Source organism: Varanus komodoensis, unplaced genomic scaffold, assembly GCF_004798865.1.
Source record: "Varanus komodoensis strain SLA01 unplaced genomic scaffold, ASM479886v1 scaffold11, whole genome shotgun sequence".
Classification (NCBI taxonomy): Eukaryota; Metazoa; Chordata; class Lepidosauria; order Squamata; family Varanidae; genus Varanus; species Varanus komodoensis.
Window position 1 is genome coordinate 9,100,401 of NW_025335317.1, and position 69,116 is coordinate 9,169,516.

Genomic DNA, 69,116 nt, shown 5'->3' on the forward strand with positions numbered 1-69,116 from the left:
CTGGAATTCAACAGCTTTGGCTTTTAGTAATGCTACATGCCTACTGCTCCTCTGCAGCCGTCCTGAAAGCAGACGGGCATCAGATAATTCTAGAAGAAATTCCAGATTGGAATGATGTGCAGCTCATAGTGAATGGAGAACTTGTCTTTCAGTGCAACATCACTGACTTGGATTTTGGTAAGCAGAAACAGGGTGAAATGGAACCTCTTTGTGCACAGGGATTCCTTTGTTTCTAAAAATAGAGTAAGTTACTTGGTGTTTTCCGTCTCTCTGTGTCTCTTGCACAGGAGGTGATGGCCAGTTGGACCCACTTTGCCAGCAAGCCAGAGAAGCAGTACTAAAAGCCTACTGAAGAAGGAGCCTTATCCTTTTTTTACCCCCCATCAACATGCCACACAATCATGGGCCTCGATTTTCTGGTCAATCTTAGCGTGATATGACAGCATATCTTAACACCTAACAAATAAAGAGGATCTTTAAAGACTATGTTGCTGTATAGATGTCACTGCTTTATAGATTTCTTTTTAAGCCTCCTAACTAATTTTATAATACTGACTGAAAAGTGTTTTTCACAGTGTCTGTGCCCAGCGGGTGATTCTGTGGCAGCATTTTGGGCAAGAGAGGAGAAACATTGACGATCAAATCTCATGGGTGACAGTCTGATCCATTCTTTGTTATCCCACCCACCTTCCAAAAAGCTCAGAGCAAGTGAGTGGCCCTTTTCCTGCCATGAAGTGGGTTAGACTGAGAGGAAATCTAATCTACCACACCCAGGGAGCCCAAGTGTGGATTTGACCCAATGTGTAATCTAATATCAGTCCTAGTGACTGCAGCCAAGAAATTAAGAGGCTTGCTCCTGGGGAGGAAAGCTATGGCAGATCTAAACAGCATACTAAAAAGCAGAGACATCACCCTGTCAACAAAAGTGTGTATAGTCAAGGCTATGGTTTTCCCAGTTGCAATGTATGGCTGTGAGAGTTGGACCATAAGGAAAATTGAGTGCTGAAGAATTGAGGCCTTTGAATTGTGGTGCTGGAGGAGACTCCTGTGAGTCCCTTGGACTGCAAGGAGATCAAACCAGTCAGTCTTAGAGGAGATCAACCCTGACTGCTCTTTAGAAGGCCAGATACTGAAGATGAAACTCAAATCCTTTGGTCACCTAATGAGAAGGAAGGACTCACTGGAAAAGACCCTGATGCTGGGAATGATTGAAGACAAAAGAAGAAGGGGAAGGCAGAGGTTGAGGTGGCTGGATGGGGCCACCGGGGCAGTGGATGTGGCCTGCGTGGACTCCAGGGGATGGTGGAGGACAGGAGAACCTGGAGGAATGTTGTCCATGGGGTCATGAGGAGTCGGGCATGACTTTGCGACTGAACAACAACAACAAAGAGCAGACCCACTGAAATGAATGGGACTTGAGTTAAACATTGGACACAGTCTAGGTCTTTTCTGGTGAAGCTCAATATTCTAGCCACTGTGGGGGCTGACCCAGTAGGTCCAATGTTTCCGATGACTGATGTTGTTTTTAGTTGTGTGTGTGTGTGTGTGTGTGTGTGTGTGTGTTAGGATTACTTAGAAGAAAACTTATTTTAAAAAAAATATTCTAGCCACTGTAACTGGCTCTGTTTGCAGTACATCCTGTCATGCTTCAAAGAAATCTTCCTTAACCAAGCCTAGACAATGGCAGAGCAATATTGTTCACTCAGAGCTCCAAGAGATGCCCTAAAGTGTACCAGGAGTGGTATTAATTAAATTGCTTTACAGCTTTTATGTCTTGACTAATTGCCTCATTAAGGCACATTTCTCATCACCGAAATGGATCTGAAGAATGCTTCATCACTGAAGAAAGCGTATTGCTAAGTGCCTTTCCTCCACTTCCCACAGTCCTCGGTTCGCAGGGAGTGGAGGTGGGAAGGGCTCACTTAGAGGTTCACCAGCTGTGCTGCAGAGGTGCCACAATCAATGATCGAGAGATCCTTGTGGAAGAATAACACGATAATGCCAACTATTTTCTTTGTACAAGTCAGAAACTTGCAAAATATTCCTGATTTCACCAACTACAAATTGCTCCAAGTGGCAGGAGTGGGGTGGATGGGACAGAAGCCCACATGTTTCACAGAGACAGAGTTTGCATTCGAGAGAAGGAAAGGTTTACAAAATAGCATGCTGACAGAGCAACTGCTCACTTATTTCTTAGTAGAATATTTACTCCTGTTTGAGAAGTTCTGTGTTGAAGGCACCTTTAGACATTTATTTATTTATTTAGGATATTTATATGCCATCCTTTGCAAAAGCCTCAGGATGGCTCACAAAGATAAAATACACATATCACCAAACATAAAGAAATTATCGACCCACTCTGGCTGCGTTTAAAATATAATGGTAAACATACAATATTAAAACTTATTAAAATGCTGATCAAATAAAAAGGTCTTAACCTGGTGCCAAAATGATGACGGCGCCAGGCAGACCTCTCTGGGGAGCGCATTCCATAGACGGGGTGCCACCGCAGAGAAGGTCCTCCTCCAGGTACTCTGTCTCCTAATATCTTTCACAGAGGGTTCCCAAATAGGAAGGGCAAATAGGGAAGAAGGTATCCAGGTCCCAAGCTGTTTAGGGCTTTATATGTAATAACCAGCACCTTGAATTGAGCCTGGACTTTGATGGGAAGCCAGTGGAGCTGATAGAGGACTGGGGTTATGTGAGAATAATGCCCAGTCCCCGTCAGCATCCTGACAGCTCTGTTTTGCACCATCTGAAGTATCCGGACTGTCTTCAAGGGCAGCCCCACGTAAAGCATGTTGCAGAAATCCAACTGGGAAGTAACCAATGCATGTGTCACTGTTGCTAGGCAATCTTCCTCCAGGTAGAGACGCAGCTGATGGATTAGCCAAAGCTGAAGGAAATCGCTCCTTGCCACCACTGTCACTTGGGCTTCCAAGAACAGCTCCAGGTCAAGGAGCACTCCCAAGCTGCAGACCCTGTCCTTTATAGGGAGTGCAACCCCATCCAGGGCAAGGCCCAAGTCACCTACCCAGGAGCTCATATCACCCACCAACAGAATCTCCGTCTGGATTGAGCTTCAGTTTATTGGCCCTCATCCAGCCCATTACCTTGGTCAGGCACTGGTTCAGCACACCCACTGCCTCACCTGGGTTAGCTGAAAAAGAAAGGTAGAGCTGGGTGTCATCAGCATACTGATGACTCCGCAGCCCAAACCTCCTGATGACCTCTCCCAACGGTTTCATGTAGATATTAAACAGCAAGGGGGACAAAATGGAGCCCTGTGGAACTCCATGGCAAAGTTGCCATGGCACAGAGCCAAAGTCCCTCAGCACCGTAAGCATTGGAGTGCCATCAAATGTCACTGCTTTTTGTTTCTTCATTTTTGTTTTTCCTTTTTACAGATTAATCATAATCTTTGTGGCACTTACCACTCATAGTTTGCAAGTACAAAATTTCACATCACGAGAAGGTAAGATTTACTGGAGGAAACTATCATACTAAGAAAAGTTGAAGATGGAAGAGGAAGACCAATTGTGAGATGAATGGAGGTCACAAGAGCTGACCATATCCATTCATATGGTCACCACAGGTCAGAGATGACTAGTGTCACATAACAAATACTGTGTGTGTGTGCTCCTAGTTACTTCGTATTTTCCAGGTTCAATTCTCTGAACCCACTGTGAGCTAGATGCCTTCCATTTACTAGTACTTTAAAAAAAATTTTGAATGGTTTCTACCAATTCCTTGATAGAAAGACAAGCTATAAATCAGATTAATAAACAAACACTATGTGGTTGCTCTTAAAATTTCATTATTAATTTTATATCATTGACAAATGATTTTATATACCTTTTATAGATGTGTTCATTATATTTATTTATATTAGTCACAAACCTACTGAGGCACGATTGATAGAAGATAGCTTTCCAGCTAAAAGCAAGATATTTCATAAAGTATTTGACTTCTCTACATTTATTTCCTTTTTGTGCATTTGTAGGCTAGTGCTTTTTGTTCCTTTTTAGGAAGGAAAGCCACAATGCTAAAAAAAATGAAATAAAAAGCAAATGAGTCAGTTTCAGGAAGAGTCAGAAAGGTTACAAGAAGACACAGGCTAATGTAGAAGTTTTATCAGGGAAAAATAGGCTATATTCATTTTTAAAACATTTCCTTCTAAGCACTTTTTCAACTATCCTCCAGCCCTCTTGATCATCTAATGCTTCATGAGGATATTTCCTTATGCTAATCAGCAGACTGTGTCTAATTGTGGTCTACAAATTGTCTGGCAACACCCAGTAATATAGAGATCTTTAGGGGAAGGTGTTAGTAAGCTTGAGGTATTAAAATGTTGAATTTCATTGCACAATTGAGCCAAATTGTTGGTAAGGATTTGGAAAGACAATGGCTTACCATAACTGACAAATGAATGCAACTAGCTGGGTGTTTTGTTTAAGCAGAAGTGTGTGTTAGAGCCTTGGTAATGCTTTCTGCAATTGTTTCATTTTCTTCTCCACCGCTACTGGAATTCATTTATATTCATTGCTGTTCCGTCTTTAGTCATCAAGTTTTTTCTGTGAGCTTACCTGTTGCTTGGATGGTACATCATCCATCCTTCTGTCTCAGCATGCCAAAATGCCCTGCAGTTATTTCCAAGCTTGAGATGCCATAGCTCTTATCTCGACTGGGTTTGCCTGACACGTAGCCTCAAAGCCATCACGGCTTAGCGTGTTGCCTGAACCTGGGATGGGTCTGTCCAGGTGGCTTACATTTGGCTAATAAGCCACCCTGAGCAAGCCACACCTTGTTTAGGGCATGCTTGCCCATGATGGCTTGCTCTGCAGACTCAACCTGGATGCAGCAACTCAGCAGGCCAACCAAGCCACTTGGCTAAACAAAAAAGATGACCCATGCAAGAGGTTCATGCCATCCAAACCCAGGAGACTGACCACAATGATCGGATGCAGAGAGCAGCAACCGCTCCCCACCCTAACTGTGGGAACTAGCCCAGGACACGGTCAGTCCCAGGCACCCCAGGGATGCCCAAGAGGCAAGGTGGAGCAACTGTTCCCTGCTCAGCAGCCCCTCACCATGACCACAAGCCCTTCCATTTTCGCAATGTCCAAGCTGACACCCCCTCCAATGAAGTGGCGCGTCAAGGAAACTGTCCCTGCTTTGCTACCTGAACAGAAATCGCACTGCCAATGTTTTCAAATATTTCGTACCCACATGCATTGTCAGACTAGCACAAGTGCAGAGGTGCATGTCTTCATGGATCTGAAAGAGAAAGCCTTGCCTGACAATGTCTTCTGGACGGCAGCAGGCCCTCCCTACCAACACTGACCCAGAGAGACTGTCAACTAGTGAAGGAAAGCAGCATCACGAGTGATCTTTTCTCATGAAAGGGGATGGCCAATACAATGAGATCCTTTCTTCCCCCCTGCTTAATTTAAGTCTTCATCTACATTTTCCTCCTTTTCCCATGAGGGTGGGTGCTTGGGAAGGTGGAGAAATGCCAACTGCTGCCTGTCACAGGAGTGGAAAGTTTTGATAGCTGTCAAAATTTTGGTTTCCTTTTACAGTTGAGTTGTTCACATAGCTTCCTAGGCTCTTGTGACAGGGAGAGATACTTTTGTCAGAGGGAAGCAAAGTAAAAAATAAATAAACAAACCTCTTTGCAGTCTCTTCAGGTACAAAGGGAAAAGGCAGAGAAAAGTCACTGCAAGCCCAAAAGTCTCAGCAGTGAGCAAGGAGAGATCCTGCTGCGGAGTCGCCTTGGATACCCCTGAGAGAACCATGGGGGAAGGGATTCAGCAACTCATGCTGAGCCCAGTGTGGGTTCCCAAACAGCCCACACCGTGTAGCTTGTTGGCAGGGTGAGTCCGCCTGCCACGTGCACGTGCCCATAAACAGAGCTGTGGGTAGAAGAAGGAAGACAGGCTGGTGGGCAGGCAACACACAGATTTCCGATTCAGAGCAATAACTTGCATGCAAGGACTTGAGCCAGAGAGGGGGGATCAGGAAGTTAGGTAGCGGGTCTTTCCCTTTACTCTAATCCAATCAACCTTTTGGGGAAAATGAGTTTGTTCAAGAAACTGTAGCCCAGTTGCCCGGTCCCTTTCACAGTATTGCATTCTAGGCCTTCACATCAAAATACAGAGATGGCAGAGCAACAAAAAGCTACAGGAAAGAAGATCCAGGGGGTGCCAGCACTTTCAGGGATGGAAGGCTAATGCCAGTCCCCAAAGGAGAAGCTGTCATAAAACCTCCATAAAGAAAACAGACTTTATGTATCACCATTTTTTTAACATTCTCGGATCGAATTTATTTTTCAAAATATAATGCTACAGTCCACAAACAACAATGAAAATGGAAGCCTGCCATTGCCCACTTTTATGTCTATGTTAATTTTGCTCTCTAAATTTGTGCGTTCCCGGACACAAGAACATTTATCACTGAAAAGGAGACAGAAAATAATTCAAGTTATACTGAGATGGCCTTCCTTGTAAAAACAGAGCAAAATATATAGACCTATTATTATTTAAACTGTACCCAGTCTTTCTCTTTGAAATTCTTATTTATTAAAAATGAGGAGGAGCAGGGGGGGAAGGATCTCACTTAAAACTTGCAACACAATCCCTAAGAATGTTAATTCAGAAGTTTCACAGTATTCAGGGGTGTTCATTTCCAGGTAACTGAACACAAGGCTGTCGTTTTAATTATTTAACTAATCTCAATTCAGAGTGAAATGAAGGTAAAGCAAGCAAGTATCTGCAAATTCCAAATGATTCTACTTCCCATTGGAGTAGAACAAATGGGTTCTAGCAAACCAGGTCATGTTTGGAGAATCCAATTAATAAACCCAGACTCCGAATGGGTTATTGCCACTAGTCTGCAACAGTAAGGAATTCAAGTAGAACTCTCCAAATAGATCAGAACACAACAACTAGCACCACATCTGAGGCTTGTTGTATGAATTACCTAAATCAGTCTTCCCCATTTGGTGTCCTTGATATATTTTGGACTTCAGTCCTCATCAGCAAATGGTTAGTGGTTAACAGTTAAGAATGGCGGGAGCTCTTGTCCAAAACATCTGGAGGGCATCGGCCTGTGGAAGACTGATCTGAACATGGCTTGTGGTGTGTAAATAGAGAAGCAGGCTTTCTTGCTGTTGGAGCCAGCAGGAAAGGACCGAGGGACCCCAGCATGAGATACAGAAGGATCAGCTATTTCTCACCAGTGAGGAAGTACCGTCATAGTCCATAGAAGGGAATTCGTGCTGAAATAAAGTGATATCACTCCACCTGTGACACAATTAATACGTCAGGCTCAAGTACTAGTGGGACTAGGGATCAGGCTTAGTACTTAACATTCTTCCACTAACTTGTCCCAGTCCCAAATGGACAGCAGGAATAGTATATTTCTAGGGTCCTAGTTGTTGCTGTATTCATCATTCTAAGCAAATCTGTCAAGAATGCAGACTAAATAGGTTTGAGAAGGGACTGTTAAAAGGGAGATGGGGGTGTACCCTTTGATTTCCAGCTCTGGGGCCTAGAGGCAAAAGAAGCCAAAATTCAACAGCTGCATGAGCAAAGCATTGCTTACTTTAGAGAGGAAATGTAGCTGACGTGTTTTAATTTATACCTGTAGGCTGTGGGTATACATTTATTTCCTAAGTGGATTCCCATGAGATATATCATCTCACTAACATCTCACTAATAGATAGGCGGATATCTATTACATTTTGATTCTGTTCTTCCTTCAAGTGGCTCAGAACAGTATACACTGTCCTCTTTTCCATTTTATCCACACAAGAACCTGTAAAGTGGGTGTGGCAGAGAAAAACATTCCAAAAAGCCAGTATTGATTGGAATAATCATACAGGAAAATTCTGTGTTTGAGCTTCTGTTCAACATCCAGGCTATTTAAAAAATAACATTCGACAAGAATGTACTTTATTTCCTTATTGTTCCCGTTCAACCCAACCTTAATGCTATCTTCTCCCAGGATGCTCGATGTTCAGAATGGTATTACATTCAAAACATCTTTCCTTCAAAAGCTTCCAGGTTGAAAGCTGTGTCCAAAAATCTTCTGAGCGACACCAGATGAGTGTTCTTGTTGCCAGTTGCTGGAGCAGCAGCAGGTTCCCGGCCAACATACCTTGAGAGCGAAGAGACACGAAATGAGTTATGGACCTACTGGAAGGAGGATCAACATAGGATAGTTCAGGTGTGACCTACTCCCTTGTGTTAGCCACTTCTTAAAGTGGTAAAAGTTTGCTTGGCCATCCCATCTTGTTAAGCTGCTTTCACTACACTGAGACAACCAGTTCTCAGCACATACTTCCTCATCTTTCTTTGGCATCTCTGAGATACTTTCTGATGGACTTCTATTTCTTTCACGGGACAAAAGACTAGTAATTTAAGCAACTACATCGTTAAAGTGCAGCAGCACCTTAAGGCTTCATGGGAACTTTGCTCACTAGTAGGCAGTACTCAGCATGCACCAAGTTCCAGATTTAATCCCAGATTTCAGGTTCCAGGACTCAGCATGCACCAGGTTCCAGAATTTATTTATTTATTTATTTATTTATTTATTTATTTATTTATTTATTTATTAAAACATTTCTATGCCGCCCCTTGCCGAAGCCTCGGGGCAGCTTACAACACAATAAAATACAAAAATAACAATATAAAATTAACAATATAAAATAAATAACAATATAAAAGAAGTCGCCCTGGCCAGATAAATAAGCAAATATTTTTAACAATTAAAATGTCGTTTAAATTTAAGATTTCCGTTTAAAGCATCTCGGCAGGCCCAGAAAAGCCTGCTATTGGAACCACGGCCAGTCAAAGCAATAATGGCTCATTTGGGAAGTGTAGATAGAAAGGTCAGTAGCTCATCTCCAACTTCCCAAATGCAAACAGGGCAAGCCAACCTTTCAATTACGAGAAAACCAAAAGAGATCATCCTTACCATATTGGCCGCGTGTGGTTCACAATGGTGCGGAAACGAGGTTTGACATAGTCATAATAGCCGATGTTCTTGTGCTCTTCCTGACACCAGACAAGATCGGCTTTCGCATACTTCTCAATTTCTTCTTTTAACAAGTCAAATGGAAAAGGGGAGATCTAGAAGAGAAACAAGAAAACATTCTGAGGTGCAGAAACTCCATGTATGACAACAGGTGCTCCTAGTGCTGCATCCAACCCATATTTTCCCCCAGTAGAGCAAAAATCATGTTCTGCAGGCAGACTGCATCGGCATCTCTTGGAGAAGTGCATGGAGCAGATCTGATCAGTTTCCTTCACATTTTGTAGCTCCTCAAATTTTGTCACACAGATCTAAACTCAAAATTACACCAAAAAAACCATCATATAAGCTATGTTTTAAAAAGTGGGGATTTTGTGAGAAAATACCTTAATATATCTAATGGGTGTCCACATTTCACTGGCAGGCACATTTAAAAGGGTTTACACAACCAGTTCTCGTCATCCTCTAACATCTCTGCTTTACCTGTTCCAGTCTGGTTATCGCCACCTCCTTCTCTAAATCCTGGTTTTTCCTCTCTCTGACAAGATCATAATACACCTTCCCTGTGCAGAAAATCACCCGTTTCACCTCTCCAGGACTTTCAGCTGCAGCATTTTCTTCAGGAATCACACGCCTGAAGCTGGTACCTAGAGACACAATGAAGCTGCTTTTCTAAAAGGCATTTAGTTCGATGGTGAGACCCATCCTTCATAAAGGAAGCGATGACAATTATAGTCTTCCAATATCCCTCAGTGTTCTCATGAAGCCCTCCCTCTGCACAGTCTTGTATGTTCCTTGATTATTTGCAAAGGCAGATTTTCTATAGAAATGATGTTAGGCCCATTCTCTGTGGGGTTGCGCTCCCCCAAGATGAGGTTCCCAGTCTGGGTGTGCTGCTAAACCTGCTTTTTTGAGATCCAAGTGCACTGTTTAATCCTGCTTTTGTTGTCAATGTTTATTGATTTTATGAGTATGATTGTGATGATGGCGGAGAGACAGGAAGCCTTTCGGGATTCAAATGAGTCCCTGAACTGTGGAATGTCTATGCCTAGACTAGACAATTGTCTGCCCTGCGTGCCAAGCCAGATGCCCTTGGCTACGTTCTGGAGCTTGAAATGTCCCAGGATTTGAGCACACATCTCACAACAGAGGCTTATTTATTATTTTTGTCAGCAGAAGAAGAGATTTTTAAGTCCTCGTCTCTACCTACTCACAAGCAAGTCCGAGAAGGGTAAGGGCTGAATCAGGTTGACCTGCCCCCTTGATGGCCATCAGCCTCTGGACTTGCAGGCACCCAGTGCAGAGTGGGCCGAGGGCCACCCCACACCTCCTGTCCGACACGAGCCTCAGCGCGATGGCTCGTTTTGACCATCTGGCTGCAGCACTGCAGAGGGAAGGAAGAATGGAGTCTTGCTTGGGTGGCCCAGTCTCCTCCTCTGCCCAGCCCCCAGGATGCCCCTTCGCTCCCTCTATGCAGCTGATTTCTCAGCTTCAGAGAAGCAGCTGGCATGGTTCTTTCTGTACTGGCTGTGAGAGGGCTACGGGAAAGTAAAGGTAAAGGTTTCCCCTTGACGTGAAGTCCAGGCATGCCAGACTCTAGGGGGCGGTGCTCATCCCCGTTTCCTAGCCGAGGGAGCCAGCGTTTGTCTGCAGACGGTCTCCGTGGTCATGCGGCCGGCATGACTAGACACCGAAGTGCATGGAACACTGTTATGCTGATGCTCCCGGAATCAGAATGTAAATCTGAGGCTGGAAGTCAAATCTGGGAACCCAAAAAAACTAGCATCCCCTGGATGCTGTCTAGGTGGCCATAGGTTTGCTTTATAAAGATCCCCATTTATCTTACTGGGGCCTTTTCTCTCAGCATTTCCTTTAAAATGCCTGTGGTCTTGGTCTGATCTTGTTGCGTGTGGAAGTATTTTTAAAAATTAATCAGGTAAGTTATTAAAAAGACAGCACATAGCAAATGTGTGAACTTTAGTTGTAAAGTTTTCTAGCAAATACACCTGAGTAATGAGCCACAGGGCTTTTAAATTGTGACATTTTTAATCATCTTATATTATCAAAAAAATTTCCTACATTGCCCCCAATCTTTGGAATGCACTCCCCCTGGAACCATGACTGGCCTCCCCTCTCCTTACTTTTAGAATGGGTGCAATGAAGCCTTTTTCCAAACTGGCCTTCTAAAGATTGTCATTTTTAATGTCTGCCTGTTTTATTGCTTTTATGTTGCAGAGCAGTATTGTTTGAAATTGCTGCATGCCATCTTGACAAATGTGGAGCAGGTAAGGGAGTGTATAAATGTCCACAAATAAAGCAAGTACATACATTTAGGCGAGAGAGAAGGGACTAAAGGTGATGGTGGTGAGCAGAAGGCAGGGAGAGGTATATCCAGAGAAAGGGACTGGTTGATTGCAAGCAGAGGCTGTGGAAGCCAAGTAGAGCCCATATGGTGTAGAGGTTAGGCCCATATGGTGTGGGTCTGGGACTCAGGCCATCCGGGTTCTAGTCCCCGTTCAGCCACAAAGCCTGATTGAGTGACCCTGCGTCAGTCACAGACTCTCAGCCCAACCTGCCTCTCAGGGCTGCTGTTTGGGCATAGGATGGAGAGGCAGAGAACCTGGTAAGCTGCTTTGGGTTCCAGGCAAGAGGATAAAAGTGGGATATAAATGCAATGGGAGGAGCAGGAGAAGTCTGTTGCCATCGTTGTGTCTCATGTTGCAAAGGAAAGCCCTTTAATGTAAAATAATATACCAAGGGAAGTGATGTTTTAAGGGAGAGAAGGAATAAGATGCTTGTAAAATGAAAGAACATATGCCAGTGAGCCTACCTGACACCATTTCGTCAAAGCTGGATTTTGCTTCAGGGTGTCTCAGCAATGACTTCGGAGTGAAGATAATAAGCTGTGAAATGGCCAGTATTAGAACTTGTCATTATTCTGAACATTCAGGCACATTACTTCAAACGCAGAGAAGAACGCTGAACAGTATACAACAAAACGGTTGGTACACTGCATGGAGATGAACTAGAGTGGAAGCACGCCATCTAAAGGATTTAATTCTAATTACATTAACAAATGCTGTCCCATTAGATGTTTCTGGAAAGTGCAGTACCTTCCGGATAAATAAAAAATGTGTTGCATAAATCAAGGCAAAAGCAATTCAGTGATTACCTACAATGAAAAAGCCTGAGTGTTTATGTCAAGAAACTTAAATCTAGAACACTCAGAATAACTTCAGAAATTTATTCTAGGACTTTCATGATTGAGAAACAGGAATGCAATAGAGAGCTGAATAAAAGAATGAGGTGAACAAATTAAATGACTTCCTCATTCATTAGATTTTGACTCGTTGCAACAAGCGCCCCAATCACCTGGTTAAAATCACTTTGAAAGCAGCTTCAAAATGGTTTAAATAAGAAAAATAAACAAAACATGCACAGGGCAGCCCATAAAGGATATTGAGACAATTTTTGCAAGGTAAATAAGCACATCAATCATTTCTGGTCTCCCATCGTCCATGCATCACTCCGTCACATGGAACATACTACAGTATCTTCATCACAGCACACCTAGGGAGCAGTACTATGCATGGACAGAAAAATGTGCAGAAACTCCTGGCCAGAATGCTGGGAACCACAGGGATTATTCTCTGATTATTCTCATATAACCCCAGTCCTCTATCAGCTCTATTGGCTTCCCATCGAAGTCCGGGCTCTATTCAAGGTGCTGGTTATTACCTCTAAAGCCCTAAACAGCTTGGGACCAGGATACCTAAAGGAGCGCCTTCTTCCCTATTTGCCCTCCCGCCCCGAGATTGACAGCAGATGCCCTCTTCCGGGAACCTCTGTGAAAGACATTAGGAGACAGAGTACCCGGAGGAGGGCCTTCTCTGTGGTGGCGCCCCATCTATGGAATGCGCTCCCCAGAGAGGTCTGCCTGGTGCCATCATTATATGTTTTTTGGTGCCAGGTTAAGACCTTTTTATTTAATCAATATTTTAACAAGTTTTAATATTGAATTTTATTACCATATTTTAATTGCAGCCAGAGTGGGTCGTTAATTTATTTATGTTACACTGTTATGTACTGGAATTTTATTTGTCTAAGCTGTCCTGAGGCTCTCACAAAGGACAGCATACAAATAACTTAAGCAAACAAACAAATTCCTGCTGCAGCAGCAGGCATGAGGGTGTACCCCAAACCACTTACAGGCTTCCTAAATGGCAACAAAATCTGCCTTCTGAGGACGTGGAAGTAACTGGCCGGAGTTGAACAGTTTACCACAATCCAGTTGCAATCATATAGCTGGGAAACTTCGAAATCTTCATCATATTGCTGAACAGGGACAGATGAGAGATAATAGAAAGTCAGCCATTATTTTTAAACCATTGCTATATCTAGTTCATTTCCCCGTTCTTTTCTATTTTAGCGGGAACAAAAAAGATTAGGACAGACCTGGAAACATGTATTGTAACAAAGCTGTTCTACTGCAGCATGTGAAATGCATCCTTTCAAGAGTCATTTTCTATTACAACCCTGACTAGGTAGGTAAATTTATTGCAATTATTACTACTACTACTACTACTATATTTATATCTTTCTTTTTTCCTGTCAACCAAGTCAAGACAGCCTACATAATTCTCCTCCTCCTTTCATTCTCTTTTCTTTTCAATATATATGCAATACATTCACATAATTAATATTGACAATAAAACAGTGAATCATTTATTAATGAGAGCCAGTGTGGTGCAGTGGTTAAGAGCATGGGACTGGGACTCAGGGGGCCTGGGTTCTAGTCCCTGCTCAGCCATGGAGCCCACTGGGTGACCTTGCGCCAGTTCACAGACTCTCAGCCCAACCTCCCTCACAGGGTGGTTGTTGTGGGGATAAGATGGAGGAGGAGAATGATGTAAGCTACCTTGAGCCCTTTGTAGGAAAAAGGCAGGATATAAATTGAATGAATGAATGAATGAATGAATGAATGATATATAGATATAGATATAGATATAGATATAGATATAGATATAGATATAGATATATATATTTAAAAAAAGAAAATGGTCTGTTTCTGTGCTATGAAAACCTACTAGTCCAGAAATTCAGGAGATCTGCTCCTTCTCTCCATCTTATCCTCACAACAACAACCAACGTGAGGTAGCTTTGGGCTGAGAGGCTCTGACTGGCCCAAAGTCGCAAGGGACTAGAACCAGGACTGCCTGAGTCCCAGGCCTGTGCACCTAACCACTACACCATACAGCAGCATCTTCTGTAAGCATTACCTCTGTAAACCATGTTTGAGCATGCAAGGTTGAAGAGGCAGGATGTAGTGCACGTGATGAACTCACTCAATGGCAGTACCTCTCAAGAGCTCGTTTAGCTTCTCTGCATTCTTTCAGAGTCAAATACCTCCCTGCCTGTACTAGGCAAGGTCAAGGAGAAGACGGGGTTCAATGGTGCCTTCAGTCAAAATGACTAAGAAAACCAAAACCAGGTAAGATGATCCGAGGGGTTCCAGTGACCATGCAAAATGTTTAAACTTGTACTCCTCGTGCCTTTTTTTGCCAATTTTGTATACAGGTTGAAAACAAGCACACAATATTTCATCTATTTCCACAGTAGCCAACTCATTCGCTTCCCTTTGCAGCCGCGCCAAATGTGATCAAGATCAAAAGAACCCCTACAAGTTTTTAAAACTCTTCTACAAAACCAAATTGTTCAAGTAATTTTCTTCTAGTTAAACCCTGCTTTTTGACCCAGCCAAAAACAAAACACAACACACCATGGCTTATCAGTTTGTTCAAAAGTTACTGATTCTTTATTCTAATAAACCTACTGTTGGTGTGGACCCTGTGAACAGATGGCCTCTACATATACTTCCTCACAGTGCTTTTTTTGTAAGAGAAAAGGTGCCGGAACTCATGAAATTATTTACCTTTCACATGTAGTCCATCACTGTACACACACCCTCACGCGTCAGTTGTGTAACGAAACATCACGGTCACCGCATGCAGTAAGCACTCAGCACACGACCAATCACAAGCCAAGCAGTGCCACAAGATAAGCAGTGCCATCACAACCAGTGTGGACAAAGTACGCATGCATTGGACTCGACACACAAGCAGCCCGCATGCACCGTTTTAATGATTTTGCCGCTGACCTGCTACACTCGACAGGGCGATTCAAATCCACGTGGACCAAACATCAAATTTTCAAAAGTTATTTTTAAAACTTGGAAAATTTGTCGAAAAAAGGTGCCGGAACTCTGTTCCGGTGCATTCTATGACAAAAAAAAAAAAGCACTGCTTCCTAAGATGGTCAAACAGTGGCCAGTGTTTGCTGCACCCCCAAATATGGTACATTTGGGTTGCTTAAACATTTTTCATTTCATGGAAACCAAACAACCCATGATGCAGTGAACATCTCAAAGCATGTCTCTTCCTAAGAGACCAAGGCTGTGAATTGCTCAAACCCTAGACCGAGCCTAGACAAAGTGCCAGCCAGATAGTCTAGGGAATCAAGTTAAGCCCCACATATTATTTCTTTAGGTTGTTGTACTTTGTATTGTGAGTTACTGGTAAGGGAGTACTGGTAAGGGAGTACTTCTACTGGAAAGGGAGAGGTCTCAAAAAAGACATTCAAAAGATACATGGCACTAGAAGTTTGTAAGGCTTCCTTGGGGTACATGGGACCCCAGAATCAGATTGCTAGAGTCAAGTTTTCTATTGATAGAGGGTTAAAATAGATGTCCCAAAGGTAATGCTGCACAGAAGAATGATCTGGCAGCTGAAGAAAGAGGGCTCTGTGGGGAGGAAAAATAACAGATCTACTTACTGGGAAGGCATCGGGATCTTCATTACTCATCTGAAGGAACCTCTCTGGCCTGGCTGAAGAATGCTCCGGCCCCTGAAAAGCACATGGTTGGAGGAAACAAGTTTAGGTGCCTATGAAGAATTGGGAATCAGGCCATGAGATTCATCTGCCATCCTCTCCAGCACAGTGCCACCCACGAGGCCACAATTCCTAGCACTAAGGTTTGCACTAGTGGAAAATGTTACTCTAAAGAGACACAGCATTTGTGCATCTGAGTTTGAATGAACTGTATGGAAACTGACAGAAGGCTGCAGCTGTAACGTCACAGGAGAAAGAAATCAGGTATCCAGTATTCTTCCGGGCATTCAGGGTGCTACACATGTTAGAATGTTCAGCTGTTCATGACATTCCACCTGGAATATAATTGAACTAGCTTTCTTTGGCAAAAATGATTGTGTGCCTAGAAGTTGTAATGTTTATCATTACCATTTTTGACACAGGTTCAAGCAGTCAGTAGACAGCCAACTACAGCATGTGTTTATTCCATGAATGGAGCATATTATACTTGAGCATCTCATTACTCAGAAGTAAAGCCTCTTGATATCAGTGGAATTTATTCCCAAATAGGCAGGACTGTAGCCTAAACCCCTTAAAGGTATGCTCCTGAAGTCACTACATGATTATTCCTTATACAGCATCTACTGACACAAAACTAATCTTATTTAAATAAAGAAACAAGGAAGTCTCCATTTTTCACAAAGATGCATTACACTTCTCTAACTGTGGAACTGGTTAGTTTCTACACATGGAACACCCAATAGAAACCCTACCATTCCTTCCATTCCGTGTGGCAAAAGCAGAATGATCCCATTGTGACGAACCCATTTGGCCTGTCCTGAGCTGATAAATTGGTCTATGATGCACTGTGCTGTGTTGTGAAAGTCGCCAAACTGAGCTTCCCAGCACACCAGAGCATTGGGACTTGACATAGCAAAGCCAAGTTCAAAACCTAAGCAGGAGAGAAAATACGTATTAGCGCACTGTGATTTCTGCGATACTGAAGTGAGACATTTGAAGAACAAATTATGTGAATGAGTTTCAATCTGATATCAGAAGCTTGACTCAATTGAGGCAGTGACCTGGTTCATGTAAGACAATTATTGTTTCCTTATAGCCTGAAGTGCCTGATCCTGCTAATCTTGGAAGCTAAGCAGGGTCAGGCCTGGTTGAAATCTGGATGGGTGACTTGCATGTTGTGAGCTGCCCAGACAGCTTTGGCTACAGGCAGTATAGAAATGTAATGCGATGATCACGATGACGACTGGGAAGGCTAGGATAATGAAAACAGCACAGTCATTGAAAAGATGGGAGTATTGACACGCTGAGCTATACAGCAGACAATCTTCCATTCCTGTACATTTCCACAAGACTCCATATACTTTCCATAAACTTGCAAATACATTATTGCATTCAAAATTATGTGCATTTGGTGATCCAGCGGGCTTGGGAAGAAGCTTCCTTTGTGAACCAACAAAACCAGAAGAGCAAATTCAGAAAGCAGAGATCAAGAAAATGAAGATTTTTGAAGTCCCTTTGAAATTTTATGTGGGACTCCCTAGCAACTGAACTAGAATTTTCCATAGGAAGAGTGCTGAACAGCCATATAGCAAAGTCTTAATGCTATGGCAGGAACTGGGGCATTAAGTAATTGGTTAAAAAAGATGGAACAAAAATCTACTATAGAATATCAACTGGCTGCCACAGCGTTTGCTCAGCATCTTGACTGAGGCAGATTAATAGCCAATTGCTACAATAAACCGTAATAACAATGCTTCTTTGTTGAGCTACACTATAATGTGAGGTTTCAAGCAGCTCCAGCGAGTTCAGGAAAAAATAATTAAACCTAATATTAGCCTACTTTCTTTTCTAATGACCCATGTTAACTCTAGGATATTTCTCTTGACTTCTGCCCTGTAGCTAATGTCCTTGCCAGACAAAATGGCTTTTTCTCTCCCCCTGCCTCCTTCCTGCACTGCATGCTTTTAAATAGGTCATGAAATTGGCAAGAGCAGAAACATTCCTACAGCAGCATTATACGATGCCATGTAGACCTCATCATCAACTTATACCAAAGGGAGTGAAAGAAAACAGAATCTCTACTGTAATATAATTTACTGGCATGATGTGCTTGTGCAAAATTGCATTATACCCAATAGAAGACACTCCAATGATGTTACTGAGGTTGATCAATCGCATCTTCTTCAGAAATCTGAAAACAAGGGTTCCACTTCCTTTGTTTAATTCGATATATTGTATTGCATGCAAAGGCACCCTCCTGTGTGCAGATGACTTCCCACTCACCGAGGAGCTTTTCCTTTTGTAAACACCTTGTAACTCTTGAGCTCAAGCCCACAATTCATCTGACAACAAGGGTTTTATTCACAGGGTAGCCAACAAGACACCTGCACCCCATCCCTTTTGGGGAGGTCAAAGACATCAGCGGCAGTGTGGCTGGTGGACTGGCAGAAGCGACACTGTTGATTCTTGACCCTTCGCCGCCAGCCTGTTCAGCAACTCTGGCACCTTTCCTCATGACAAAGTACAGAGGTTAGCAGCTGCTCTATGCACTGGTAAATCGGACTTAAGAGTGGCTGTTGATGCCACAGAGGTACATGTGGCTGTCTGAATCATACGAATGGGGGAACACTATCCTAGAATTGGGGTTTCCGTTGCTGTACACCCACGGATGCTCCTGCGCCCCAGACACTTTCCTTACTCTCCACAGAGGCCCCCAGGCCCTCTTGATTTTTCGCTTTATTTTATTTTAATGTACCTGGGTCAAGGCTGAGCACACAGGAGAGGGAAGCTCAGGCCTCCAATAGCTCTGGCCCCTTCCTTTCTTATCTCCAGAATGCCTCTGAGTCCCATGGAGGCCTGAAGCGTTTGCGGGGAGGAGGCGGCGGCGGCGGCAATGGAGGTGGTAGGGAAGGGGAGGGATGGGGCAGCAGAGGAGCAACCGAGCAACTGGAACGGAACGTTCTCTTCTAGCCAATTGCTCAGACTACCTGAAATGATATAGGTAACCGTGGCTACCTGTGGCCATGCTCTAAAGCACATGTCACACTATTCAGGAGGGGCCCTTGACTCTCTGGGTAGACTTTTGTGTGTGGGGAAGTGCAGGGTCTGCAGAGGGAAAGAGATGGCATAGAAAGGTTGGCTGTGTGAGCTCCCTTATGCTTCCACATCCACTGGATGCAACTCTGCATTTTTAAAGAGTGATGAAACAAAGCAGATAACTTTTTGTAAACAATCGTACCAATTTTCTTCACACCACTGAATTTACACTGTCTCTCATGCACCCCGTTCTTCATTCTGCCTAATATATAACAGTTTCAAAGGGACTGGAGTGTAGAAATGAGAGATCCGCATAGCCAGATACTGCTCTTTGGACTTGTTTGAAAAAAGAAGCATATATCTAAGGAGTTACTCACTGGAGGGACTCAAGAACGGAAAGGTAGGGAAAGTATGGGGAGAAAAGATGCGCAATGACTCGAGAGTTAATGGCAAAACTCTGAAGTTTGGCATGAAGAGCTGTGATTGGGCAGGGCTGAGGCAAGATGGAACTGGGAAATGGGCAGCAGTACGATGGCTAGTCCTGGATCTGAAATGGATAGGGAAGGAATCGTGTCTGGCGCACCAAACCTTTATCAGGGTGTATAATCCAGATACAATCATTTATCGGAGCATTTCAAGGCATGCAACCACGCCTGGTAAACAAAGTTCCCATGTGAGCAGCCCCTGGTGAGCATAGGGACTGCATTTTGCAGACATTTTCAAGATTTGTTTGTCCTGTAGCCATGAAAGCTACAGATGTATATGCTAAAAAAGGACAATTACATCACAATTCTAAACAAATGCCCTTCATTGCCCAGGCTGAATCTTAAATGATTCCATCTGGCTTTCCAGGTGCCTGAGTCAAAAAGGTCAAACGCTTCACGCAGCCAATTTCTCTTACTCAGTTCCTTACTTTTTAATATTACAGATGCTAAATTGTGCCTTCCAATTGGATTCCAGTTAATGTTTACATCTTTACTTCAGTAGGCTGCACGCCAACTGGAGTATCTTTCAGCAGAAAAAGCAGTTTACAGAGAATGTACTTGCATTTGACAATGCAGATGCTGGACTGCAGGGAACACAGAAGAGGATATGTACATATGGATGGTTACATGGGCAAGGGTGCAGTTCCATAGACCTTAAGCATCTCACAGGCTAAAGGATTTGGAGTTTCCCCTCTGAGGCTGCAGACACTGCTCTGAGCTTGGGTGAGGATGCAAACGATGCCCAGGGATGGACAGAGCGGCAAGTGCAGCAATGCACCTGAGTTTTGGATGATTCCTGACATCAGAGTGTTCTTTTTGTAAGCACTGAGCTGAAACCTAAGAAACTCATAATATGGTTGGATTTTGTCTTGTAAAATATTTTTTTCTCTGTCCATGTCTGTAGATATTCACACTCATAGATCTAGGACTTAAAGTAATTACAAAATGAGAACAAGCTCCCTATATTACAGTTTTTTAAGCCACATTGCAGGAGCAAATGCATAATGTGCAAACATCACACACAGGTGCAAGTGCATCTTTAAATATCCGTGAACACTTTTCTGAATGCCACATGTATGTAGATAAGGTCCACAAATTACATGTGTGCTGCAGGAAATATCAGTGTTTCCCACAGACATTGTGCTGTTTGGAGTTGCCTAAATCTAAGTGTTGATTTGTACATACTACAACCTCAAAATTATGTCCTTGAATTGCAGAAACATATTTTTAAATGCAGCAATTGTCAATTATCTGTCTCCTGAAAACTGGACATTGAATTATAACATATGCCTTCATGATTACCTATTAAATATACTGTACCCCAGTAGCAGGAATAATTGCTCCCTAAAGAGTAATATTTGCAAAACATATCTGGCAACCCTGGGAGAAGTTATTAATAAACATAACATGTAATCTCTGGACTCAGGTTCTAGCTGTGATAAAATCTTTCATTCATGCCTTTAATGAGGAAACTTTTAGGAGCTCGGCAGCTCCTGCTGACCAAAGGAGGACACCTTGTCTCTTGATATGCTCTACACACAGTCGGCTTCTGCTTCAAACCTCCCAGTAAGCAGTCCCTGACAGGTCTCATGTACTTGTCGTTGGTGATTTATACTGTGGAGACGGGAGCCTGCAGCAGAACCGGGGGTGCTGTGCCGATGAGAATTTATCCGAAGCCTGGTTCATTTTGTGGAATGCAAATTGTATGCACACACAGCACTGAGGAAAGGATGCTTACCACTTTATTAGAACTTCGAAGTCTATGTTTAATGACTATGCATATGGTTGCATTCTTGATGAGTGCAGATTTCTAGCAAAAATGTCATTGTAGAAGGATTTTCCCCTACAAGATTGGCATTTTCTGCTGAAACAAAGTATTATTCTACCACAAAAAAAAAAAAAACGTAGCCTGGAAAACATACATTTTTCTCCAGAAGCCTTTCTGGCAGGACAAACATAATTATCCTTGAAATGCAAGGAACCGCAAGCTGCAGGTATAATTTCCACCTTACCTTTACTTGCCCTGCACACAGAGCCCCCTGGGAAATAATGTGTGTTCACTACCAAGGGCATGTTATACATCTTTTACTGCTGAAAATACTTGTCCTGTCCTCAGACCTAGGCAAGAACTCAAATACTGGACCCAAGAAGGCATCTGGAAGTTTGCATATTTCGAAGCATAGGAGGGTAGCTCCAGAGGAAATTATGGACCCTGCAGGAAAGGTGCTGAGGTCAAGTGAACATTATGAACTCTGTGCAGAATCCATGTGCCAGCTCTGAGCATCCATGTGAATCCTTGCCCCGAGATCTGTCTATTTATTTATTTATTTAAAGTTTTTATACGCTGTCCCAATACTACAAGTCTCTGGATGGCTTACAAAAACCAAAAAACTAAGACAGACAAAGCAACCGTGTACAACAAACCACACACTGCGTCCAATAAATGCTGATAAAAACAAGGAGAAAACCAATTAACTGTTAAAATATTGGGGAAATAAAAAGGTCTTCAGCTGACATTGGAAAGAATAAAGCTACGGTGCCAGGCAGGCCTCCCTGGGGAGCGTGTTTCACAGTCTAGATGTGCCTAGATGTTATAAAGTGCAAAGTTCTCGACTGAAGCACAAGTCCTTGGAAGTTGTGTGCACCCGCACATGGAGACAGAACTTGGAACGGCCCTCTGGGTCTGCCCTAGATCCAAACCCTGAACAGAAGTCTCTCTTATCGGCTGATGCAAACAACACTGCCTAAACAGCAGGATAAAAATGCAGTAAATAAATGAGTTATGTAGATCCACACTTCGGACAAGATTGCATTAGTAGGAAACGATGAGGCCAAGCTACATGCTCTTTTGTTTTCCCTACAGGTTGGACTCCAAGCGAGAGCAAAACAAACACTTTCCAATTAAACAAAAGCAACATTCCAGGTGCCAGGCAAATATGCTGAATAGTCTGAATATGTGCAGGAACAGCAGGTATATGGACACTTACAATGCCCATACATGAATGCACTCACAGACTGCATTTGCAGAGGATGTGAATTTTTATGAGCTATTCCTTATGCTAATTCTATTCAAGATGTCTGGTCGGATCTTGACAAAATTATTTCAATGAACTGCTTGGTTTCTGCGGAGCTAAGTTCCATGAAGAGATCATCCGTAAACTCCAGCGTATGTTCTGTTTCTCTCCACCAAAACGTTAGAAAACCCAATGCACTCTTTTCAGCCTTCCGGGCAAAATATCTCCATTACTTGCTCTCTGCCAGAAATCCATATTCGTCCACACTCTTATTCTTTATTTCCAACAAGATAAATTTATTTTTACAACCTCGCAGACATGCTGTTTTGTCATCTGCTGAAACAGTGGGTTTCTTCTTCTTTTTGTACAATAAGCTCCCCAAGGTATTATTAAAAGAAAGGGAAGCTAGATGGGCTTGAGTCCAGTTCTATTTTTAAACAAGCATTAAAAGGCTATTTCTACTGATTAGGTGACATGGGTGAGAAAACACACAAGATGGCTCATTTGTTCAAAGCTTATTCACACATATGCTGCTCTAATAGAACTGTGCGTGTCAAAGGTAAATCCAAACTAATCTCAAAGAAAAAATCTCAAATTACAGCAATCTACATAAGATTAAAGAGTTCAGTATTTCTATCTTAGCTAAATGCCTGCCTAGGTCAATTCCCTATACACCTAAAACAAACAGTGTTGATTTTAAATGCTGTATAATTTTCAGTGAAGGCTCTACTTTACTTATTTAAAATAATTTTAGTTAATGATCTATGCAGTGGTCAAAATTTTTGTATTTTACTTGTTTTTACTGGTTTTAATTGTTCGCCATCCAGAGAGTCCTATATAGGTGCAATTTATAAATTTTTAAAATAAATACTTAACCTCTTCAAATCAGCACATGTATCTTTCTCCCTAACTGCTATTCTGCTGCAACAGTGAATTGCTAAACACCCCTGAATTCTACTCATGACTGAAACCTGGAAGAGATTTCCCCAAGTGGTGTGACTTTCATCAGCCCACGCCAGAAGGGTCAATGGTGATGGTAGTTGTAGTCCAAACATCTGGAGGACAACAGGTTGGAGAAGCCTTGCTTAAAACCTAACAGCTGCTTCCTTTTTTATGATCTCCAGTCATTAGAGCCAGTTCCCCAATTATTCTCCATAAGCATTTTATTTGCAACACGAGCATATCTAACAGCTGATCTTGGTTATACTTACAAGGGGGTTATTCTTACAATGATGCCCCTTTCCTATATGGAAGGAACGAGCACATCATTTCTGCTCACGATGGATTCAACCCCCAGGGCAGTCCATTATAATAAAATAATTTGGGATCTAGTAACATAACCAACCCCATCCAGGGTGTTTTCCGCCAGTAATGCTTGCGGGGCACTGCAGTGGCACTGCCAGTCTGCTTGGAGGGCACAGATGCCAGACTCCTCAGAAGCAAAGGCAGCAATCAGGCTCTGCCTTTCATGCTTTCGCTTGTGTCGCTCTGCCAGACACAGAGGTGCTGAAGAGCGGTGTGCCAGTTCACACGTGGCGTTATTCTGACCCCCCATCACTCCCTTGAAATAGAAGTTTTCAATTAGCATAAATGAAGCTGCAGCTTAATTCTACATGATTTGCCATTAGTCAGGGATTCTCAGGCAGGGATTTAAAGCGAAACAAAACAAAAACACCAAAAGGATGTCTTTGGGAATGACAGCCGACCACTTCTTCTGCTCTTGTGTTATCTTGAACATGTTCCCCCTACATTGCAATATATGTGAACAAAGACCAGCAAGGGGGTGGCAAAGCTGTTAGATTCTAAGTATTTCACAGTACAGGAAAGTAATTTAAATGTGTGTTTGCAGTAATGTACCTTGTTTGTTAGAAGGCCATGAGATATAATTAAACAAATCAACAAACAGATATCTATATAGCATTTCTTTGATCTTTGAGATGTAGAGTTTTGGAAAGACTAGAATTAAGTACTTATGCTATGCACAAGCACTTCTCACCATAAGGAATTTAAAACCGTCATTTCATCCTCTTCAGAAATACCAGTGTAGTAGCATTCATTAGCGCCTTGCTTGTATCCTTCTGGATTTACATGTACACAGTCCTCACCCCATCAGATCACAAACCGTTGCTATTTAGCAAGAAGGAGCAATCTACTAATCTACTGCTGTACCTACTACAGCATCTAAAAGAACAAGAAGGGGAGCGTAACATTTAACACAGTCTCTGTCTTGGCTGCATCATCAGCACAGCACTGCAAACATCCTCTTCATGGAACTCCACTGGTGGAAGCCCCTGTGCTTTAATCAGTTTGCCCCAATAGAGAACTTTGAGAATCAGGTTTCGCCTTGCTACAATTTCTTTCTTCCCCCTGTGGCTTCTAATTGTGAGCGAAAAATGGCATTCCAATGTTCTCACCAACTGAAACAATAACTTTTAAGTACAACTTTGTCTAGCTGTGAAAACAGATTATGAGTTCTAGTCTTCTGCTCTGCTCACACAAACATTTCTGTCCTTTCCCTTGCCACCAATTCCCTCCTCTGGGACCAATGGGCCTATCATTCAATTTGAGGCATGAAAGAGTGTCCAACCAGCCTGCAGCCCCTGTATTTTAGCACAGAGACAAGCTGAACACACATGAAACTAAAGTAGAAATCCCCAACCTGTTTGGAAAAGGGGGCACATGCCGGGTGTGTATCATTGGCACGTTCACAAAGCAGCCACAATTAAGTGGCTTGTTCACACACACAAATGGCTGCCATTTGGGCATGGCCAGTCACAAAGCACCCATGTCCAAAGGCAAACTGGAAGAGATAAATGAAAAAGGATATGCCCAGGGACCAAGAAACAAGACAGAGATGGAATCGGAATTCCGAAGCACAAAACCACTCATTCAAACCCACCATTTTCTGCTCTGATACCCATCACACAGACAGAGGTTCAGAGAAACACACACCGATTCTCTCCATCAAAACATGCACAAACACAGGCAAAACACAGCCCAACACAATCTAAACGCACACTTACATGCTCCATGTGCATACTCACTCAAAACCAGGCAAACCAAGGCATCACTGAGGTGACAGACGTCCCAGCACAGGTACCCCCTACTCCCCATCATCCCTCTCAGCCACGAGGATGCCCCCTACTACCCTGCCAGCTTATTTATTTCTTTCTTCTAGGTAAATGGGCACACTTCAAAAGAACACAGTGGGTTCCAGCCAACCATCACTTTTATTTTCTAAGGAAACCTTTGGGGCCCAACCTCCCAGGTATTTTTAATGGTTTTTTTTTTTTTATTCAGGGCAGAAAGTAAGTCCAGCAGGCAAAGGCACAATGGTATCCACAGGCACTATGTCGGTGACTCCAGAACTAGGGGCATTCACATGAGCTGGCATCTGCAGTGGAAGCCAAATCTATGTAAGGCACAAAGAGACAACAAGGAAGTTCTCTCCCAAGCTAGAAGTCCGTTAATGCAGATAAAGGGCCGCACACATGCATCTTAGTGCTACACACAACATTCTGGGTTTTGTCATGCTGTTGATCTTCATAATGCACAAGTGAGTGAGTGGGGGGGGGGAAATAAAAAGTTGACCCCATGTATAGGAATCCCATACTTAGATTGCAACAAGTTCTACATACGACTTAGACTAAAGTATGGCAAGGACAACAGTTGAACGATTCTCAGCATCTCCTGCGTGTGCCCTTCCCTTTCCCAGAAATGTCCTTTCACTCTGTAGAGCAACTGGGATGTGGTGGTTTTATCCCTGTGGCAAATTAGTCCAGTTAGAATAAGATTGCAGTGAAAATATTATACACTCGGTGCGCCTCAGTCATTCAGGAATACCTCAGCGCTGGGCTCAACACTCTGAACAAGAGCCAGCTCTCTGTTTCTGCACCTGCCAGAAAAACAATTTGAAGCTCCATCCTGCAGAGCTATTCAATTCATTTTACTTAATTAGCTCCTATCCAAAAGAATACTAATGGAAACTCCCAGACCAACTAAGAGTCATCTTGTTTGTTTATGCCAGGACAAGTTCAGGTCTGCTGTTTAATCTCTGTCTTTTATCATGGCTGCATTTACTTGCCTGGGAAGATGTGATGAAAGAAAAAGGTTGTATGAAGCATGATGTAGGATGTCTGCATCAGATGCTACTGGTTTCTCTACTGCAGAAAACTAATCATGCTGGCCCCACAAACCTTCCCAGCTATAACTCCTTCTTTTCTTGCAATGGATGGGAATGATTCAAAACCAATCTTCCTTCCATGGTTACCATTTAAAAAATTCAGAAGGAAACCAGAGGCTTTAATTCTTAAAGAAAAAATCAGTAGATTTTTTAAATAAAGAACCCAGTTTCAACATCAATTTCTATGGACAGAATAAATGTAAAGTAAGATAGTATGCATAAAATATGGCATAAGAAACATTTTAGATTATTTTAACCCATTTGTGTTAAGCAATGCTTCACTATTGGAACTATTCAAACCATCCCAAAACATTTTAGCTGTCTATTTCCCACCTTTCTTCCAAAGAGCTCAAGGTGGTACTTTTGATTCGTCCTCTAAACATTTCATCCTTGCAACAACCCTGAGAAATTGGCAAGGCTACGAGAGGATTACTGGCCCCAGGCCATATAGTAAGCATTGAAGCAGAGTGGAGATTTGGACTTGGGTCTTCCCAGTCCTAGTCCAACACTCTAACCACTATACCACACTGGTTCAGGATGAAATGTATAAAAATAATTCCTGATTGATTGATTTATATCCTGCCTTTTTCCTACAAAGGGCTCAAGGCAGCTTACATCATTCTCCTCCTCCATCTTATCCCCACAACAACAACCACCTTGTGAGGTAGGTTGGGCTGAGAGTCTGTGACTGGCCCAAAGTCACCCAGTTGGCTCCATGGCCGAGCGGGGACTAGAACCCGGATCGCCTGAGTCCCAGTCCCGTGATCTTAACCACTACACCACACTGGATCTCCATTATCATAATGCTCTCTTAAGTGATTCCTTGATTTGTGTTACATTCGGATTGCAATGAGGATCGCTGAAACATCCTCTCCAATGGGACTGATGGAAAGCAAGCTTGCTTGCTTGCTTGCTTGCTTTCATGAAACCTCAAGGCACACAATCAGCCCAAGGAGAACTGTTGAGACTTACCCAAGACCCCATATTCTGACAGAGAGCTGTTGCAGACGGTGTAGGGGGCCTGCTCCTCCCAGAGGTGGTTCATAGGAACACAGGTCCTCTTGTCAACATCTTGATCATGGAGGACATGGTGGCGGTGGCTACAAAGGTGACACAAGCACAAGCAACTGAATGAAACTGTTTTTTAAAAGGGGGAGCAGAAGCAATCTGTATGGAGCACTTTTTGAACAGTCTGAGCACATATATGATTACAGTAACAATGAACAAGCAAGGTAGATGACAGTATTCTCATTCCACTTGGCAAATGGAAGACAGAAATGGAGGCTTGCCTAAAGCAACCTAATGAATTTATGGCTGGAATCCTATTTAAATCAATAATTTCCTAGCTCAGAATTCATACACAGAGTGATTCCATTGCATCAGTTCTTATGCTGTTGTTCAAATGAGAAACCATGGTTGGATCCAGATTTAGCCATACATAGAGTAGACACACTGAAATCAATGGGAATTTCAGCAATGACTAACTTAAGTCTAGCTGATCTCAACAGACCTACTCTAACTATGTACAACTAAGTCTGGATCTAATTCTGTATTTATAAATGAAGATCGTGTTATTAACTTGTTTAAAAAGGAAGACCCATAGATGAACAATTTCTGTCAATATGATGACAGCATGGATTTTTATTTAGTGATATATATATATATATATATATATTAAGTAAAGCCAACACCAAGCATTCAGTTCTGAGAACAGACTTATGCCTTCTCCTTACCACCAAGGATAACTTCGGAATTGCTGCTGTGAATTGCATGAGGCTTTCAGAGGTATGCAGTTACACTCCATAAAATATGAAGTGTGGGAGCCATTACACAACGGGGTTGCTTCCCCTCAAATTATAATGATCTGCAAATTTCTATTACCCATTGCCTTGAGACATGTGCAGTCTGCATTGTGCACCAGCTACCACCTCCTTGAGCACTTCTCAGGTCCGAGACTTGAAAGAGCTCCTCACTGCCCACCCCTCACACACCGCTTAGGGCTCTCCAGAGCTCCATCAATCAGCATTAGAATGGTGCACCAAGGAACATAATCAAAACAGAGAAGACTGAAGTAATTACTGTAATCCATTAACTCCCTGGGCAAGACTAACTGAGTGAAACACACCAATATGTTCAAGCTCTACAACCACTAAAGAAAGAAGGGCGATTACCTCGATAATAGCTATTTTGTGGTGCATACCTGCCGAAGCTGAACAAATTGCAGACAGAAACTCTGTTTCTTCTAATGTATCTTAGCAAGAACTGTTCACTACTCTAAATAGGAACTAGTCAAAATCATAAAACCAGGGACCAACCATGTGCCTAAGGTTAAAGTGCAACAAGAGTGGGAGGGTAATTGAGAAAGCCATCTTAGTTGGCCTCTCTCTTCATAGAAACCCTCTAACAGATGATTTACAAATTATGCAGCATGAGATCATAGACCTTGCACTGCAGAATTCTGAAACATAACTTTTCAGGCAGCAGGTGTATTGTAATATTTTTGAATGGACCACCATATCCTCTTTTAGAACTGCTTGTAGCAATCTGCCTAGTGCATCAAGGTTTACTGCAGCGTTCTCCCTGATGTACTAATTTAGTGCATCTTGAGACGGAAGATTGTTCTGTGGGTGACCTATCAAAACTGAGATCTCCCACTTGCAGTCTTAGTTCAGAATTTTGCAACTGTCGGTCCACCACAAGTAACAAGTTAACTTAGTCAGCAATCCTCCAGCCAGTGTGAGAAGGCTGCAAGAGAGGACTATTCCATTACAAGTGACATCTGGAAAAATGTTGCAGGCCTTAGTACTCCTGTGCAGAGTTCCAAACACAGGACTCCATTTCTGGGAGGTGTTGTGCCTTCCCACGGCCCACAACCAATAGACAGTGTTTTGTGGCAACCAGGCATGCTCAGTTGTCTGTCCGCTATTTTTGGTGATATTCCCCACTTTATAGGTATTTTTCAAAATTACCCTGAGAAGGATTCACCATGAGTATCCATGATAAACTACCCGCATAACACAGGCAGAGAGTCACACACACACACACACACACACACACACACACACACACACATGTATATATATTCCCTGGCATTTTCTATTAGCATATTTTCTGAAGGTCCAAGTAAAATCCAGAGGAACCAGGTTCCTTTTTCTTCACCTTTTTCCTACTTAAAGACAGGAAATCTCATGTGTAAATGTTGACAGATTTCTTCAAATAACTCTAGGAACAAGATCTGTCAGTCATAAAGTTTCATCTACCATTTTATTATGTTTGCATGCATAACTATTTTTCTGTGTCTGATTTTTTTTCTTCCATCAAGAATTCTTGCTATAATTTATCATTCACACTCAAGTAGAATTGCTGGATTCAGCCACATGTTCTTTTTTCATCATCTTTATTTATTTAACCGTATTAACGGTTACAAACAGCAAAACATTCATCCCAAAAGACGGACCTGTAATTTCTATTGAGCCTCAGATTTGCATCAGTTCTCAGAAGAATAGGTACAACATTTTCGATCAAATGAACAGCTGCCATATTATACAACTCACCTGAAAGTGCCCCTTTCTACATCCTGCCCACTTAGACGGACATGGATACCTTCTTTCAATAAAGACCCAAAAGCCATGTATTCCCCCAGAGCCCAGTCAACAACTCGGTTCTTTGTCATTTCCAGTCGACCTTTCAAAATCCGGGAAAGTCCTAAATGTGAGATGGGATGGTAGGCAGTTCACAAAAAAAGAATAAGCGGCTGCAACATTCAAGAACTGGCCAGCATGCCAATTACGTCTTGCTATTTGAGACACGACCAAAAGAGCCAAAAAGAGGAGGTAACACTTGGTGGCGAAACATTCATCTTATCTGTACCCCTTTTCACCTCCCGGTTCTGCCCCTTGGATGCTTTTGCTCTCCACGCAACTTCGCAGCAATCCAGGCAATCCGGTTTAACTACAAAGTCCACATATATCCTCATCTTGATAACATTTCACATAATTCAGCTCTGGATATATTTTCATTCACACTCAAGTAGAATTGCTGGATTCAGTCACGTGTTCTTTTTTCATCATCTTTATTTATTTAACCATATTAACGGTTACAAACAGCAAAACATTCATCCCAAAAGACGGACCTGTAATTTCTATTTCTATTTATTCAAGTTCCATGCAAGTTATTCACCTGCGTGGTTAAATAGCTAGTAGTCTGCAAAGGTGGTGCTTCATAATTTTACATGGCACTTCACTAAAACCAATATCCTTCAATTTTGGTATACTAAAATGATAAACACATTTGTTTTTAAGTAAGTAACATCATTCAACAGACATTGTTTGTATAACCATGCTCTGACATTTCCTTCCTAATTCATGACATTTCACATGAAGCAATGTTTCTGTTGAATTTGCGAAAAGCCTTGCATAGCTGTTCCTCTTTCATGAATAAGGGCTTGCTCAATTGTTAAGGCTGAATGATTTTGGCAAGACACTGGCTATTCCATGAAGCAAGTCATATTTCACTCATTTTATGAATGAGGCAATTTCCAGACTGTAGTCTGGCAGATACATCTAAATCCCTATCAGCCTAGCAATTGCCTCTTAAAATTGGAGAGCTTTACAGATGTCCATAAAGAACCAAGCAGATGGCCCTTTCTACCTATCATATTACTTTTAAGTGCCTCAGGAACATGTGTGTATATTTAACAAAATACTTATGCAACACAACGCGTGGCAATCAAGGCCGGAGCTGCAAGCTACACTTTGTATACAAGGCCTTCTCCAGATACTTCCTAATGAGTAATATTTTGATTTAATAAGAACATTTATGTTAATTACATGCCACTTGAACACAGAACATTCAAGTTGTATAATTGAAAGCAATACTATAATAGCTTCTTGGGAATTTTAATTGTATAACAGTCCCGTTGATCAATCTCAGAGGAAGGAAAATAAATAAAAGAAAGGTAGATTTGATCATCAAACGCATTACTCAGATCTTGTGCAGTTTATCCAGTAGTTTGTTGTTGGCATGGAATAATGTGACTGTAAAAACTGAGGTCTAAGAATGAATCAATTCAGACTGCAGATTATGCAACAGACTCAATTTGCTGGCTATGACAGGAGAAATCAGACATTGGCTACCAAAAGTACCAGCCTAGCAGAGGCATTCTAAACAGAGGTACACACCCACGGAAATGGACAAAGCTGTTGATTCCCTTGGGAACCCCCTCTTTCCAGCTTCTTCCCACTACCCATATTGTGGTGGTGTTCTGATCACACGCAAACTCCCTTCTTTAAAGAATACGTTTGCATGTGGAGAAATGCCAAGATATAACTATGCTAAATGAATCAAATGGAAATGTTAAACCTGTCAGAGACCAGTCAAAAGACACAGAGCACACCTTTGTGAGTGCGTACATGCCACCTCTAACATTAATTTAACGCTAACTCAAGCGGCATCGCTTCTCTAAAAACATGTGGAATGTCTGCCAGACCGTTGAAATGAAAAATAAAGGCATGATAGGATCAAATCAGGAAGTCTGAAAAATGCTAATTAGCAAATCTCATTAACATTGCTTGCTCCAACATTTAATAAGCCTGAATTAAAAGTCAGACATGCAAACTTCTATAGCAGCAGCCTACTAAAGCGATGCAGCAGAACATTTTAAAGAGAAGGGACGTAGCAAAGAAGAACTGCCTCCTTCTCAGGAAACAGAAAGCATCCTGACATGGGGAAAGGAAGAGACTCAACACTTCTGGCTGTCTGAACATCCACCCACCTTACTTTTCAACAAAGCAAGGAATGCTAGCATTTTAACAGAGTAAGAATTAAGGTTCTCACTCACCTCCGTGTATTTTAAATCCTTCAAGGGGCACAGAGCTGGCTACATTTCCAATATGGGTCAGCATGTCTCCAGGAATGCCAGTAGGAGGGCAAGTCATGCTTTTTGGTTCTCCGTCCAAGTTAAAAAAACCTAAAATGGAGCAAGGGGTGGAGAAATCAGTGGAAGGTTCCTGCTTGTTTACAGAAACCCCATGCCATTTATATTAAAAAGAGTAATAACCAAGTCCTGGAGCTGTAGCGGAATGTTACATTCTCTGTCCCAAGCTCCTCAGAGGGGTTTTCCTCATAACAGTGCCTGCAAGCTGCCACATGGAGGGCGACAAAAGCAACCTCATTCACTTCCCCACTGCCGTAAAGCCATCCTCTGCTGTGGCGTATTGAGCTAAGGGGATCAGATTTGAGGCTCACTGTGAGCTTCACTGCTATCAATTAGGCTGTTAGCGTTTCATAAGAGTGGGGAAGTAGAAAAAGTGTCCTTTTCCCTTTCACATAAAACTTGCCTATATGAAGCAAGGAAGAAAGTTCTGGGTTTTGTTTCGGATCTCCTCAACTCCACTTCCCTACCTGAGGATACCTCCTATCTTGTTAGGGGCTTAGACATGCCAATACTTTCTCTTTACTCTTCATTCCCCCCTGTCACCCCCACTGACTAATATTGTTATCATTATGAAGAATTTTGTACATTTAAGACCTTTCCCTGCCCATGCGGATACATTCTATTATCCTCACACAGGGGCTGGATATGGAGTGGGGAGAGGCCGTATCTTAGAGACAGTAGCACTGCACCCAATAAAGTTTCCTGCTCTTCATATTGTAGGGAGAGCTGAGGCTGGTTTGAAATTCCACGCGGAGCTACCCATTCAAAACACCCTTCATCTACTTAAACTGCCTCCCCTGACTCTCCATTCAGTCCAGATCTGGCACTCAGTCACATTCAGATGCACTGTCATTCTCTGACTCTAGCTACAAGGCTCGAGTAAAGAGTAAGATAATGCAGTATAACAACTTGTAATAGTCCAGAGGAAATATTTTCCAGGGAAGGAGCCACTTAGCAGCAGCAGCAGCACTGGTCACTTCTTTCCTTTTACTTTTTCAAAAAAAATGCTGGAAGAGCTGATGTTTCCCCCTTCTTGCTTATTATCCATATAAGAACCATTCCTGGCACAATTCAAGGGTAATTTAGGAAGGAGATATTGCAAAGTGTTTAATGGAATTAACAAGCAAGAAAAGGGAAGGCAAAAACCTCTTTGCTACTGCACAACCCACAGTTTAGGAACAGGAAGAAAAAGAAGAGAGGTGGAAGGATTTTTTCCTCCCAAAACAGCTTGAAATATTTCTTCCCCCACCTTGAAAATCACTGAAGTGGCCATCCCAATTTAGTGCCCATCCTAAGCAGTCACTCCATTCCTAAGCCTAACCTACACGGGGAAGGCCTTTTGGTTCAGGCCCTAGTGAACAAATATTCCTATTCATTAGTCATGCTGCATTAATAAAGTAAAAAAGGCTTGAAATTTTATGTAAAAACACTTCCTACCTGGCCAAGGTGAATCCAGCCAGTGTTTAATGTGCAGAATTTTATTGTCCTTGGACCTTGTATAAGCTTCTTCACAGATCTTATCATATTTTGCAATTTCTTCCTGAAAAACACAAACTTTCTATGGCTCCATCAAATAGTTTTAGCTTTTAACACAAGCATTATCTTTACCATATCTATCTTTCTCCATCACTGTCTTTGTCCTCCCCCTCATTTTTTTTTTTTTCCTTCTGGCTCATCTTTTTAAAAAATCACTGAATTAAAAGAGAAAATAATGACAACACTGCTGGTATGCCCCAAGTTCATTGAGGAGGTAAACTATAGGCAGGTACAAAATGATGGTCAGTTGTTACCAAGTTGAGAAAATCAAATCCCTACCCTTTTAATCCAAGCTAACATGGATCAAAGCAATAGAAGTTATTGGAATAATGGTCCAGTTTGATTTAACGGTTTAAAATTGGCTTCCGATTCTGGTTTGTGGAAAAAGCCATTGAAGTTGGCTTGCTTGAAAACAATTAAGCATAGCTGCCATTCCACACATAAGACTACCGCTAACTGCAGTTCTCTGTGCTATGGATGCCATTGCTGGCTTGTACAAGCTGCCATTGTCCACTGTCTCCCGGATCCCATCACTCACACTGCAGCCCCCAACTGTCATGCAGTACCGGGCCTTAATGTATGATCTCCAGATCCTCAGGAGAGATGTATTTGTGCAACCCAGATGGATCAGCCGGCTCACAACAATGCACTTTTGTGCCTGCATTTATTCAGCCTTTGAGACAATGACCTAGTTCATACAATCAAACAATCCATGATTAATAAGCCATGGGTTGTCTGTGAGTGCAGGGGACCTAGGGATGGTCTAGGTCCTACCACTCACCCACTTTGATTTTGGTAAACAACCCAGGAATGCCTGGTGCAAACGGAACAGTCTGTGTTGTTCAGCATTAGCCCAGGCTTTTAACACAACAAACCGAAGCAACATAGAAACAGAGCGAGTCAGAAGGGGCCTCCTGGGCCATCTAGTCTGACCTCCGGCACCAGCCGGCTCCGCTCACGACATGCCCACTAGGTGCACGTCCAGCCTATCCTTGAACACCAGCACCAAAGCAGGGAGTGCATTGGTAATGATGCGCAAACCAAGTCGGTATCCTTGTGTTTTAACCGCAGGGCCTGCCCAGTGGAGTCCCCCCCACCCAAACCCAATCCACCATCTTAGGTTGAGGAATACAGTGCTGCCTGAAGGCCAGCCCGATTATTTTGGTACCTTTAGCAAAAAAGAAAAAAACCCAAGCATCTCTCCCACTCCATGGCAGTAAGTGTACAATACTGATGTATTATATTTTATTTAAACAAAAATAAATTATTTAACAAAGTAATGTATCCCATGGCTGGTTACCATTTCATGACATGCAGGGTCAGCTGACTCAGGCAGCTGCCTCACCCTACCTAATGGGAGCACTGGCCCTGTAAAGGTTTCGTAAATATTGGCTGGCCACAGAAGCCTGCCATTGTTGGGGTTCACCACTAAGCCAAGTCCTCCCGAGCCCTCTGGTGTGCAAAGAAGTCCCCAGAGAGGAGCCAGGGCATATCTGAAAGTGTTCAAGCACCTACAAAGCACAGCATGGAAGTTGGTGGTAGGGGGAGAGTGAAGCAGGCACCGTGGCAACCAAATCGGTGGACGTTTGCACTTCACTGAATTGTCTGCCACTTATTAGTTCTCATTCCTGGGGTTCCTAATTTTTATGTATTGCCCATCAATTACCTATCGTTGTTCTTGCTCACTGTATTGTGTTGGTTTGGAGTCTTTGAGATATCCAACAGATCTCGCAGAGGACCAGAAATAACTCCTCTTACCTTATACAAAAAGGAAGAGGAAAGCAAACCAGAACACAAACTAGTTGCAACAAAAGGCTAGAGCAGTGTTACTTGCGGTGTGATCAGCATCATCCGCTGCTGGCATGGTATACCTCGAACTCCTGCAGCGTTACTGTTCCGTCAGCGATCAGCTTGTCAGCGTACTTTTTCAGAACAGGCACCTGCTTGTGAATCTGTTTATACATCAAAGGCTGGGTGAACATGGGCTCATCCATTTCATTGTGGCCCCGTCTTCGGTAACACACCTACAAAGAAAGGCCTTATTCCAGTCAATGTGAACTTGGTATTATCATCTGTCCTTGTCGGGTAATAAAGATTGCTCCTCACGAAAATTGACCTTGTAACTTTTGCTCCTAGTCGGAGGGGAAGGGGAAGGGGAAGGAGAAGGAGAGGAGAGGAGAGAGGCAGCCAAGACATGTGGTGGGTTACAATTTAGCTGAGAAGAAGAAATTGCAAGAGGACCAATCCTCCATCAACTTCTTCTGATTGCTTACCCTCCTGCTTAAGAGCGCATGATAACCCCAATGTCCTGTAGCAGCAGCACTGGGATGCCCTCCCCACTTGACTAGATGTCAAGGCTGCAATTGCTCTGAATAGCTCTTGGTTAATGCAATCACAAATTATACCAAAGAGCAAAGTATTACAAAGAAAATTATTATGGCAGTTGAGGTGGATTTTTTTTCCCTTTAAAGGAGTGTATCTGAGTGAACAGGTATCATCAAGTAGCAGAAAACAATAAAACCACATGCATTGGAGCATTTTTATCACAAAGTTTACTAAGTGTAAGCTTTTACTACACTACAATATATGTAAGCAAAATAATGTATATTTTAAAAACCCATGAGCAAAAATTTTAAAAAATGGTTAAAATCTCCACTTTTCTATATCTTACTTAAAATATGAGTTGCTGTGTTTCACCTTGGTTCCTGAGAGTTAACTTCTTTTGAGCAACATTCCCCAAGCCGGTGATCTCCCAATGCTGTGCATTTCAGTTCCCATCAGCCCCCGCCTATATACCCACTAGTCAAGAATCTGGAGGCTGCAGTAAGCTGCCTTGAGCCCTTTGTAGGAAAAAGGCAGGATATAAATCGAAAAATAAATAAATAAATAAATAAATAAATGTCTGGGCAACATCAGACTGGAGAAAACTGCTTTCAGCCGTGTTTGGATCTGAATGTTTTGGGCAGCCCCAGTACAACATGGAAGAACAATCCATGGCATCTCCAACCAGGAGTGTATATGTTTCAGTGGTTGTTTCCCCTTATGGATGACACCTTCTATGTTTCTATTGTTTTGATTCCACATCTATCCTGTGGAAAGACTCTACTAGATTGCTTCCCTGGAAAATTCTTGATAGGAGTCTATTACTGGGTGCATGAGACTCCTAAAAATGTTGTTATATGCTGTTAAGTCTTCTCCGACATATGGCAACCATATGAATGAAGGCCTTCCAAAATGTCCTGTACTTGACAGCCCTGCTCAGCTCTTGCAAGCTCAAGGTTGTGGCTTCCTTTATAGCAGGGATCTCAAACTCAACTTACCTGGGGGCCTCTGGAAGTAGAGTCTGGGTGAGGCTGGGCTGCATCAAGTATTCTACCACTGCGGCGGAGGTGGGCCGCTCATCCTGCATCCAGCCCAGGCGCCACCGGCACTTTGAAGGCCAGAGGGCCCCTCCCCTGTGCCCCACCCATCCCGGAAATTGGCCCACGGGCCACGAGTTTGAGACCCCTGGCTTATAGAATCAATCCATCTCATATTTGGCCCAGCAGGCAGCACATAGGAATAATAATGGTTTAGGCACTTGTATATTATGAAAAATCTTCCGCCCTGCCCTCCTGTCTGAGGCAAGGTCATCCAAAGGAAACCTTGGGGTGCAACGTTGGGCAAGCGAAGAAATTACCGACAGCAACAAGAACAATTTTCCCTGATTACCTGTGAAGTGAAATAAACTCTACCACTCACAAGCAGATGCTGAAGATAGACTGAAGCTTGATGCATCTTGGAATTAAGTTCTACTATTCACACACAAGACTGGCCTCATTACAATCCACAGGGCACTTCAGGGAAAACATCTGATTAGAGCTAAACTGAACTCTGTTCTTGATTGACCTCTCACTGCTATTAAGAAAAGGGGGCAGCTTGTATCATAAATTTCAGAATTGCTTTCATGGTTTGAAGGGCAGGATTCAGAGTGCGCCATGTACAATATTAACTGTATATACACTGCTCCGTTTTCTTGGTGGCATTGAGAAGTCAACCAAGGACAGAGTTCAGTTTAGCTCTAATCAGATGTTTTCCCTGATTACCTGTGAAGTGAAATAAACTCTACCACTCACAAGCAGATGCTGAAGATAGACTGAAGCTTGATGCATCTTGGAATTAAGTTCTACTATTCACACACAAGACTGGCCTCATTACAATCCACAGGGCACTTCAGGGAAAACATCTGATTAGAGCTAAACTGAACTCTGTTCTTGATTGACCTCTCACTGCTATTAAGAAAAGGGGGCAGCTTGTATCATAAATTTCAGAATTGCTTTCATGGTTTGAAGGGCAGGATTCAGAGTGCGCCATGTACAATATTAACTGTATATACACTGCTCCGTTTTCTTGGTGGCATTGAGAAGTCAACCAAGGACAGGATCCCATTGTGTCTTTATTGGAGGATTTTCGGGAGGGTGTGTGGTAGGAATTTGGTGCCTCAAAAGCACCATTGTACACGTACAAAGAAGCCTTCACCCTTTGGGCCTCCACCTGAGTAAAGAAAGATTGCGCTTACCAGATCTATAACCACATCTTTATTAAAAGTGTTTCTCCACTCTGCAGCTACGCTGCACACATACATCACTGCTTCTGGATCATCGGCGTTCACATGGAAGATCGGGGCATTGACCACTCGAGCGACATCTGTCGGATACGGTGATGAGCGAGCCATTCGTGGATCCGTAGTAAAGCCAATCTAAAATGAAAGATTTTAAAGGCAGTTCTGAATGGCAATTTCTGTGTTTTAAGCACTATTATTAAGGGCTTGATTAACTGAATTTTGTTATATTAGTACTGGAGAGAAGGACCACAAGAAGTCACAGACCCCGTCCATAGCAACCCATGGTCCATGTGAACAAGTGTAAAGAAAATAAATTTAATGCACTGATGTTATTCTTTTATCTGTTTTAGTTCTTTTACTGTTCACTCCTCCAGAACCTGCCTGATATGGGGTGGTATGCAAATATTTTGCTTTCTAAATGCAGAATGATCCTAAATAAATAGCAAAATAACCAAAAGCTTGCCTTCTTCCTTTGAATTCTCCCAGATTTTTGTTAGTATTCTCCTTTTCACCAAACTTTCCTGTAGTTGTAGCTCAGTTACATGCAAGAGTGTTATGTACTTCTCTAAGATCTACTATGAAAGCAGCAGAAAGAGACATGTCGAAAGGTATATTTAAAACCCAAATTCCCCAGAATCTTTTTACCTGATTGTTGACCACAACATGAATGGTGCCATTGGTAGTATATGATGGAAGATCGCTGAGGTGAAAGGTTTCATAGACCACGCCTTGCCCTGCGAAGGCAGCATCGCCATGTACAAGTATAGACATAACCTAAGTGGGAAGGAATTTAAAAATAACTGGTATGGTTACCATCAGCCAAGAAGTTTCAAATGAACACAAGTCCCTAGTCCAATAACGCTTTTTCCCTTAACACTGCACGACTTCCAAATACTCTGACGCTTCAGTGAAATCACTGAAATGAAAGAAACAATCAAGTATGGTACCTAGATAAAATGTGGTCCTTGAAAATGCCATCAGACCTGCTCGCAGCCACCCAAGGGGTATGGATGAACAGCATCCGCTCAACATGACATGCCAGCAGAAGTTCTTCAGGACTGGAACTGGGCCCATTCCTCCTCCCTGCCCCTTCCCTGAGCCTCCTTTTTAAAGTAGTCCTTTAACAAAACTAGTTTCTAATCAGAACTGTAATAATCTTTTAGAGACTTAAGAAATCGACCCTTTAAAAAACATACACAGTAATTAAAACTGTACCCAACATTATGCCATCAGACAATGAGCTCAACTAGTTCAAGCAGCACCTAGTCTAATGAAGTTATAACAAGTTGTGCAGCAGCTTGCAGAATCACAGTGTCAGATCTGACACTTGCACAAGGTTGAGAATGGCATCATCGCAAGGATACTTTGAATATTAAAGCTGTACCTTTCATTTCCATTGCTGACAGCTACTGCAGAGTGCTCAGAAATGAGGTCAAACAGAAACAGTTTTCCCCAAAGCTTTACCTTCTTCCCCTCAGTATCCCCTCGGTAAAACTGCTCAGCTTTGGTCTTCCCTTGTACAACCGGATCTACCGCCTCTAGATGAGATGGGTTGGCCACAAGGGACAGGGTGATATTTTTGTTTGTTGTTCGGTTGATCCTCTCATGGTACATTCCCAAGTGATATTTGACATCTCCAGATCCCTAAAGATACAAGAATCTATGGAATTCCATACACGCATGCCACCAGTATGGCTAGGTTCGCTGTAACTTTACACCATGGTCTGTGAAAAATAAACTCTGAATTGTTTCTGCATCTCAATCTGCTCCAGAGGACTATACTTTAGAGCCAACAAATCACATCTGAATTATCATCATTTGACAGCGGTTTGTGAAATGTGGCTTGAATTAACTGTGATTTTCCATTACATCTGAACCCACCCTATTCCCTGCTGCCCACCTGGCTACAGAGATACAAAGGGAAGACAGCCAAAAACCACGTCCAGGTAAGAAACCCTTTGAGATGCCTTCACAGGCCTCACTATCCATCTTAGTTCTGCCTGAGAGCAGGTTCCTTTCCTGCCAAGTCTTTTTGTCCAGGTCTCTCTCTCCAGCTCAGCTGCCTAATTTTTCAGCAGCTTTGCAGGAGAAAAAAAAGCACTCAGTTAAAGGAACTGCAGACACTTCAACCCATATCAAACAAGCAATGTGGACTAAAGCACAGCTTTGGTCTTTGCAAGCTATCTCGGCAGTCCAACAGATGTAACTGCACAGCTTGACCTAAAAGCTTTCCCCCATCACCATCCTTCATAAAACAATTTTTGCAATAATCCACCCATCCTAAGGAACCAGACTTTGGCTAACACTTTCTCTTTTGTTTGCTCAACAGAAGAGTTTTAGTATTAAAGAAATCCATGTGATTTCATTCAAAAAATGACCACAAGACAAAATACATTTGTTCAGGAGTGGTGGGACTGGATTTTATTCAGGGGCTTGCAGAAGACTAAAGGAATGGGCCAATAGCAAGAGAACCAATGGTCGCAGCAATGAGTTGTCTGCCCTCAGCTGTGCTTCTGTACAGCAGACAGATAAGATACTCACAAAGGAAGTAGGGGCAACAACCCAACAGTATGTAAAACAAAAGAGAGTTTGGGTGGCTTTGCACAACACAACAAGCAACTTTTAAAAAACCCATTTGGATTGTTGTCTACCACACCCCATCATGGTGGTTCAGCAGGATTCGTTTGGCTTCAGCAGGATTCAGCTTCAGCAGGATTCGTTTGGCTTTGAGAAACCGCAGGCACAACAGTCTGTTCTGTGTGTGTGGGCCAAAGGGATCGCGCCCCCCCTTTCTGCCTGAGTATGGTTCAGCAGGCAGCGAGCATCCTCCTGTCCAAGCATCCCCGCCGGAGCAGGAGGAGATGGTGCCTGGCCAGGTCCCTGTCCTCCCCCGCATGCCTCAGGGCACGAGCCCTGTCTGCGTAGCAGGGAATGCCTGGCAGCCACAGCAAGCCAAAGCCAGTCCATGTCAGAGCAAGCTCATTCCTCCCCATGGTGCCTCCTGAGGATGCCACCTGGACGACTGAGAGAGAAGAACATGATGGACGGGAGCAGAGTTACCATGATAAGCCTGATTATAGTTCAAGCACATGCACACAAGAAGACCCTGCATGCAGTAGAAACCGCACGGTACTGCTTGTTGTGATGCGTGAACCCAGACTTTGTCTCTTTGCCTGCAAGGAGGATCTCAGGTTCTCCAGTAAACTATGGTTTACCCTTACAGCCAAACATGGCCTATGTGTTACTTCAAAGAATACAAGTTTTTATATCTGCCAGAGTTTTAAAATGAAACTAACTATATGCAAGCAATCAGTCTTAGCTCCAGTTTTCACTGAGGGGAAATAAATGCTGGTAGTGTCTATCAAGATAAATACGAAGTAGCAACAACCTGAAAATAAGAGTTGTCCTGTATCTCACCTCATCAGCAGCTTCAAGCTTTGGGTCAAACTGACAGAAGATCTGTTCTAGCTCTTTTCGGATAACATTGGCCAAGACGTTCAGCCTTCCCCTTAGAGGTAAAATAAAAATGGGAGCACACACCATAGAGAAAGGCAATCAGTACATATCTGAAAATAAACACCAATGGACGTTTCTCTCCTAATGCAATTAACGAGTTCAGGGGTGGGGGATTGTCCTGGAAAGACCACGGACGGATGAGCATGTTTGACCTCCCTGGGTCAGGATCTGAAGCCTGGACATAGCAATCCTGGTGAGAAGAGGCACGGTTCCCCCTGTACGTGCCTGTAGGACCGGGAAAGACCTGTAGGGACTTGCCAGGATGGGAGGTTGTGTAATTACGTGGTGCAGCCGGGACCTCTGGAGGGCCCCCGATTCCTCCCTGCTCTTCCACTTGGCTATAAAAGCCTGCATTGGCCCTCGTGAGGACTGCCACAAGGTTTCTGCTTCTGACTCTGGCTCTAGTCTTGCCATGACTCTTGCCTCTGGTTCAACCCTGCCTTACCACATGCCTGATCCTTGTCTCTTCCCCTGATCCTGCTATATCACGCCAGTTATCCTCTTACCTGCTCCTGACCTTGTGTTTGCCTCTGCCTCTACTCTGTCTTGTTGGTATTTCCCCCTTGGCTGTTTCTGATTCGTCCTTCACTTATGGGCCTAGTATTCCTTGTTAGCATCAGACCTTGCTTGTCCCGGACTTTGCCCTTGCCTCTGGCCATTCTGCTTTCTGCAAAGACCGCAACCTGCTTCCAACACTCCTGAACCTGGTGCTCCAACCATAAACTCTTGCTGCCTGCATCCCAGACCTGGCACCCTGCAATTGGTTTGCACATTTCTAAAAAGATGCATAGAAACAACCAAAGTGTACTTAGAGTAATGCACAGTTTGGCCCTAATCTCATTCTGTAGCCAATCTCTCAGAATGGGAGTCAGCAGCCTCTACCCATCTTCACCAAGTTGCACAAATGAGTAGCATGGAAATGAGTGCACTTCTAAGTGATCATTATCATTAAATTAAATTTGACAAGCAGTTACCTGTGAGGCATGCCCATTATAACATGCTCAATCCCCATTTCACTGGATTTATCAATGATGGTTTTAAGAGAAGGGATCATGACTTCGCATCCTTCCAAACCAAAGCGCTTCTCTGATGACCATTTCCGGGCAAGGAAATCCTCAAATCTGCCCAGCAAGAAAGGTTGAAGAAAGAGTTCTAAGTTGAAGCAGTGAAGAAATGAGTAATATATTTATATTGCATTTGAGGATGTTTCAAAGAATATCACTCAGTGAAAGGGAGTGCTGGACATTTACCAAGAATTTCCTTTCTGCTTTGATGGGACAGGTGTCCCACAGGGACTAACTTTCCCTTCCACCCAAGAAAAACAGGGATCAAGTGGTCTGGATCTATATATGCAGCTGGGAGGCTCCAGTCCTAGCTAGTCCTGTCCATGGCTGATCATGATAAAGAATATGAACCCATGGGCTGAGAGGGGAAATGGGAAGGGAAGAATTCTCCTCACCCACCCACCCGCCCTCCAGCATGAAATGGTCCTAAATGCAAGCTGGAGTGCAAACACGAGAGACAGACTACACAGAAAGCAAATTCCTTGACTGGGATTAGACAATATCTAATTCAGCCACCAGTCAGAGTAAGCTGTGGTTTGGGAGTGTCTCTCCATCTCAACATTCACCCTCCACCTAGACACATTTATGCAAGTGGAGCCAGCCTTTGGAATGGCAACCCCTGGCAGGGTGGGGTGGGAACAGCTACAAGGGTGTCTTCAATTACAAGTTTGGGGAGGAAAGAGAATCTCTGCGTCCTGTACTGTCAAGTCACCTCTGACTTATGGTGACCTCCAAAATGTTTTTTCCTTGACAGCCTGGCTCACTCGTAAATTCAAGGCTGTGGCTTTCCTGATGGAATCATTCCATCTTGTATTGGTTTTCCCTTTTTCTGCCTTCAATTTTCCCTAGCATTTTGTCTTCTCCAATGTCTTGCCTTCTTACAATAGCTTCAGCTTTGTCATTTTGTTCCCAGAGTAAGTTCTGGCTTGATTTGATCTAGGGTTATTTGCTGAAAAGTTCACTTCAGGATTCTGGCTTGTTTTGGTATGCTAGCCACTTCCTCTTGGGTGCTTGCAAAAAAGGTCTCAGTTTCTTCTTCAGCATCTGTCCCTGGGGCCTTTTTCCTTAAGGTGGGAAAAGGGGGAGATTCTGAAGAAGAAATCTTGTGCATGCCCCTTTTCTGAAAAGGCTCAGACCATTCTGCTTTAGCAGCTGACCATAAGCCTCTGGGATCCTCAAAGGGTTGCTGTGGAATTCCTAGGCTGGTAACCACAATAGAGGTAAAATGCCCCTGAGGATTCCCTTGATAATTTTGAGAAGTTCTAGTAACCTCCAAAGAAAAGCAGGGCCAATCCATGCCTTTCTCCACTGAAGGAGAGAAACTGGGCTAGTGTTTCCTTCAATTATTTCATCTGCTGGTTAGAGCCAGAATGACGTTGTCACTCCTGCTGCCAAGATTGGTGCCTTCTCTTGCTGTTAAAAAGAGTAAGATGAAGGACTCCCCCACTGGTGGTTACTGGTTGTCTGAGCATGGAGTTCCTTATGTGTCTTCTGGTGGTGCTTTACAATCTGGCAGGCCCAGTGGCAGCAACTGCTGGCATAAACAAGCCATGGAGATGGCTCCTTTTGCCTTAGGGAGATGGAAGGTTGTTTGCTGAGGTAACTCTCAGACAGAGACACTTTTGAGGTTGCAAAAGGTGTGCTGATCAGGGCTGTGGAGTCAGAGTTGGAGTCATGGAGTCAGTCAGACTTGGAAACAATTCTTGGGTTCTTGCAGTCAGAGTTGGTAAAAATGTACCAAATCCAACTGCTAATAAATTTAAATTGTAATATAAATAAGATATTAAAATTTCCTCTTTCATGGGCTAGGGATCCAAAACATAGACTGATGATTCATGCTGGCTGTGATGAAAGTCGGTTGAGTGCTTTCAATCAACATAGGACTTAAGTAATCAGAATATTCCTATACAAATATATAAATAAAGGGTTTGGAGTCAAAGGTACCATAAATTGAGAAGCTGAAGTGGGAGTTGAAGCTTTTAGGTAGCAACTCACAGCCCTGGCGCTGATACTGGTAACCAAAGTCTCTGAAATGGCTTGCATGATATTCTGTTCACTTCATATGATATGAGTATGCCGGTTGGCTGTTTTCTCCTTGTTTTTATCTTGTTTTGCTAAGACCTAGCAACCACCCTTTCCCTGGTAAAGCCATGGAAGTTGCAGACAGATGAGAAAAGGAAGAGAGACCAAAGAATACTGAGAAGGGGCCTTTTTAAGAAGGAAAATAAGATCCTCGGAGGAAAACAAATTGAAGAGAAAGGAGAGCCATTGGATGGACCATGTATAAGAGAAGAAGCAGCTCTTTGAAAGACATAATTGCTCTAGAAAGAAGCTCTATTCTGGGCATAAACAGATGAGGTGAGAAACATCAAGTCCATCACCATTGAGCCTAACATACAGAATATAGGTCATGTGATCGCTGCTTTCCCTGAGCAGTAGGAGCTGGTGTAGGCCAAACAAGAATTTGGTAAGTTTACACAATATAGTTCACACCATTGTGAACAAGAAACTTTCTCCGGCAAACCAAGACAGCAGCAATTCCACTTGTGATCCACCTTGCCTGCTGAACTTGAAACTAAGCAACGATGACAGGTTTTGTTAGGTTCTTTTAAGCAACAGCATCTTGTCCAGAGGCACGCTCTCTCTGCTTGCATTATTTCCAGCACTTCAAAATGACATCTAGCAAGTGAGTCAAACTGTTCATCACTATTTTTGGAACCCAGATTCTCTGTTTTGTTGGGAACCAGCACAAACAAGGCAGCGAGCTATAAACCAAATGTCTCTATTTTTAATAGCATACACAGCTCAGTGACCAGGTGAAGGAGTTAGCCCTGGATCCTTCAAAGGATCAGTTTGATGAGCTAATGAATAAATAACTTGGCAAATTGTAGCTCACACATTGAGAAGCGATATCCTTTCCCCCCCGTGCAGCAAGATCCCCCCTACTCACTTAACCACTGTTAAGGGAAACATCAATACTGACATTAAGGCTACCCATCATTTCGCTTATATTAGGAGAGACCGATACTGTCATATAGTAGCAGAATAACAAGGTGAAACTGCATTTGGCTAACGTGAAAACAGTTGACTGCCGACAGTTGCTTAGCTGTCAAATGGAATGCATTGGCAGGAGGAAAGAATCTGAGAGTAAAAGAGTGTCAAAATGGATTGGCCCCTAACTCTCCCTCTTACCAAGGCAATCCTCTGAGTTTTAAGTGTTACATCAACACTTCTTTGTGCCTTCCACCTTTGGGACACTTCCTGAGTCTCCAGTTAGTCCAGAAAGGGAAGATGCTAAGCCACTCCCTTCTTGTAGCCGCTACTGTGCTCTGACACTTGTCAAATGTGATAGCTGTCAAAAGACCCTGAGAAAGTGGTGGGATATGAAGAGTGTATGGGACCAAACTGGAGAAGGGAGCACCCCATTCCTTCTGTCCCATTCTTCAAACTTTATTCTTTTTCAAGTGTCTGGCAAATCTACACATTTATTTTGATAAGAAATACAATCAGATTTCATGGATGGGCAGCAAGCAAAGGAAAATATGTGCAAATTTCATAGCTGGGAAGTAAATACAAGAGGAATATATTGATGGCTAGACAAGCAACATCTGTCAACGGTTCACAAATTAGCCTACATACAGTCTCACCTCGTTATTCTGTTACTGTTTGACAGATTGTCAAAATACTTTTTAAAAAGGTAGTAAGTCAGTGATGGTTGCTCCAAAATGCTGCTTGGGCATCAGTGAACAACTGTCACTGGTGGCAGCACAGGGCTCCGGAAAAAAAGGTGCCAAAAATGGTGTTGAAATCAGAACTGGGATGGGGAGACAAGACCCTGGGATACTGGCTGGAGGACCAAGGCAAAGTTGGAAGAGAACCATCCATTGTAAGCCTGATGGTTTGCTGGGGACACAATGGTTGTTCTGAGGACGACGTAGCATATTCACAAGGTGATCTGTTGTGTCACGTGAACTTAGCCATTAGATGCAGTGCCAAGGCAGTAGAGTTGCTGAGTTCCAAAACGCTCCTTCTGGGTTTTATTCCGGATGAAATGGGTGCAACAGCAAGTGTCATCTAATTTCTCCTGCTGATATTATTTAGTGTATGGGCATGACTTTGTCGAGCATCTTCCTGACTTTTAAAACAAATCCTAACCAGTAAAAGAAGTAGTGTACAATTTGTAATGTTCCAGTTTTTATTTTGTTTCGTTTGCTTGAGGAAGATAAATGAGAAAAAAATCCATATGACACATTGTTAACAGCCTGTCATTCAAATGCCATGTTAACTTGATTATTAAAAGCATTTGGTTTGCATTCATTTCTCTTTTAATTAAACTTGGGCAGAAATGATCTACCACTGTCTCACTAAGCAAACCCCAGCACAGAAGGCAAATGTTATGCTCTAATAACAATGCACAAAGAACTTACATGTGCTGTAGCAGACCAACATTAATTCTGATAGTCATTAACTGGGATGCGGGTCAAGAGAACGTAACCATAGTCTGCATTCGATTTTTGCTTCCATGGATTTTCAAAGGAATGCAACCAAACTGAGTGGCACTGATGCTTACCGGTCTCTACCTGTTTCAAGCCTTTGACAAACACCAGCACCTCAATCTGCCTGAAAAACAGCTAGATCATTGTTCTTTATCTACTTAGAAAAATGTGTTGTGGCAATATTGGAGGACTGCCAGGAAAATCCCAACTGGCACCCATGTCTCTCCCTCCAAACATACCTTGTGGATCGCACCAATCTAGCCAACAAAGTCCGTTTTTCATCATTGCTGAATTTCATGACACCAGGTGTCTCGAACTTCTGCCGGATCCAGTCACATTGCTCAACATCATTAATAAACATAAATTCCAGCCCAATGTGTTGACAATATGTATTCTGGGTGATAAAATGATACATTTAAAATATTTACAAATGCAAACGTGTTAAAGACAGACTAAAATTCTTGCAAACTAAACATCCAGGATGGTACAGTTTATTTTATCATGGTTATATACTAACTTTCACCCTTAATTAAAACTCCCATCAAACAAAAGGGCATGCCTTTACATGGCAGCACAATCTCCCTACTATTATTCATTCCAACAGAAATAACTTGGAAGATGCAGGACCAGGTGCCCTCAAACTATTGAGGGTACCTGGTCAATTGGAACTTCTCTCTCTGGAAGCTGCCCCGCTCTCAGAGAATTACCCTTGCTTGTCTTCACGTGGACGACAAAGAGCCAACACCAGCCCAAGCCATGTCAGGGAGCCCTCGGTGTGGGTCTCAGATTCACTACCTATCCACCTAAATGCTGCTTTGGTAAGATTTTCTTAGGTGTCTAGTAAGTTTTAGTTTACTAATGTTGGTGTTTATTTTATTTTGGAAGCAACTGGAGTTTCCAGCTGGAAATTTGTCTTGCTTTGATCTCTGCAGGTGGGCTTCACCCGTTTGTTGAATGGCTTGGCAAACACACTAACGTGAGCTTTACAGACTTTAGGGGAAGTTCTCAAGGGAAAGCTACAAGGGGCTTATCCACCCCAACATACAAAAGCCGTAAGCCTGCGTTCTCCAGTGTGCAATTCACAATACCAACATGCATGTGAGTGATGGTGGCACAGAGGAATTTAGTTAAAGGATGGCTTGGGCCCTGATCTGTCTCACAGAATGGGAATTGCAGACAATCACTATCATCCACTACTGCGTCCTGCTTAAAACATCATGTCCTTCTCCACCCAAAGCACTAGCTTCTTCCAAGGTCCAATGCAGATGTAATGGCCAACCCAGATCAGACTCTAACATTGCCTACTCCAGTTCTGACCTTCTACTCTTGTGCTCAGATTTCTTAAAAAGTCCTAATGTTAGTAACCATGTTTAGCAGCAGTCAAATATAACAAGAAGCCAGGATTATGAAGTGGAAAATGTCAAACCACAAGAAGAGTATGCGCCCATCACCCACTTCTGATTACTGAATTCCAGTGGGCATTTGGATGGAATAATTTCTGGATTTTCTGAAAGAACTGACTATACTTAGGCTACACACACAATCATCCTGAGGAACCACGGTGCAATGACAGACCAACCATTTTGGATTGAAGCTCCAGGTCCATTCCCAGTCTCCTGCACTCGTCTATATTCCAGGACAATATTTGCAATCCATAATTCACTCAGGAGCAACAACTCCTTACCGCCAATTTTCCCTCTTGAAAGTAGGTCTCATTTCAAACTCAAGACATATATTAGCAAGGTACAGCATATGCAACTTCTCCCTTGATTTTTTAATTAGGGGCATTTGGAATATAATGCGGACACTTTTTAATATGTTGACTGAATTTTGTTTAGCTCCAGAGGGTGAAGATTGAAAACTGAACTCCACTGAGGAGAAAGGAGAAATATAAGACATTTCACTGCACTGACCTCCAATCGTTTGATGATCTCTCTTAGAGAAAGCATGGTTTCATTTCCTCCTATGAAGGTGGTGGTAGGCAACTGGAAAACTTTATCCAAGTCAGATTCATCCAAGCCATAAAACTCTTTGATATATACATGTTTATCAAGAAGACAAGAAGAAAAATTCAAAAATCAAACATTCACCCAACAATCCCAACCCTTTCATGAGCTTTCTGACCTTGCTTACCTAGAAAGAAGCTCCTTTCAAACTCAACACCAACAAGAGAAAGATTTTATATACTATATTGCTTGAGCTTAAAGGGATCATACACACACATCTGGTACATACCTGGGAATATCTGCAACCCTGAGGACAAATTTCCCAAGGTATTGTGAGGATGCAAATTAATACACCATCTGATGAGCTAATGAAAAAAGAAGTCTACTTGATCAAATAGGTATGGCATGTAGACATACTGATTCTTGGTATGTCCTTGTCATGTCTTTTCTGCTATTAATCTGCTCACTACACCCTCTTAAACTAATTTCTTAGCATGTTGAAGTCAAGAACTGTCATTAAAATCCATGCCAAATTCTTACAAATAATCTATTTTAAAATTCCTCCAGTCAGCCAACTTGGCTGTTTTTATATGGATTTTAAAAAATTATCTCATATCTTCCTTCAGCCATGCATACAAGTTCTTTGTGTGTGTATACACATGCATATATACACACACAATATCATAAATTAATACACAGAGTTAGAGGACTATCTCATTAAAGAGGAGTTGTGTGCCCTTCTACAAACAGAAGGAAATACTCTGTTTTTCAGTGCTCACCTAACTGCCTGTTGCACTTTGCCATGAGACATTAATTAATTAAGATATTAATTTATTGTAAAGGAGTTGAAAATTCTCACCCAGTTTATCTATAGTAGTGATTAAATCCGATGGAATGAATGAATCCAAGTCTGCATCCAAGATTCCTAAGGGATCCAACTGAGCCACATGGTGTCCACGGATCTGAATAGGTTGAATTGGGTATGAAGGGTGGAAGGAAAGGCAAAGAAGAAAACATCATGCTAGCAAAATAAATCAAAGGGGAGAGCTCACCGAGGTTTCTGTGCTTACACAGTTCACTCATGGAATCATCAAAGGAAACGTCATTAAGCCCGAGAGGGTCAAGCTGAGCTTTGTAGTGCCCTATAAACTGTCATTGGATATGATGGACCTTCCCTTGTGCAGATTGAAAAAAATTAAGAGTTACTGGCCTGGTTTGCATAGCATGATAAGCCATGGTTGATATGCCTTCAAGGGTAAGGGTAGTTTGTCATGATCTTCAAACCCAGACTTTCATCATGGGTTGTTTTCTACAAACCAGCCACCCCAAGAACCCATGGGTGTTGAGCTGTTCATGCTGGCTTGTTTGGAGGATGACTTGTTATGTCCTCGAAACCATGCCGAACAACTTATCATGGACTGTCAGGATGCCTAGAAAGCAACGAAAACCCCGCTGCTCCTCATAATTTCACGGCTGCCACTACATCCTCACCCATCCCTTGCCTGCATTCTCTGCAGCATGTTCCAAAAATTCAAGGAGAATGAACATGTTCACAGCTTTGCCTATCTTTTTAGGTCCTATGCAAGTACACAGATGTGAAGGTCTGCTGCTATGAAAGTGGCATATATTTACCAATCCACCTCAGTCGCCTGCCTTGCAGCATGCATATGTTTACTGATTTCACCCACTGCCTACTTTGCTTGGAAATGTGTGCATTTTTATCAATCCTTAACACTGCTCTGTACCCCATATGTACATTTTCCGGGGCTCCAAGATCACTGCAGACGGAGACTGCAGCCAAGAAATGAGAAGACGCTTGCTCCTGGGGAGGAAAGCTATGGCAAATCTAGACAGCATACTAAAAAGCAGAGACATCACCCTCCCAACTAAAGTGCGTATAGTCAAGACTATGGTTTCCCCAGTTGCAATGTATGGCTGTGAAAGCTGGACCATAAGGAAGGTTGAGTGCCAAAGGACTGAGGCCTCTGAACTGTGGTGCTGGAGGAGACTCCTGCGAGTCCCTTGGACTGCAAGGCGATCAAACCAGTCAGTCTTAGAGGAGATCAACCCTGACTGCTCTTTAGAAGGCCAGATACTGAAGATGAAACTCAAATACTATGGTCACCTAATGAGAAAGAAGGACTCACTGGAGAAGAGCCTAATGCTGGGAACAATTGACGAGAAAAGAAGAAGAGGACAGAAGAGAATGAGGTGGCTGGATGGAGTCACTAAAGCAGTTGGCATGAGCTTAAGTGGACTCCAGGGGATGGTGGAGGACAGGAAAGCCTGGAGGAATGTTTTCCATGGGGTCGTGATGGGTAGGATGCAACTTCACAACAACAATAACAAATGCCTACCTGACCATCAAGATCTGGTTAAGAGGCCCTTCTGAATGTGCCATCCCTCAAGGAGGTAAGGGGATGGTAAACTGAAAGAGTCTTTTTGGTGGCTGCTCCCCATCTGTGGAACAGGCTCCCCAGAAAGTTCACCTGGTGCCATTTCAGCTCCAGGAGAAAACATATCTCTTCTCCACCCATTTTAGTAATTTTAATAATTTCAAAAATTGATTTCAATAACAACTTTTTACAGTGTCTTAATTTCATTGTGTTTTAATGATTATTTGGTAGTCCTTCTTACCTGCTCTGCCCTGCTCTGCTAGGTTAGTATTGTTATTAATTGATTGTTTTTAAATGATAGTTTAAACCATTGGCTGTGATTTTACTGCTGTACACCCCCTAGGAAGCTCATTAGAGTTGTTTGGTGACTTATAGATGTAAAAATAAATAAATGCATAAATAAAATAAATCTGACCAGTGAGGGAAGACAACAATACAAAGGGGCAAGTTGCTGGTAACTCCAGAGGAAAGAGTTTGCTTTCTTTCAAAATTAATTGATATTCTATAAAAACTCATTTTCTATGCTGATGGTCTTTTGGAACTTCAGTTCTCAGTTCCAGCCTTGATTCAGATGATTAATGATTTTAGACATTTATCTAACTATTCTGTCAATTGGTCACAGTTGGAACTCCTGTCTATTGGAGATAACAGCCTGTACTGTGCTTATCTAATTAACAGCTTAGTCCCTGTGCTAAATTTATTACTCATCTGGGAGTTCTTGTCCCAAGAGGTATATCACGAATGATTGAATTTCAGTAAGCTGTTTAATGAGATCTCAAGGGACAGTGAAAGGTGGGCACCTATAAGGTATGGTAAATACACTTAAAATGAATTTAACACCCCAAATTTTATGTTGCACATGCTGTTCTTCTATTTATATCTGGCAGTGTTTTCTTCATGGATCGTCTCATAAATTCTTAGGGGTCTCCACTCCACCATGAATATCTTTGAAAAGGGTGCAGCTTCCCATTTGAGAAGGTGGATTTGGCCTCCCTGGTCTGCCTGCTATTCTTCATTTCTGGACCCTCTTCCCTGGGTGGATTGCACTGGACTCTTGCCGTACTAAAGCAGATAATGTACCCACTCCAGCTGTGACAGCTAGAAAGTTGTGGCATATATTTGAATGTCCATTGACATTTTCACATGCAAAATTAATTTTATGGGAAAATTCAGATTTTAAAATAGGCAAGAAAATGTTTGTTTGGGGGACCTGGACAGATAGGATGATTTTTACTTTGATCTGATCCAGCAAAACTCTTCTTGAATTCCTATATAATGGCTGCAAATACTTATCTTAAAGATTTATTTCTTGGTAAGGGCAATGGACAGTAATATACAGGGTGTTTCATAAAGTACACAGTTTTTGAATTGCATGGTATTTTTTTGCTTGAAGATTGTCAGCACTGTTCCTGTCATTTTCGTTATTTATTATCACTCCAATTAGAAGACCATTTGTCATTTTTCCATTTAGTAGCCATGGAGCTGTTCAGTATCAAGCAACGCATTCTTCTTGTGAAAACTCATAACAAAAACGGGGAGTGCTATGCAGAGACTGTCCGTAAACTTCGCGTGATCTTTGGACATGACAATGCCCCTACTGCAACAACAGTTTCCAGGTTAGTACAGAAATTCAAAGAATCTGGGTCAGTTGCAACCAGAAAATCGCCCGGTTGAAACCGTACCGGTAATCGGTGAAATCGACAGGGACGTCTGTGAAAGTTATCATTAATTTCAACGATTGGATGATTGCCTGCAGAGAAAGTGGAGGTAGATATATGCTCGATATCAGTTTTCATTATTAAATCGAAGTATATGTTGAATGAAATTAAATAAAAATTTTGAATTTTGCTTCGATTTTGGCTGATTTATTGCATTTTTAAAAACTGCGTACTTTATGAAATACCCTGTATAAAGTAGAAGACATTTGCAGTAATGGTCATCCACAAGCATTTTCCGTAGGAATTATACTATTCTATCAGAGTAGAAAGTCAGAAGAAAAATAAGTAAAGGCAAAGGAGACAATAATTCTGTATCTAATACAACTTCTCAGTTGTCTTCTGCCAGTTCATTCTTTTAATAAGTAGCTATTCTCATATGACAGCATGGCCATAATTTGCTTTGTTGTATCTCATAACAATGGAAAAGCTACCAAAAAACTTCAAATTAGTGCTGACAGTGACAATGTGTGTGCATGTTTGTGTGTAAATTCTTCATCACTGATTTATCATTAAGGGCGTTGTGTAACAGCTGGCAAAGTATTTCAACTGTTTTTCTTTTTAAAACCATAGCCAGAGGGTCCTATGCAAATCACTCATTTGGCAGTATTTTGATAGCCGACTTTTAAAAAATTAACATCAACAAGGAATTTATCAAAATGAAATATCAAAGAGATTCATGAACTAGGAATATTTCAAACACATCCAAATTAAAAATATGAATAAGCCGCCACCCCTGTTCAGTTATGCCCACTCCTTTTCACTATTCACTGTTACAATAGTGTCAGAGATGTTTTCATGCAGCTGAACTCGGTTCCCATTGTTTTTGCTGTTTGCATTCTCCTCAAAATGGATAGCATAACTAAGCTATCAGATTCCTTCCTCCAAGCATAGACTTCCATAACATGAGACTGACTGTTTACTTCCACGCCCTGTTTTATGTTGAACTTGGTGGGCTCCCACTCCTAAATTAAGAGCACGATTCTGTCAGTTGCACCCTTGCTGTTCAGAAGCCCTCACTCAGAAGCTTCTGAGATTCCAGTGTCATATTTTAATTGTTATTGTTTTAATGTATTTTGTATTTTATTTGATGTTGTAAGCCGCCCCGAGGCCTTGGCAAGGGGCGGCATAGAAATGTTTTAATAAATAAATAAATAAATAAATAAATAAATAAATAAATAAATACTGGGCTGAAGGAGGACTCGGAGGAAGTGTACTTGGTCTCCTTGCCCTTCAAGGCCACTTTGAAAGGTGAGGGAAGGTCAGGATAAATCATAACCTGATGTCTCCCTTTTCCTCCCTTCCTCCCTTCTCCTCTCCGTTCTCCTCCCTTCCCCATCCACTGGAATGCCACCCTTTCCAGTTCTCCAAGGACAAGTTTCCCATTTCAGAGATGCAATCAATGCAATTGCTTCATACCAGCTGCAAGGAAGTCGGGGCACAGATCTTCAGCTCCTCCTGCTGAGCACTGCATCCTACCTTGAAGGGGCAATTTGAACTATTGTATGGCCCCTGGCATGCTCACCCAGGGGCCACAGGATTGCTCTCCCCATCCTAAAAGGTAGCTTAGGGCATAATCCTATTGTGGCGATGAAAGGGGGCCTCAGAATCTTACTTGGAGGGCTGCTGGGAGCAAGCCCCAGGCATTTTAGTGAAATCTACTTTGAAATATCAGGGGACTGCAAGAGTCAAAGAAACATGGAATGCCCCACTGCACCTATGACTTATCATTCTGGTTCAGCTGAGGTCTTGCCATATCATCCAGCCAAATAAAGTTATTTAAATCAAGCTCACTCTGAAAATAATTCTGGCACCCTAACTTATCTCTGAATAGGTCTCAAGCTTTCTTTTTGCCCACTCATGCAACTTTAAAAAGGCCCTGTAAAAGTCGTCACAGGGTTACTTACACTGGCATGAGGTCACAAAAGCATTGATTAGGTCAGAGCTGTCTGTCTCACAATACTACTATTATTTAGTATATTTCTCCCCAAGTTTAAAAAAAAAAAAAACCTTTAATCAGGTTAGCATCTAATCCCTATTGTGATGAATATTGTGGGGATAGGTAAGAGTCATCTCCAAATTATTTCTTCCTGCTAGAGAAAAGTTCTGTGGAAGGGGGGACTAATTAACTGCATTCTGCTTACAAAACTCTTCCATGAGAAAGCACTGTGTGTGGATGATGGTACATGGCTGTAGGGCACTTACCTGGTATGCTCTGATCAAGGACTGCACAGCCAGGTGATCTTCAACCAGTTTTTCAGCTTTACCTGGTGCCTTAGTCAGCCCATGGCTTTGGATAAGAGATGTCTTAGCACCAGAGAAGTCTGGTAAAGATGCCTGAACAGCCTGTCCAGGCTGAGCCCCAGCCACAGCATTTCGGAAAAATAGATCCCAAGACTACGCAAGATGGGGAAAAGGGAAGGGAGAAAGTGGTACAGGTCTGTTAGACCAAATGGTTTTTCAAATAAAAAAACACAAGACAGATGATAAATTCAATTCTTACATTTTCACTCTTTCAGTCTCCTATTTCTATCCCTCCCTCCCTCAGGATCAGAAACAAACAGTAGGAATATTGTGATCTCCCTCTTCCCAGTTCCTTCCCTTCTCACATTCACATTTCATTCATTAGCATAGTTCAAAATGATTAGTATTACCCAAGCTTAAAAGTACATTATCCTAAAAAGGCCTAGTTCCAAGGCTAGGGTTCCAAGCACACCTGGGTGAATGAAGCATGGATTTGATGTAACATGGGGAAAGTTCCCACACTACAGGAGACCATGAACAGAGCAGGAACAGAGCGGTCTGTTCCTAACCCTTTACACTAGGTAGCAGTATGCTACACCAACTACACTTTTCCACCCTTTCTCTAACAACCCCTTCCACCGGACCCTAACAACCCATGCCCATCAAAGATAATTAATCTAATCAATCTAAGGATGTCCAGCAAACTTGGGAAGGGAAAATAAGCCATCTTTCATGCAGACTCAGCCAACATTCTATGACCTGTAACGCAACCAAATCAGGCTATGATAGAAAAGGTATCGGCTGAATTGACACTGGAACTGATATTCCCAATATTGGAACTGACATTCCCAAACTCCGCCATAAGGTAGGTTATACCAACAGCACCAGTATTCAGGACTGCCATTCATGACTTTAAAAAATGGAAAAACGGAGAGTACAAAAGAAGTAAGGATACAGGGAGAGATGTGAGAGGCAGAACAGAAAGCTGGAGAGAGTAAGAGAAAATGTTTTAGAAGAGAAAATAATTTTCATCCCTACAACAATGTGTGTCTTCTTCACCACCACAAGGGTGTCGTTTATCAAACTCAGGTTGAAAGGATGGCCTCCGATCTGATTATGGATTTAAAGAGCTCCCAATAAGAATAATTTTGAAAACTGTCAGAGCCTCAAATAAGTCCTTGAAAATGGAACATAATATAAACAAATCAGCTATAAACAGCTTAAGGATGTACAAGAACTATTTTAACATGAAAAAAATGGCCCTTAACTGTGAGTGATACTATGTTTTAATGGTACATAGTATTACATACAAGTAAAAAAGACAGCACTAATAATGCAATTCTAAGAACATTTACGCAAAACTGTTTGCAAGAGAGCTACACAGGACCGCAGCATTCCTTCACTACAAAAGCCAGTAATAAGACTAGCTTCACTACCAAATTGCATCATGAATTTTTAAGTCATTTTTTTCCTTATGACATAGTGGTGGTCCCTAAAATCCTGTAATCCTAGGAATGTTGGTTTCTAAATGACACCACTGTTGGGTATTATGGTGGTTTTATTTAAAACCAAACAAACCTTGCCTCCAAGCAAACAAACAACAGCAGCAGAATCATTACACAAACATGGTAGACTGGCTACATACTGGGAAACATGGCAACAGTTATGTACTCAATAGGCAACCAAGCAGTTTTTTCAATTAATCTTGTGATAGCAATAACCAAGGCTTGTCAAGCTTCTTCCCTATGATCTATGGCCCTGACACAATTCTATGAGCAGAAATAATGACACCATTCTCCGGGCTTGTGTCATTTTATTCACATAGCTGCTTCAGACTGTACTTTGCACTAGTGGAGCACAGGATTACTCAGGAGGAGCAAGAAAAGAACAAAACGCATCTTGCGTAAAACTAACTCAAAAGAGAGAGCGGGGGGAGGGAGGTAGTTTTTAGTCTGCTGCACTCCAATCCTAAACATATTTACTCAGAGATACCCACACTTGAAACTTCTTGGTAGAATGCTTAGGATTGCGGTCTTCTTCACAAGCATGAAAAATAATAGTAGTATGACACATTGCTTCCCAAAGCTGGTAATTCCCCCATCTACTTCCTATTTATCCCATCTGCTTTCTGTTTTTCTATCCTGCTAGAAAAACGCTTTTGCTAGCAGAGTTTGCTGCATCTGTGGGATGCTTTCAGCCAGCCTGATCACTCCCCATGCTTTTCCATCCATTAGAGAACTGTACTGGCTCCCTTTGGCCAGTAAGGCTAAGCAGAAGTCTAAGTGCTGATATTCTCAATAAATCTAGCAGCTCAGGCTGGTGAAAGAAAACGACACTTTCCTGAACCTCCAGATAATTGCAAGCCTTGCTTCTTATACAGAAGGAAAGATTGGTATTTTGTGGCAGGTCAGCACCAACATTCACCTCTCGGCCTAATTAGCCAGAGATGTTTATTTATACAGTCCAGTTAAGCCATCTGTTTATAGGTCCTGTTAATCACCTGTTACAAAACACGCAAGGTGATACACAACAACAAACCAGTATTTCTAAAAAAATACACAACAGCTAACATTACAAATGATTGTGCCTGTTAGTCATAACTTACGAAAGACCCAACTTCTAAAACACAGGAACTGCCTTATACTGAATCAGATTATTGCTCCATCTAGTCTAGTATTACCAACACTGACTGGCAGCAGCTCCTTGGGGTTTCAGGCAGGATTCTCTCCTGGCCCTACTGGTGGGGATGCTGGTGGAACGAACAAGGGTCCTTCCATGCACAGCACAGATTCTCCACCATCGACCTGCAGCCCCTTCCCTGGAGTCAGAACCCATGCTGCCAAGTTAAGTTAGTCAAGGCATTCCCCGCCCGCTCAGCTTTTCATTCACACGCCAGATTTTATATATACCTGAACCTATAGATGTAGAGCAGATGTGCCCCAAGTAAAGTCCAAAATATTCATGCCAAGCATGCGTTACAATTTGTGTTCGAATACTGCATGACCTAGTACAGTTTTACTTTTTGCTTAATGAGCACAGAGTACTGCAAGAAGGGTCCACAGCTACACCACTATCTCTGCCAAGAACAACGAACGCAACACCTGCATCCCTTGTGGCACATGTCACAGATTAGCTGATTATCGAAACATAGAAACAGAGTGAATCAGAAGGAGCCTCCCAGGCCATCTAGACTGACCCCCGGCTCCAACCGGCTCCACTCATGGCATGCCTACCATGAGCATGTCCAACCTATCCTTGAACACCCTCACCAATGGGGCTTCAACCACCTCCTGTGGAAGCCCATTCCATACCCTTGGGGTCCTAATGGCATGGATAGTATCTTTTCGCAGATGGACCAGAGATTTAAAGATTCTAGAAATGTTCAGGGTTCACTGAACCCTTCTTTCTGGAAAAAAAATCAATATTCAAAGAAGGGCTATGACTATTTTTAAACCGGAGCCAAAGATGACAGAATGCATCACTGATGTCTGGAGTAAAGATAGCAGTAAACATGAGACAAATGCAAATGAACGCAGCTCAGAGAGCACATCTCAGCGTTAGTCCTGTGGTAGTGATGGCAATGAAACAAAGCATATTTCTCAGCCACGGCAGATCTGTTCAGTGTCAACCAGTGGAGCTTTCCCAGGTAGTTAGGGGTCTTAAAACATTGCAAGCGTAGGAGAACATCAGGCAAAGCCATCAAAGATCTGTTGTGACTGGTTTACTGTACATGCCGTGGATCAAAGAGTTAGCATCCAGTCTGACCTGGGTGTCCTAATGTGACAGAACGGAAGATCAGTGAAGCCAGCCTTCCATCTGGCCATGTTCTTAGGGCAACACTTTGGTTTGTACAGCCCAAAGCAGCAACTGAATTTTGCACACCCGAATCGCTGCTGTTTGAACGCAGCAAGGAGCCGGACTCGTGAATGCGCTCCCTCCTGCAGTCCATTACTCACGCTCTGCATTCCCAAGAACTGCTCTGCATCTACTTACTCTGGAGTAGGGCAGGAAATATTGCATTTTTACTGAACATCCTTCTCAAGTATTCAGAAAAGGCTTTAACCCTATAGAAGTGTTCAAAAAGAATGCTTACAAAGCCCCCAAGCAATTCTGAGGCAAAATTGGAGATGTTCTCCAATTAAGTAACGTTTCATCCCTAAAGAGTTAAAAAAGTAAGCTCAATCAACCACAGTGGATCCTGCTTCTAGGTAAATACAGAAGCTCAGCCAGAAGTGTGCAAGCTCCATTAAATATATAAATTCTACTCAGGGTCGTTAGAACCTAAGCAACAATGTGAACCAAATGCTAGATTTCTAAGTGTGAGAGTGCCATAATCATTTTTATATTTCTCTTTGTCCTTAACATTACCTTATGCACACTTTTTGGATCCTCGAGCCATGCATAATACATTTCCTCCACATAACTTGAATTACTTCCACTCAGGAATGGTTCTGTGACTCCAGGAGAAACGTAACTCCGACTTGGCAGAAACACTTTTCTGTTTACATTTTTCTTCACCAACGAATAAATTCCATGATGTTTCAGGGTACTGGCAATCAGGCGAAAGTGACTCATGTTTGTGTGTTTTGTAGATCAGGTTCTATTGAAAGAAACATTACAAATTAGAAGAGCAGTCAAGACTCGGTAGGCATCTTGCAATTAAATGCTTAGCTTTTCAGAATGAGAGGCAAGACCTTGTTCCAACAGCAGAAAACCAATTGCTAAGAAATACTTGCCAATGAATGTTATTGATTCTAACAAGAATTATTGTGCACAGCTTCCTACAGGGCAGGAAGCCATGCCTCAAATCTAATTTAGCAATATTAGTGTTTCGACAAGGCAGTGCTATTAGTGCTCCTGCTTAATCCATAGTTTATTCCCAATTAATATGATAGAGACACAATCTTATATCACATGCTTATCCACATAAGGTGACAGTTTAACAGACATTTTCCTGCTCTGCCTGGGAGGATGTTTCACCATGCTAACCACCAGAAAACTTTCATAATTAAAGATGAGATTATTTTTAGAACAGGAAATTTTAAGTCCTCTATACATTCTGCACTTATAACTTTTATACTTATACAACTTATTCAAAATGTATCTGTGGGATTACTTCATCAAAAATATAAACTAGCAGCTAAATATGAAAGAAAAGTAGAGAAAAAAGTAGACGAAAGGGTATAGGAGGCTGCTACAGACACCACCTCATTGCTATACACAGTTCATAGCATTTTTCAGTATTTATGTAGAGCAGTCTGCAAGCTAGGATTTAAAACATTCAGGCAGTATTAATGGTCAGAATTTTACAACAATTCAGTTTTTCCCACTATATATGACCTTTTTTCAATCCTATGTCCACAAATGTCACCAAGGGTCTGATCCTCTACTCGTCCCACTATGCCAAAAATTAATCAACTGGTCTCAGGCTTAAAAATGCCTAATTAACAAAAGGTATTGCTACTGTTTTGTCCAATTGCTTCTTTTCAACCCTACTTTAAAACATGTACTTTGCTGTTGTTGAGAATACACTGAGTTAAGAAAAATAAATCCTATTTCCAGCATAATGAAAAGCAGGAATGAAAGTCTCCAGGTTTAGGTACCATTCCACAGTTGTAGGATTCTCACAGAACTGAGAATTCTCAGAGTGCCAAACAATGTGGAGATTCAGCTCTCACCACCTCCTCTTATTAGCTTCTTCCTATATATGCTCCCCATCTCTTCTATCAAGCCTCCTCAGTTTTCTCCTACCTTTCCTCCAATTTCCTCAGTCCTCTGTCTAATATAAGGGTCTTGATGCCTACCAAGCTATCTAAACCTTCCTGATACTTTCCTTTCCCCTGATATTGGGATTGCTTGGATGAGAAACAAGTACCTCCAAACCTCAGCCATCTTCCTTTCCTATAAATGCCTCTCCACCCCATGTGGATCCGAGAGACAAGATGGTGGGTAGCACACCAAGCCACCCAGAAAAAGGAGAAAGGGACTCCATCGCCACTACCTGGTAAGCTCAGAAGGGGACCAAGAAGCCCTAGCTGGAGGCTAGGCTGACAGCAGGGGCTGGGTGATATTTTCCGTGAAGATACGTTTTGTGAGTGGAGCAGGTATTCAAGTTTTGTCATTTAGCCTCAGCAGCTGTGCAGTAAGTGTTGGAGGAGAAAACTAGATTCCACCGAGTCTCAGACCTCATCTCTTCCTTGTACTTAGTTTCTGAAGCTGCTTGCTTGCCTTTTATTCTTGCAAGTCTGCCTTGTGTGAAATGGGTATATTGTAACTGGCCAAGCTCATCACAGCAGTCATTTTGTGAACAAGGCAGCCATATTGTGATGGTGCACATTATACTCTTTTAGTATACAAGTGGCTCCAAAGGTTGCAGGAGCCCAGTCTACCTTTTTCTGGCCTCCATGCATCTCAGTTCCCTACTTTCCAGGATCTCTTTTAGGCCTTCCGTTCGCCCCTCATAAGCACTGTCCTTAGAAGCTGCTTGCAGTCTTAATCTCATCGAAACCAAAAACATTCTCTTCCCTTAGAAAAACTATTCCAAAACTGACAGTTCAATTTCCCGGAACTCGGAACAGTCCAAGCCCAAATGGCAATCACTGACAGAAGCATCGGTGCACATATGCAGTGCAATATAAATTTCCTTACATGTTTGCTGTCTGATTCCCATAAATGCATCTAGCATTATGATTATGCCTAGAATAACTCTGAATGGGACTTCTGGATTTGACAAAAGAGTCTTGATGTTCCTTTAATGGCTTTGAACATTTTGTGAATTGATCATTTATTTGGAGGGATGCAGTCAGACATGGGTGAGGGGAGTGTGACAGATGGTGTGAGTGACAGAAACTGGCAATTTTGAAAACACTGAAAAAGAGGAAGAGAGAGTGGTGTATTGCCTGAAGGGCAAAGAGACCTAAGTCTCCTTTGGGGGAGCTGGTCCAAGGAAGAATGCACTCCTACACTTGGTTCCCTGGGAGTAGGTCCCGTTGGACTCTGAGTGGCTTACACCAGAACAACTATGTCTGGGACCCCATTGCATTTGGATCTGCTGCCATCCTTTAGGCCTCTATCTACCTTCATTTTTCTCATCCATGAAAAAATAAATCCAGTAGCTCCTCTCTCCACTGAGGAAGTAGTGAAGACCGAGCAATAGGCTTAAGGTTTGTTTCTGCTAGACTTTCCATGTTGGAATTAGCACAGAGGTATTATTGCAAAAGTTACAATTAATTAACCTTCCGGGGTATGTATCAGGTGGGAAGAGATTACATGGTAATGATTACACATATTTTAACTGATACAGCTGGCGAACGCCTGGAGAACATTTCAACTACAAACAGTTGACCTCAGGAAGGGAAAAATTTAGAGTATGATGCTCATGAATAAAATTAGAACCTATAAATTATTATGGGAAGAAAAAAGGGAAACATAGAAACAGAGCGAGTCTGAAGGGGTCTCCTGGGCCATCTAGTCTGACCTCTGGTACCAGCTGGCTCCGCTCATGACATGCCCACCAAGTGCATGTCCATCCTATCTTTGAACACCCGCACCGATGGGGCCTCAACCACCTCCCGTGGAAGCCCATTCCACACCCTCGGGGTCCTGACTGTCAGGAAGTGCTTCCTGGCATCCAAACGGAACCTCGGCTCCCTGAGCTTTGCTTCATTGGAGCACCACCTGCCTTCCTCTGCAGGGGAGAACAGGTCTCTACCCATCTCCATGTGACATCTCCTCACATATCTGTATGTCGCCAACATATCCTCTCTGAGTCTCCTCTTCTCCAGGCTGAAGAGACCCCGTTCCCTCAGTCTTGCCTCATACCCCATCCCCTGCAAACCGGCCACCAACCTTGTGGCCCTACGCTGCACTGACTCTAGCCTGGCTATATCCTTCCTGTAATGAGGGGCCCAAAACTGAGCACAATACTCCAGTTGTGGGTGCACCAGAGTCATATAGAGTGGTAGTAATACCTCTCTTGATCTAGAAGCCACACTTCTGGCTATGCAACCGAGGGTGGCATTCGCCCTCTTGACCATCGCATCAAACTGCGGACTCATGTTTAGCCTGGAGTCAACCAGCACCCCGAGGTCCCTTCCACAAGTGCTGCTCTCCAGCCACTTGTCACCTAACCTGTACATGACACCTATTCCTATGCCCCAAGTGCAAGACCTTGCACTTATCCACATTGAACGCCATCCTGTTGTCTCCTGCCCACTTCCATAGTCAGTCCAAATCCTTTTGGATCTGGAGTACCTGCTCCTCAGTTGTGGCCACTGCTCCAGTTTTAGTGTCGTCTGCGAATTTGATCAGCAGACTGTTCACCCCTTCTTTCATGTCATTGATGAAAAGATTTAATAGGATCGGCCCCAGGACAGAGCCCTGGGGGACCCCGCTTGTCACTGGCCACCATCCCGATGATTCCCCACTAATGATGATTCATCCCGATGATACACCTTCTGCTTTCGGTCAGTCAGCCATGCCCTAATCCACCGGACAGTGCTTTGGTGTATCCCAAAACTCCTCAGTTTCTCCACCAGGATATCATGGGGCACTTTGTCAAAGGCCTTGCTGAAACCCAGGTATACCATATCCACTGCATCCCCTCCATCTAGACATCTCGAAACCTTGTCATAGAATTCCACAAGGTTTGTCTGGCAGGATCTGTTTTTGCGGAAGCCGTGTTGTGTGGCTGTCAGCCTCCCTTCCCTATCTAGCATCACTAGATCTCTCTCTATTATGAGCCTTTCCATTGTTTTTCCTACAATGGACATAGGGCTAACAGGTCTGTAATTCCCCATGTCCCTTCTAATACCCTTTTTGAAAATTCGGACCACTGATACCACCCTCCAGTCCTCTGGAACTTTACCCATTCTCCACAAGGCCTCAAAAATGAAGGCCAGCGGGCGTGAGAGAACCCCTGCCAACTCTCTAAGTACTCTCGGGTATAACCTGTCAGGGCCTGGCACCTTTGTAATATCCAATGCCCTGAGGAGCCCCTCGACTTCAAGGAGGGGGTGACTCTATTCTGTGCCCCTAAGTCCCCAGTCTCATCTAATCTCCTATGCAAATCTCCCCCATCCTGCTTTGGGGAGAACACAGAGGCAAAATAGTCACTTAGCCTCGGTGCCTGTTCCCTCATATCAGTCACTGGATCTCCTTCCTCCTTGTTTAGTGGTCCCACCACTTGTCTCCCCTTCTTATTTACATGCTGAAAGAAGCCCTTTTTGTTGCCCTTGATATTCTTGGCAAGTCTCAGCTCGTAATCAGCCTTAGCCTTGCAAAGAATCCTTCTGCAATGGGCCTCCTCCTCCCAGTATACCCTTTTATTTGCCCCAGTACCCATTTCCTACAGAGGTTCCTCTTTCGTCTAATCCCTCTAACCACCTTCTTTTGCATCCATAGCGGCACTCTCCTCCGCCTCCCCACCTTACTAACTAGAGGTATCATCAAGGCTTGCACCTCCAAAACCTCCCTTTTGAGTGCCATCCACCCCTCCTCAACTCGCTTGCCTTCCAGTAACCTATCCCAGGAGACTTTCCCCCAGTCTGGCCTTCAGTTGGCCAAAGTTGGCCCTCTTGAAGTCCCAGCTTCTAGTGCTCGACCTGCTGCATGTCCCCAGTCGCCTGATCTCAAAGCAAAGGATGGAGTGATCACTCGCATCCAGAGCTCCCCTAATCTGTACTTCATCTATCAGCTCCTCTCTTTTGGTCAAGACCAAGTCAAGGATGCTTCCCCCCCTTGTTGCCTCTTGGACCCTCTGTGTGAAAAACCCTCCCTCTATAGCTTCTAGGAAGTGACATGACCTGGCTGTCACTGCCGAGTGACTCTCCCAACTAATATCCAGGAGATTGAAATCTCCCATAATTACTGTGTCTCTCCCCCGAGATATCCTTAGAATCTGGCCTGCCAGGACATCATCCAGGGTCTCAAGTTGACCTCAAGGGTGATAACATACCCCCACTGTCAGGTCTCTTTCCCTGTGAAAACTCCTAAGTTTCACCCAGACTGCCTCTACCGAATCCCCATCTGTGCTGCATTCTATCTCACTGCATCCTATCCCTTCCCTGATGTATAAAGCCACGCCCCCACCCCTCTTTCCCTTCCTGTCCTTTCTAAAAAGGTGATACCCTTCTATGTTCACATTCCAGACTTGACTTTCATCCCACCAAGTTACTGTGATTCCCACCAGGTCATACCCTCCTATTCTCAGGAGAACTTCAAGCTCTTCCTGCTTATTACCCATGCTCCTCGCATTGGTGTACATGCACCTCAACTCCTTCCCACTGCTTCCTTTCCTTGGAGTTCCCAGCCTCCTCCTTCCTCCCATCCTCCCTGATACCTGGCCTCTCTCTGTAGCTGGCCCCTCCTGTCAGTCCCTGCAGTACCTCTAAAACCCTGCTCCCAGAGCCCTGATCCTCTCCCCACACTTGTCCAATGCAGACACGTTTCTGGGGGGCCTGGAACCCCCCCCCCCAGGTCAGTTTAAAGTCTTCTGGACGAAGCTCGCTAGAGCATCTCCAAAGGACCTTTTCCCCATTCTCATGAGGTGTAACCCGTCCCTTGCCAGAAGTCCACTGGAAAGAAACCGAGTGTCATGGTCGAGGTACCCAAAGCGTTCCTTCTGGCACCACACCCTAAGCCAGTCGTTCACCTTGGAGACCCTCCTGTCCCTTCCTGGCCCAAATCCCCGGACTGGTAAGATCGACGAGAAGGCAACTTGGGCCTTTAGCTCCCTGAGTTTCTTCCGCAAAACCTCGAAGTTCCTGGTGATCCCGACCACACCCTGCCTGGTCACGTCATTTATGCCCACATGGACCACCAATAAAGACTTTAAAAACAACAACAACTGGATTCTATTAGTAGAATCAATATACACCTGATGAATAAGCAGTATTGGATATTTTGACCATAACATCATTGCTATTTTATTTATTAATTATATTTTTCATCCACCCATTATTATTAATCTTTGTATGTTAGTTACATATTTTGAAAATAACTCAGTGCAATCTGTAAGTAGATGCTTCTTTTTTTCCTTTCATGGATGCATTTGTCTATTTTAAAAATGGAAAGTAATTTTACATTTTTAGTACTACTGAAAAGAAGATGCTACTCCCTCCAAAGATCACTAAATTCTAACCAGTAATTATCCCAATCCACTATCAAACCTGTTCTACATTTTATATTGTCCCCTGTCCCTACAACCCAGTCTTGTGAGGTGGGAGTGGAAAGCAAAGTGTGTAAGGAGAAATCAGCAAAGATCAAGGGAACTGCCTAATGTAAGTAGCAGTGTTTTCTGGTTGTGCAAAGGAACTCTGGATATAAATAATTAACATTAACTTCCCATTTCATAACCCTTCTATTATTTGCACAGTGTATCCATTTCTCAATTCTTGCACAAAAGGTGCGATTTCACACCACCACTAATCATCCCATGCCAATAAAACTGGATCAGAAATCTTAAGAGAAAGAATGAAAGATGATTACTCACAACTAGGGGAAAAATCAGCTCAGTACAGTCCAGGACCTGAAAGGATGGCCAAAGAATACAAAAGCAATGCGGACACTGAGGAACATCTTTCATCCTGAAAAGCTGTCTGAATTAAACATATGTTAGCCCCGAACATACCTGCTTTTAGATTTTTTAAAAAATACACAGTAGTTCTGAAACAAATTAGCATTAACATTGTATATTTTATGAAAGTATATTCTCCTGGAAAAGATGAGTGGCAGAAAACCTGATTATCTAGGAATATACACAATGCAGCCTGAAGGAAAGTGAGAGTTAGCTGAAGCTAAACAGGTCTAGGTCAGGCTAGCACCAGCTTGCCTTCCATAATGGAAGAAAGGTTACACATGCTATCATAAAGAAATCCATCTAAACATAAGTTAATGTAATACAGGCCATAAGGAAATTACATTAGCTTGGAACCCAACTAACGCCAACTTGTTCATCTCATCTCCAGAATCCCAGGTCTCCTGAAAAGCCTTCAGGCAGATGTGGGCGCATTCATGGACTGTGCGGGACAGGAGAAGCAAGTGCTCCATCTCACACAGTTACACCTTCTGTGGGTAGAGCAGAGCTAGTGCAAGCAGTGCCCCCCCCCACCCTCAGCCACTTGCACCCCATCCCATGATGCTCAGGGGGGCAAAAATCTATGGGCCATTTCACTTTTGACTCAATTTACCAACTTGAGTTTTTTGTGCGGTTTATATACATAATCTGAAATAGAAACAATAAAAGGAAATACTGAGTTTTAGAGTAAGTGACATCTTTTTAAAAGCTTACATCTTACACACCATTTGCATAGATTGTTTAGCAAAGGAGGAAGAACAAGAGTATTATTCTACTAATTATCAGCCAACTTTTTTTGAAGAGATCCTTAATGTCAGGAGCCCATTTAGGCAACAATGCATTGCTTAAATGGCTACTCCACAAGTCAGAATTGTCCCCTCCTATTACCAAAACAATTTAGATTCAACAAATAAACCAGTGTATGTGAATGCACAAGTCTTTCATTCATAAAGACAAGAAGCAAAAATGGCTAAGCATATTAGAGTGTGAAGAAGAATTGAACACGCTTTCCCTGGACATTAATTTTGCTAAGTATATCTACGTTTTTATGTTTTCTTACTGCAAGAATACATAGCAGTGTAAAACACACACACAATCACTAAGAATCCTGACCTGTTTATCCCTGGTCTCATCTGTTAGCACAAAGGGCATGAGACAGAAGACACGAGACAGAAGCTCCAAGGGATCCAAGTTCTAGTTAAGTCATAAAGCTCTCTGGGTGCCTTTGGACCAGTCACATACTCCCAGTCAGTACCCCACCAGGTAGTTGTTCTTGTGAGAAGAAAAGGGAGCTATTTATTTATATTTAAACAAGTTATATGCTGCCCCATCGCATGAGCCTCGGGGTGGCTTACAATTATTAAAATACCATATAAAATATAAAAAATTCATCAAATAAATAAAATACAGAAAAGAAAAGAAAAGAAAAGAAAAGAAAAGAAAAGAAA

General features: G+C 42.7%; 2 protein-coding genes across 3 annotated transcripts in view; one reads left to right on the forward strand and one right to left on the reverse strand.

Annotated features, from left to right (window-relative positions):
* The window catches only part of CUNH10orf53 (chromosome unknown C10orf53 homolog), a 5,006-nt gene extending 4,654 nt beyond the window's left edge, over window positions 1–352 (forward strand). The window contains exons 2-3 of the mRNA XM_044420011.1: window positions 58–177; window positions 288–352. Of these exons, the coding sequence (XP_044275946.1) occupies window positions 58–177; window positions 288–352 (185 nt within the window). The remainder of the gene's footprint in view (window positions 1–57; window positions 178–287) is intronic.
* Window positions 353–8,036: 7,684 nt separating this feature from the next.
* On the reverse strand, window positions 8,037–60,668 carry OGDHL (oxoglutarate dehydrogenase L). Of its 2 annotated transcripts, XM_044420016.1 has the most exons (22): window positions 60,462–60,668; window positions 56,055–56,246; window positions 50,598–50,700; window positions 49,706–49,821; window positions 48,032–48,186; window positions 43,207–43,353; window positions 42,134–42,224; window positions 40,181–40,360; window positions 39,362–39,490; window positions 38,672–38,851; window positions 35,985–36,137; window positions 34,015–34,117; window positions 32,482–32,610; window positions 30,197–30,347; window positions 27,615–27,742; window positions 16,677–16,855; window positions 15,868–15,939; window positions 13,246–13,371; window positions 11,867–11,939; window positions 9,520–9,683; window positions 8,980–9,134; window positions 8,037–8,160 (listed from the first exon to the last, which is right to left on the reverse strand). In XM_044420016.1, the coding sequence occupies exons 1-22, from the start codon at window positions 60,666–60,668 to the stop codon at window positions 8,037–8,039; spliced, it is 3,057 nt and encodes a 1,018-aa protein (XP_044275951.1). The 2 variants fall into 2 exon arrangements, with proteins under 2 accessions (XP_044275951.1, XP_044275952.1); XM_044420017.1 differs by lacking the exons at window positions 38,672–38,851; window positions 49,706–49,821; window positions 50,598–50,700; window positions 56,055–56,246; window positions 60,462–60,668 and having other exon boundaries at window positions 48,032–48,168.
* Window positions 60,669–69,116: the final 8,448 nt, after the last annotated feature.

What these genes read in the sequence shown, in the direction of transcription:
- OGDHL (XM_044420016.1), bottom strand. Translation starts at nt 60,668, where the DNA reads ATGAGTCACTTTCGCCTGATTGCCAGTACCCTGAAACATCATGGAATT. An exon ending in AAGATGTGGTTATAGATCTG is followed by an intron (nt 36,138 to 38,671) that starts GTAAGCGCAATC and finishes CTTTCTTTGTAG; the next exon opens with GTGTGTTACCGAAGACGGGG. An exon ending in CGATAACCAGACTGGAACAG is followed by an intron (nt 9,135 to 9,519) that starts GTAAAGCAGAGA and finishes TTTCTCTTCTAG; the next exon opens with ATCTCCCCTTTTCCATTTGA.